This window comes from Cupressus sempervirens, chromosome 2, assembly GCF_028749045.1.
Source record: "Cupressus sempervirens isolate cs-2001-9-10 chromosome 2, ASM2874904v1, whole genome shotgun sequence".
NCBI lineage: Eukaryota > Viridiplantae > Streptophyta > Pinopsida > Cupressales > Cupressaceae > Cupressus > Cupressus sempervirens.
In genome coordinates this window covers 72,722,165-72,784,184 of record NC_143119.1, presented here as the reverse complement: position 1 = coordinate 72,784,184, position 62,020 = coordinate 72,722,165, and the positions used below count along the sequence as shown (strand labels likewise).

The 62,020-nt window shown below is 33.9% G+C and overlaps 1 protein-coding gene across 1 annotated transcript; it reads left to right on the top strand.

Moving 5' to 3' along the window:
* Positions 1–6,983: 6,983 nt before the first annotated feature.
* LOC149571097 (uncharacterized) lies at positions 6,984–49,558 on the top strand. The gene is made up of 5 exons (XM_089812652.1): positions 6,984–7,372; positions 15,901–16,703; positions 31,171–31,331; positions 48,760–48,896; positions 48,970–49,558. The coding sequence occupies exons 2-5, from the start codon at positions 16,399–16,401 to the stop codon at positions 49,135–49,137; spliced, it is 771 nt and encodes a 256-aa protein (XP_089668778.1). The 5' UTR covers positions 6,984–7,372; positions 15,901–16,398; the 3' UTR covers positions 49,138–49,558.
* The last annotated feature ends 12,462 nt before the right edge of the window (positions 49,559–62,020 follow it).

Below are 62,020 nucleotides of genomic sequence, written 5' to 3'. Positions count from 1 at the left end.
AACATAATGTCTGATAGTCTCAAAACAATACCACTAATCCATCAACCATAAAACTAATCTATCATAGTCTGATAATAACAACAACAATGTCCAGAAAAGATGTGAACAAGGGCAGGCACTACAGAAACTGAGTTTATAATGCAAAGCCTTAAAATTACTTTCTGAAAGCTCAAAGAACAACGTTGTATCATCCGCAAACTGGCAATTGATGAGCTCTTCATCATTAGGCAAATAGATACCTCTAACATCAGGAGATAAAGAATCATCTCTGAGAATATAGAAAAGAGCCTCCGAAGCAATCACAAAAAAAAATGGTGCCAGAGGGCACCCTTGTCTAATGGATCTCCCTAGAGAAAAAGGAGTAGAGAGAACACTGTTAACTTCAACCTGAGCAGAAGCATCACTAAGAAGCAACTGCACAGTATTACAAAAGGAGGAAGGGAAACCGAAGGCCTCTAACATCATAAGAATAAACCTCCATTCAACCTTGTCATAAGCCTTCTCAAAATCCAAAAGAAGCATGGTTGAGTTTTGGTTTGAGCATTTAGACCACTCCATGGCTTCCCAACTAGTTATGAGATTCTTGAGAATATATCTACCCTTGATGAAACCAGTTTGGGTAGAGTTAACAAATTTAGGAAGAATATTGACTAACTTAAGAGCCATAATTTTAGCCAAAATCTTATATGACACATTAAGAAGGGTAATTGGTCTCCAATTCCTAATGAGGGTTTTATCTCCATCCTTGGGGAGGAGCTTAGTGATCCCTCTATTAACATCCTGTCCCAAGGAGCGAATAGACAAAGCTTCAGAGTATAAGTCATGGAGATCCTTACATATCCAACTGATATTGGATTTATAAAACTCAACAGGAAAACCATCAGGTCCCAGGGCCTTATCATTATTGAGAGCCTTGAAAGCTCCCTCAATCTCCTTAATAGAGATATCTTTAGCAAGCACATCAATATCCTCCGAGTCCAACTTTTTAGAAATAAGCATTTTGCATTTATTTCTTAAAGACTCAGCCTCAAAGGAGTCCTCTGAAGTAAAAAGAGTCTTGTAATAATCAACAAAAGCCTGAAGAATAATCTCAGGATCTGAAATGTCTTGATTATCGATCGAGAGTCTATTAATGGACTCTTTAATAATTTGATTTTCAAATAGAGGTTTTAAAAACTCCCTTATTCTCTCATGATTTGATAGCTTGATTAATTATTGCAAGTGCTTTTTGTTTGAAGTTATTTTTGGATTGTGTTTTTTTAATAAATTTTTATTAAAATTCAACATTTTAATTTGTTTTTTACTTTAGTTTCCTTCTCAAGATTCTAATTTATAGCTTAAATAAGACTAAGTTGAGAGTTATTTCTCAAACATTGTCGAGGATAAGGAATAAGTGATAAAGTAACTTTCCTGCTAGCCAAGTATAAATCTTGAATACTTGAGAGTTTTGAATTAATAATTATTTCGTGGAAACTAACTAAGTTTTATCTGTTGAAAGTTAAGTGATCAAATAATACACATATTCATTTAGGAAGGCAAATAGGAGAATAAAATGAATGAGACATTCATTTTAAATCCAAGGAAAATTATAGTAAAAATAATAGAGATTTGTCTATCTGTATCTTTATTCCAACGATACACTCAAATCCATGATAGTGTTGTAAGGGTCATTTGGGGTAGTATGCTCCAAACTGATGTTATCCATATTCTCCCAATTTCCCACGAGATTGCCAATCATGAAATCTCCAATCCAATTGTTGTTGTGTGTATATCTTATGTGATGGAAATTCATAAGAAAATTAACATTTCTTCAGATGGTGGATTTCCTCCTCCTGAACCATTTTACGTCAGCAATCACCACTAGGGGAAAGAGCGAGATACCTTGTCAGTTGTTGAGATTGGCTAAATAATCCTTGGGCTTAGATACTAGGTGATCCTCTAAGATGTTTGCTATCACTAACTCTAGATTGCCTAATAATCTAGCCTTGAATAGTCTCCTACAAAGGAGGTCTATACTATGTTTATCACACTCCACTAAATGGACAAGGGCTAAAAACGTAGAGGAAATGTCAGATAGCACTCTGTATCTACCATAATTGTGAATGAATTCTTTGCCTAGAATATGGTATACTGCCCTCACTAAAATGAAGTGTGAGGAGAGTAACATCTCCCTAATCATCTCCCCAGTTATTGAATTGTCGAAACCAATTTGAGTTATTGTGCTTCTCAACTTGATTATCATGTCCATTTTGCTAGGGAGATGGCACAATGAATGAATTGGAGAAGAGGGATGATTTATAGGTTACAAAGCCAAGGGAGAAGATAGGAAATAGAAGGCCAAACATTCTGAAAGAGGAAGAGAGAAAGTGAAAGGTCTGAGGAGGAAGACATAAACCAAGAGACAACAAAGCTAAGGACAAGCCTTAATAAGAGGATATCTTAAGGGACAAAATTTTGCTCAACCCATCTGGAGATGACACATGGGGGGGGGGGGGGGTGTGCAGGCACAAAAGGGACTCTGAACTTGAGGGCTTACCCATTAGAGAGTAGACAAGGCCCTTAAACTCACTAAATGAGACTCTAATTTTATAAATTAAGAGAAAGATGAATTTATTAGAAGGATTTTCTAGGGATGATTAAAATAATTGATGAATAGGTTTTAAAAGCATCTCTAGAAGGGAAAACTATTAGAGAAAGAGAAAGAGAAAGAGGGATTACGAGTAGCTTGATAAAATGTCGAAAAGAGGAGAGGTGTTAGCGTAGAGATTAAGAGTTTTTGAGAAGGTGCTAAAAGGAATTATGGTGTTAGAAGCTATGATGAAGTTGATTTTATATTTTGGATTTTTACGTTGGGGCTGATCTCAATTTGGATTTAGTTTCTAAGATAGGATTAAACCAAGAGAAGTAAGGTGCTAGGAGGTGGTTTCTACTTTGCATACTATTGGGGAGATGTGGATAGATTTGTCTAATTTGATGAGATTTTTGTTTAAGTTTATAAATTTGGAATGATAAAATTAATTTTAGTAATTACAAAAGGGGGGTTTGTTGTTCTCACTAATTATAGGGTTGGGTTGAGGGGTTTACCTTACCTAGATCCGCTATTACTTAGTTGAATTCAAAATTATAATCTAAGTGTGACTAAAAAAGGATTTCTTAACTATTTATTTATCTTTCTTAATGTTTCTATTTTGGGTTCTTTTCTTAATTTTTATGTTTTGTTTTACAATTACTTTGTTATATTGGTTCTTAAATTTCCTTAATTGATTGATTATTTTTCTTCTAAATAGGTTTGCTTAGATTGTTTTTTTTTTTTTGTGATTTCACATGAGCAAGATTATTCCCATTCAAGCCTTGTTTAGATAATTCATTTGCTAAAGCATTTCCTTCCCTATAGATGTGTTGAAGTTGTATCTCTTTGAAGCTATCTAAAAGAGGAATAACTTCTTCTAGTGTTGAATTAAGCTTCCAATTATGTGTGGACCCTAACCACATTTAATGTGATTTGAGAGTCTCCTTCTATTATGATTTTTCCCCCTCCTAATTCTTTGCATAAAATTAATCCTTCTTTTAATGTTTCCAATTCTGCCATATTATTACATTCTATTCCTATGAATTTGGAAAATTTTCCTATACATTCCTCATTAGTTGCATGTATAATACAACCTATACGTGCTAGTCCTATACTTCATTTTGCTGCTCCATCGAAATTCATCCTCCACTAGTTATCTTGGGGGGGGGTGTTGCCACTTACATGTAGCTCTAGTAACTTTGTTAGTGGTGAGGTAAATTAAGGGGGGGTTGATGAGATTACACCAATTATTTTTCATCTCAACATCCCTAGAGGAGAATGATCCTTCTTCTTTAGGACTTCTATGAAGAACTTGATTAACATTTTCAGCAATACTAGCTTCAACTTTATTTAGCAGGGTTTTAGTGTCCATTTTTGAATCTTGAAAAATATGTATATTCCTTTCTTTCAAAAGCCAAGATTCATTGTTATTATGTGATGTGATTAATTATTATTATTTATTAAGCTTCCATAGAGTCGAACCCAAGACCTCTTGGATGAGAGGCTAATAATTTACTGTTGTATTATAGGCTCTTACCTTGAAAAGGATGTGTATTATTGAAAATTGGTTTTTATTTAAAGTTTAATGCTCACAATAAAAACTAAATTTTTAAAGTTTTTTAATAATTAAAATAATCAATATAAGTCTATTTTATTAAATAAAAATATAAAAATTAGAATAAATAATATAAGCCTCATAAATTTCTAAAATAATAAATAAAACAAAAAATCATTAATCTTTTTATTATTTTAAAATTTCCTTAAAATTATGCATAAATCTTGTCATGTTTGAACTTTTATCTATAAATATATAGTTAGAGGATTTCAAATAAGTACAATTTTGAGAAGGCTCACATACTGAAAGTTATTTGACATAGAATGAAGTTCAAAGTCAATTTTTAATTGTCAGTATTTTGGTAGTTGTCTATTTTCTATAGCGTTGAGTATCTTTTTTAGTGACAACTGGGACTGCCTTGTAATATTTATCTATTTTTAGATTGTAATATTATTTTTTGTTTACTGTGTGGTTTGATTTTAGGTTCAAATTAGTCATCTAAAGAATTTTGCAATTGTTTTGAATTCAGTTTTAGTGAGTAATTATTACATGGAGGGTTGTTTTTTTTTTTTGGTGTACTTAACATTTACTTTCCTTACTTTTGAACATTTTGACCATGATTTGATGACTTTGTATGTAGAATGTTTCATTAGCATCTCTATGATTGATATCAAAAGTAGATTGTGATAGACACTTAGTTTATTTGCACTAACTTCGATAAGAATTATTTTTCTACAAATGAGAGCCTTTAAGCAATGTTACTCTAAATTTATCTTCTTATTACATTTGCAGATTTGTAATTATGTGGAGAGATTCTGGCAGCTAGTCATCAAAATATTTTTCATACCTCCTTTAGGATGAAGGGGAGTTCTATGTCCAAGATTGGATAACAACATGTGGGAAAGGTTCACTCAACAATTCTCAAAATATTAAACCATCAAAAAGAAAACTATATTACATGAAATGATGCTTGGGTTTATGCTCTAAATCATCTTTTTTTAATTCGATAGTTTGTCACTTCCAATAATCAGGTTTCTTATGAACAAAGTAAAGAATGTTGAAGCTTTAAAAGGAAAATCACTCTTGCCTTTAAACAACCATGACAAATGGAAAGAAAGACAATAAAGTTTTCTCTCAGAGGCATCCTTTAATGTCACAATGAAGGAGAATGGACTTGATGCTCCCTATAAATTTGAAAAGCAAGATAGTGCATGGTGCTTTTCTGAGAATTTTCACTGATTGAGTAGGTTGAGATACCTTTCCTTTTCTTATTAGTTGTTGCCTTTGGCAGGGAAGTATTATAATCATTCAATTCAAATTTTCAATTTAATTGACCAATCAACTCATAGGATTTAAAAGATTAAAATAAACTTCAAATGTTCATATGTTTTTCTAATTTTTTATTATTTTCTAAATCACATTTTTCATTCATTCTATTGGACCATACTATTTTTGGTAGTGAGAAAATTCAATTTTCTCCAACAAAAATACAAATATTTTCTACCAAGTCTATCATGCATTAATTACATCTTTATTTTTTTCACATTTGTGACAAGTGGATTAGCTTTTCAACTTTTACACTGATGTTTATTTTTGTCATTTTGTAAAAAAATACAAATATTTTCTAACAAGTCTATCATGCATTAATTTTTATTTTTTTGAGCGAAATATTATATTTATATTAATAATAACTGGTTCAAAAAAGCTCTCGAAGAAAATAACCATAAAAGAAAAACTTGGTCATTCCTTGATACAAAAAAGAAATGCAGAAGAAGAAATATTGCATCAATAGTATTTATCAACACTAATGAATCTTGTCTTAGAGATTCTCAGATCGAGAATCTCTAGTACATTACTCACCCCACAAACTAATTATATATTTTTGTAGTTTGAATTAAGTAATCAACAATTTTTTTTATTTTTTATTTTTAAAAATCAAATATTTCAACTGAATTGGTAGAAATGACTAGTTCATTCATATAATATAATTTCTATTGTTATTTATATATATTTTAAAATAATATAATCATTCATATTTTAAAAATTCTCTTCAACTCTCTATATCATTCTACCTTTAATTGTCCATATAATAACATATCATTCTCTTTTTTAGCTCCTTCTTCATATCCTTCCTTTCTACTTATAAATCTTCATTTTCCTTCTTTTCCAATTATTGGAGGAACTTTGATGCAATGCGTCTCTTATTTATTGAGTTATTGGGTTCACCTCCCATGAGAAGAATATGTGGTAGAGTAAAACTCTTTGAATGGGGTAATTGATGCATACAATAGGAATTACACAGTTGGACATATAAGTAATTAAGTTAAAATATGTAAAAAATTCCTCCCCATTATTTCCTTACTCCGGGGTCCCATGGAAAGGGGCTTTCTATAAAATAGAGCGGAAGCCACTTGCTATTTTTTAGGGAATATTTTAAAGCTAGTAGTACCATGATTTATATTGCTCAAAATTATAGCTCCAAAATTTAAGGAAGATATGCATTTAAAATAAGCTGAAAATTTTAATTCCCTCTAGAATTACATTTTAATTAAAATCTAAAATTTAGATTATTGACAAATGGCAAAAAACATTCCTAAGCTTTCTAGCCCCACCCCTTTTTCACCCGGTTCCTAAAAATGTGGGGCTTCTACTTTTCAGGAGAAGATTCTAAATAATCCCATAGCAAAATTATATTTTGCTTATGAGACCACCCATTTCCTAGAAAATAGAGCTTAAGCCCCCCTCATGGGACCGCACCCTTACACCTCCTATGAAACAAGTGGTAGTTATATAGTAAATTTTTTTGTATAATATTATTAATTAATTTAATATAGGTAGAACTGAAGTGCCCAATTCTTCATTAAAAAAACAAAATAGAAATTCCTCAAAAGGGAAGCGTCAATAGTTTAATTACGTAGATGAAGATGCGTTTATCTCTGAAATTCCCTTTTATTTGGAATGTTGTGGACAAAAGCCTTGATATTCTAGTGGACGAAACCCCACCGCCCTTAATTCCTTGTGATTAAGGATTCATCACCTAATCGATAATTGATATAGAAAGCTAAACCACTGTGCTCCATGGAAATCCAACAACCAAAATTCATGCAGAAATTCAGGTTAACCAGTCAAATATCCCAGTGTTTTAATCCATGCATTTGTGTATTTGGTGAAATTTCGATGGCAAGTAGGATGCAGCAGAATCTCAGATGGTTTCACGGATTACAATGATTACAAATTCATGAAATTGGGTGAGTATTACTTGTCTACAGTTGACCGACATAATGTTTGCGTACTTTCTTCATGTTTCTTTCCCTTATTATGCAGTTGCGTTTGTCATCTCATACAAACATTTTACTCTTTGTTTAAAATTCATGTTCACTTGTTATTTGATTGGCTCAAAGATTAGTTCTGGTTTTGTTCGGTTCTGCTATCATTTGCTTAGGTCAATTGATACAATTATATATAATTCCTATGTTGTTGGCACTATGTATCTGTGAGCTGCAATGGTTTTAATAAAAGTTGGGGTAATCGCATGAGATACTGTATTTTGTTTGGCTATGGGAAGCTTATAATTCCAATGTTCTCATATATGCCCAGAGAAAACATTAAAAATTTATAAAATTACCTAAAGCAGCAGGAGTGCTTTTACGCATTACTTGACACAGATTAATGACTTAGGAGATTGTCGCTTTTTCTATAACCTCCATTACACCTCGCAAGTATATAGTTTTAAGTGTATAGGAATTATGTTTTTGTTTGATCAAAATTGATATGTACTCGCACCAATGAAATTTAAAGTGCCAACATAAATAACAAAGAGGCTCCAATTACCTATAGTGGCTTGCAGGCAAATAAAATCTGCTATCACCCCCTTTTTTATCAGGGGTTTTTAGTCTCACTTGAGCTGACGAGGCCACAAATATGGGGTGTCATCCCTGAACTGAATCACTTACTTTATAAGAGCCAATTCAACCAACACATCTACTTAATCAACATATTCAATTATATTGAAATTAAAAGATATACAATTCCCAGCAAAAGCTGAACATTGTTGAAGGGTGGCCACTTAGGATTCTACCTTAGATGTTGCTTCAAAGATTTGAACTCGGTTTTCCACAATGAGAATCCAATGTCTTTTTGGCTTTAGCTAAAGCCTTGCAGGGTGCAATTTCATTACAACCACCATTTTTTGTAAATTGTGTAATATGTTTTGATTATTACATGACACTATTTATCATGTCCCAGAGACAGAGGATGGGATATGTGTTTGTTAATTTTAATTAAAAATCCCCAGTATTTGTTCTGTGTGAAAAAATTCCTACTTTTGTTTGGATGTTTGAGTTCAGGCTTTCAAATTTTTGGATATCAAGTGCTCTTGGACGGCTCTCTGCCCTCTCTTCAATAAGGTTCATTGCAGCTCATAGATACATGGTGCTCCAAACCTAAAAGTTGGGCATTTGTTTATTCTATCCTGCTATATTTCATCTTCTCTCTGTTTCACAGGCTTTTTAGTTCCACTGCTAGGTTCTTTCCTTATGATTGACTTGGAATTTTCTGAGTTATTCATTAAATGTGCCTTTACTATTTTCTGTCAATGTTTTGATGGTATCATGATTGTATTCCCTTATAGGTGAGTGATTCCAGACAAGTAGGTTTGTTTTTCAGATTAAGAAACTTATACTAAAGCTTTTACCCATGAAGAAAGGTTTTTGGACACTTGTCGACGTGAGATTTGTTCCACTACAACATGCAGAGTCAAATAGTTAGTATCCCAAGATGAAATACTAATCTAGACAATTAGGTTTATATTTGAGATTAAGAAACTTATACCTAAGCTTCAACAATTACCCATCAAGAAAGGTTTTTGAAGAGTTGTTGATGTGACTTTGTTCCACTACAACATGCAAAATCAAATACTTAGTACCCCAAGATACAAGACTATAACTCCAACTCTCTCTTGAACAAGGTCACTTATAATGCTTAGAAAGATCATGAAATGACTTCAAGGTTCCGTCAATTTTGAATATTCACTCAGTAAAATAATGTAATTGGATGCTAATCACCTAGTGGACTTATGCTATTCATTTAATGGATAACAACTGTTTGCACTTCTAAAGCTTTAGCCTCACAATATGCAATAAAAATATAGCTTGATTATCCAACTTTCCACTTCAACTTTAATTGAACTTTTACTACGCCTACTTCTAACTAGGAATGGAGGGAAGTATGGATGAACTTGGACTTTGCTAGATGCAATATTGTCAGTGACTCCACCCACCTAATACAAGCTTCTAAGGTATGCATAAATGATTTAAAAATCAATACCTCCTCTTCAATCCCATCAAATGGATGCAAGCTAAAAATTGAATATCAATTGAAGTTAAGTGCAATCACTAGCTTACCATAGAAGGCACTCCTACCATCAACAAGAGGCTAGTGGTCTAGTTGATAGCAAGTTAATTTAAGAAAACATCTACAATTTCTTTCATCCAGCTAAACTATTTGAACATGAAATGAAATCTACGACAAGTGAAAGATTAAGGAAACTATGCAACACTTAAAAGCAACATTAAGTAATCCACCATAAAAACCAACAATAAATTATCAATCACTTTGACAACATTATATCAACAATTTAATCAATTCTCTCCCTTAGCTAGCCTAATCTAATCTAACCTTATGCTCCTCCACTAACCGCTTTGTGTGTTAAATTACAATGAAGGACCAAGATCAATTCAAGATCAAGGACCAAGATTACTTTCTACAAACCCTACTTAGGGTTGCCATAATATCAACCAATTACATGAAGGCACTAACCTATGGGCCAATAAGGAAATTACAGTACTCTTGAGTGTCAATTAGAAATTGTACATTTGGCATGATATAGTTGAATGCGCTTGGATATGTGTAACTTGATTGGTAGAAGACGACTAGGTGCGACCTCAACTTCCTTATCTTGTAGCTTATGTTGGATTGATTTTTACATGAGATACCTTGTTGATGGTAAATCATCTTTAAAATAAATATCTTATATATAATGTACATATTATATGTAATATAATATATATTATACATTATTTATTATTATATAATAATATAATAATATATTACATATATACTCAAGATGAGTTACATATATGGTTATTATATTACTATTGTATTAATATGTTAACTAGTGATGTTTAACTGTAGAGACATGTCTCCTCCTCTCATATTTATAAGCCTTCATTTGCATTTGGAACACAATCAATACAATGGCATTGTTAGTACATTTGAAGCGATCCTAGAAACTAACATGGTATCAGAGCACCAGGCTGCAAATGTAGAAAACCGAGAATAAAAATGATAGAAGACTTGGATATTATAGAATTTCATGCAGTTGCTTTAGTGCCAGCCACTGGAAACTATTCTGAAGAGAAACATGGCGGACAAAACAAGGAGATTTAATTAAATGGAAAGAGGAACCAAATATAACATCGAATAAGGTGAGATGCAAATCTACACAGTTGAATCAAATAGAAAAATAATAGAAAGGGTCTACGAGCCACAATTGATACATGTAAGTTCTGTGGCATCTACATACCTCTTGAGCATGAGGGACAGAGAGAATTCAAGTAAAGAGACAAGAATGAATGATTATATATGTATATAAATTCGTGGCTTCCACACATAATTCAATTGGAGTTACACTTGTGAAGAAGAATCTTGTTTATGCTAGGAAAAACATTAACTGTCACCTACCATTAAAAGCTAAGATGGAGGTCTGCACATTTCAATGTCACATTGTAATTCATTAATGACTATAGGAGTAAATGTGAGCAACGCCATTCTTCAGGAATCCAATACAATCATGTCTAAGAAGGTAGAAGGGATTATCTGGGAGATATTTGGGAAAATAATTAATAAACAAGGTACATGGTTCTGCACATCAAACTAACAATATAGACAACAGGGAAGAGCAGCAAAATCTTAATAGTGTAGACTTTAACAAAACACAATGATTTTGTTCAGATCAAGAGATCACATTCAATAAATAATATGAATATTTCGAACCTAAAGAATTGAAAGCAAAATAATGTTAAAGCCAGACATTGGAAACCATTATAGAAGAATCAGAAGATTATTATACAAAATATATAACCTACAAATGTATCAATAGTTTTATATGGTCAAAATATATGTGCTCCGACTTGAGAGGGCGACCACACTACAAGTAGTTGGGAACACACATATCTTTGGCTATTTTCATATCATAGATAAGAACATTATTACGGAGGTCATTGTTCATCGAATATTGAAGATCCAAAGACGCAAGTCAATACATCTCAGAGAGTTACAACATAATGATACTTGGATCCCAATTCATAAACATTTGGAGATTATTGCTATCACAGAAAGTGGGTCTTAATAGTTCAACTATAGATGAAGGTCATTTGGCATATGAAAACGTATGAGACAGAGGATATAGTTACATAATGAAGGTCTTCTGATGTATGAATACATATGAGCTGGAGAATGCAATAATCAAAACAAAGGTCATCTTCTACCTAGCAACGACCATCAACATTGAGAATATATCACAAGGGATTTAATAGGGAATGATAAAAGGTCTGAAAATTACAAGGAAGAATATCATCGTAGAGATAAAGACATGGCTTACCTCTTTTCTGTCAAACTTTCATTTGGAATGTAAAGTTAATCCAGAATATAAGGCAACTTCAATTATAAGTTATAGCATCCTAAGGAACATATCAAAGTATGTCGCAGTCATTTCAAATATTAAGAAAGACATATTGGAGAGTGATTATACAACAGATCCATATAAAACCATAGCAAGCTACACATATGTACACTAGTTGTATATTATACACTCAGTGTCTATATTACAAATGATTATTGATGATAACAACAAATTGTTAAGAGAACAATAATAATTGATAAAAGTGGTAACAAATACAATGATCAATTATAAAATAATACAAAATGTGCTTAGAAAGAGATCTTGGTATTGGAACCATTCATAGTCAACTCTAATGCATCTTGCCATATCATTACTCATCCAATCTGAAGATTTGCTACAGAAGGAATCAATAGAGGACACTCATCTTTGGAAGGAATTTAGAACAAAATGGACTAGGCCTTAGTCTAGTACCTAGATTAAGAATATAGAAGGAGAGGTCCATTGCAAGTAGTTGAACCTAGTAGTAGTAAGGACATGTACACATCATTAGCAGTTGGCATCCCTTCTTCTGACCAAAAGACTTAAGTATATAGTGCCTCTCCAAGGAGATCTATTAAGCGAAAAGAAGGTTGATGCGAAAATTTTCAAACGATATAAGAATGGGAATCTTACATTGTAAGGGGGAATAATAATCAATGTTCCATTCCCATTGTTTACAATGGAGGCATTTTCAAATTTGGTGCATATGGATCTTTAGTGGAGCAATTAGTATCGAGAACATTAATGAGCAGATAAGTATTTATTATCCTTGAGCATTATATTTACTTGCTTATTGTAGTCTCTCTCTTATTTGTAATTCTACACATACTATAAGAGTTGTTTGCCTTGATCTTTTTCTTTGTATTTGAAGATTGATCTTGCAAGAAAAGAATGACACATTAGGTAGCTTATGACAGTAGCTTAAAAGAAGTTGTGATCGGGCTGGATAAAGTGAGGCTTTTGAAGCAAATATATTTGATGATTGAGATTATGACTATCTGTTTGCATTAAGATTGAGTATGACAGTTCTTTGAAGGCAACGAAGGAGATTAGAAGATTGATACTCAGAGGGAGTCTAGAAATACATGTGTGTGACTGCATGATTTTGATGGGCCTACTCTTGTGTGCATCATGAGGAAGTAATAACTTATCACCAAAAAATTAGGAAATTGATATCAGATTCAGAGGGAGTCCGACATGCATCCTCGGGCGAAGAGAGCCTCTCAGGAAGTAACTACAAGACCTGACTACCCAGGATCATTGTTCAGAGAGAAGTCTGAGGTGAAAATCTTTGTTCCACCCTCTAGTCGCAGCTATGGTGGTTCATGGTGGATATCATGTAAGTTACTGCATCATGTTGTTCTGATATGTAATGTGCTCTTGATATCCACAGAATATCATGATATCTTTCATTGACATATATAAACAGAAGGTAACCATTGTAAGGTGACAATCTTGTAAATGGTAGACTTGTTATTTATCATGACAAACTTCATTAAATTGTTGTCCTAGAGTATTGGAAATCATGATAACGAACAAACAAAAGGTAGCCATTGTAAGGTGGCAATCTTATAAATAGTAGACTTGTTATCATGGTTCTTTGGGCCGGATTTTGTTGGACACCATGATAATCAACTTGTTATGGTTCTTTGGACCGGATCTTGCCAGACACCATGACATAGTTACTACTATAGACCACACTTAAGGTGGTATTTAAAATATATGGAAATTTCTTCAATTGTGTGTTATGAAAGGTGAGAAATTTAGCCTCATAGTATCATACTGAAATGATATATCTTCGTATTCTTGAGAGCATAATGTGTTCTATGAATCCTCCCTAGCTAAGAGGGAGTGTTATGGTTGTAGCTTTTGTCGGATTGATTTTTACATGAGATACCTTGTTGATGGTAAATCATCTTTAAAATAAATATCTTATATATATAATATATATTATGTATGTAATATAATATACATTATAAATATTATACATTATATATTATTATATAATAATATATTACATATATGGTTAACATATTAATATTACATATATGCTTAAGATGAGTTACATATATGGTTATTTATATTATTATTATATTAATATGTTAAATAGTGATGTTTAACTGTAGAGACATGTCTCTTCATGAGTCATGTCTCCTCTCATATTTATAAGCCTTCATTTGCATTTGGAACACAATCAATACAATGGCATTGTTAGTACATTTGCAGCGATCTTAGAAACGAGCAGAGAAAATACCTCTTGATAGTTGACATTATGAAGCCTTCAATAGTGATGGCATATTCTCAGATTGCCTCATCTTCTCAATTTTTCTCCATTTTCATTCTTGGAAATTTTCTCATTGCCATGAGTTGAACTTGCTTGTACTTGTGAACTTGATGTTTGAACCTCTTGAAATGATGAAGTCTTCTTGTAGTTGGGCTTGCAAATTTGTTCGTTTCTTTTGTTCCTTGCTTTCTCGGATCCTTTCTTGATCTTAACTCGAATTTTCTTTTGATAATCTGGGTGTCGAATTTCCCTCTCACTTGAAGCCTTTGAGCATGACCTTGAAGTTATTGAGCTTGGTCTTGCTTCAGTCTCTCCATTGCCTCCCTAGCCTCTCCTCTTTCAACGACCACCTTGCAAGGCAAGAAAGGGAAACAAAAACATTAAGTTCATGAAATTGATAAGCAAAATCTGAAAGTCCTTATGAGATAATTAGGTCAAATCTGAAAATTGCCTGAGATAAATGAAATTTATTAACCTCAAGATCAAACCCTTTGCTCCTCTTCTAAATTTTTAACTCATTAATCTGAATATGTTGGTTCTTGTTGCATTTAATCCAGTGTAATTGAATTGTCACCATCCAATATTTTATGTTGATTTGATTTCTCTCACAAAACACCTAGCATTTTAGTTTGAATGGACTGGAGTTTAATCAAGCAAATTCCAAACTGCAATTATAAATTTGAAACCCTTAATTTGCCAAGCGTGAAATAATAATGGGGCTGATTGTATTTGATAGATTTCTTCGCTTGGAGGAGTGCAAAATTTTGGCTTATGTTGGGATTGGCATTACAAGGAGAGGGCAGAAAATGCTCACTCTAGGGAAATTCCTTGGTTTCATCACCAAGTCTTTCCAAGATTTAGACTCTTGCTCATTCCTTCTGGCTCCAATTTGATCAATCACACCCTCTACCTTACCATTAAACTTGTGCCATGGATGCTTCTCAAAGGGCAGAAAATCCTCATTCTTGGGGAATCCCCCAAAAGAGTAGCGGATTTGTTCATGCTTGTGGATGGGAAATACGAATGTGTGGGGAATTTGGAAAGGGGTGGAAAATGCTCATTCTTGGGGAATTTCCATTTAAACCCACCCTTCCATATTAATTTTCATGCCTTTTGATTCCCTCCCTCTTAAACTTGGACTTGGATTGAAGGGTTTGGCTGACTTATCACTTTCTCCTCAACACTTCGACTCCTAAGAGAATTTCTTTTCTAAGGCCTGGAGACTTGAAATTGTTGCTAATTAAGACTTCTAGACCACACACTCCTACAGCTGAAGCAAAAAAGAGGGGGACCCATTTGCAATGGACAATGGTGTGAAAACTTCACAACAAGACTAAACTATAAATTGATTATTGCATTGACAATTATGAAGATATTTGTGATACAAATTGCAGCAAATATATCAAAAGTTCAAGTTTGAAGTTTTGTCATATGTTCATCTTTTACTGCAATTTTACATGTTTCTCACTAACATTTAGCTGAAACTGACTCAATTCTGGAAAAATACTAATGAATTGATGTTCAGTCTAAATTTATTTTAGCGTACCGCTTATATTGTAATTGCTATGATGAATTTAGTAGATACAACAACTTATGCTCTTTACTGAATCATTAAAATGTTTTGGATTTGGTGATGATAAGTTACTGTTACCATAATGTGATAGAGAATATTGCATCTGTCTATTCTAGCTCTGCTATATGGTTATATTCAATTCGCATCTTCTTTTGTTCTTTGTCAATAATCTTTTTGGTTGGGATTCAATTTATGACAGGTATATTTAGATCCTCTGCAGTTGCTTGTGTCATGGTATTCTCTTTGGTAATATTTTATGCTGGAAATTGTGATGGGAAAAACCATTGTTGAAAGTATTGAATATTGAGTCCAAGCAGGCAAAATATCTATAATAGAATTTCTAAGCTACTGATATTGAGGCATCCTTTAATTGTCTAGAGGACAAATTACAGGGACTAGAGAAATTTTGAAGATGATTAAGGGATCATGATATTGAAATTGCAACAGATTAGATTTGATGCATTTAAGCTTCTAATGTAAAGCAGGAATATAATACAGTTTTCTGAGGTTGCTTCAGAGACTTGAAAGTGACAAGGTTGAATACGTTAAAGTGGGAATCTGTTGGTGACAAGAGGTTCGAAAGATTGATACCTCATATAGCACATAATCAAATTCTGAAGATATAGGGAATATTTGTATTAATATAATTATATTAGGAGACGACTGCTCTTCACTATCTAATAAGGAGGTGGCTCTCATGCATTGCCCACAAAAAATGACTGAGTTGGGCTCATTTAGAGATTCAGTAATGCTAGGTATTTTTTATAATGCTGAAGCTGAAGAGAATGGGTTTGAAAGGCTTCCTGATCATCTTCTGATAGAAGTATTTGTGAGGCTGTCTCCCTCTGATTGGGCTGCTGCATCTTGTGTCCAGAAGCGGTGTGCTACTTTATTTATGGGTGAAGGTTTATGGCAAGCTGCACTCACCAGGAGATGGCCTTCTGCTGGTAAGGAAAAGAGATGGCCTGGACCTATTGGACGGGGCTTAAGTAAAAGTAAACGGTAACAATATAATCTTCCCCCCCTTCTATATGTATTTGCAATTATAAAGGGCAATAGAACAAAAATGTTATTTCACCTCTAATTTAAGGTTTTAAACATTGTATGCATTCCCGTCTTCACATAACTTTTTTAGCATTTTGTCCAAGTTTTGAGAGACTTTTTAGGTTGGCAGAACTAACTAGAGATAGGATCATGCATATCAATCATTAAATTATATGTTCTTAGAATCTTAAGTGAATATGAAAAAAAATTGATACCAAGAAAGTTGTGCAAGAGCAATACTAACAAAATCCCAAATGTTTTAGAGAGAAAATAAATGGACAATCCCAATATAAAACAATAATTTACCTTGGGAAACCCTTATGAGGGAAAAACTGAGAAGAAACAGTACTTACTCTATCGACTCAACCATTCACAATACAATAAGGTATGTCTTATGTTCCATGGCATTTTGGTTACAGAGATGGGGGTTGTGGGATGGCAGGGGATGTGGGCGTGCGCTAGGGAGAGAGAGAGAGTATAACAGCACCAACATAACATGACACTAGTAAAATGAAGCTGGATGATGTCTGCAGAAGCATGCATATCAACCACATTCAAAAAATATTTGTTTGTTTGTACTTCTCACACAATACAATACAGGACCAGATACTGTGTACTCTTAGTAGGTTATGTTTAATCAAGAATTAAAATAAAAATTCCTCAAGATATGCATGAACATTTATTGTCTGTTAAGAATATAGCTTCATTTGGATTGAAAACATATTGTAAATCTAATTAAACTGATATAGATAATAAACATGTATATATATATATATATATATATATATATATATATATATATATATATATATATATATATATATATATATATATATATATATATATATATATTTATATTTATATTTATATTTTTATATAGTTGTGCATACATATTGTTTATTATATATCTGTAACAAACTGAGAAAATGATTTGCTATTCTCTGCATAGTAGATAATGCACTATACATATGAAATCGCCGTGGTTATGTGACCCGATTGGGCTCTATTCTATTCCAATTAACAGAGCCATTAATGATGTCAGACACCTTGTTAAATGATGGAAATTGAGTTATTGAATGGTCATGACCCTATGTGGCATAAGCCACGTAGAGTCATGCCCCTACGTGGGCATAACCCTTTTATATTGTATATTGATCAATTATGATATTGCAGAGAAAATATCTATCAATGGCATACGTAGTATCTGCAATAAAGAATCCTCTGCCTTGCATTCCATCTGTAATTGGTGATTCAATATAATACAGTTCGATTGGTATATCTGAAGACCACAGTGTGTATTCTGGTTTGTGTCTGTCAGTGACAGAGATTAATAAAAGATTTAAGTCTGAATCTGCAAGGATCATCCTATCCTATCCATTTAGCAAATCAATCAGAGTATATTTTTACTCTATCCGTGATCATCAATTCCTTAACATGGGTATCAGAGCCTTGATATTAGATAGAATTTAAACAAAATTGTTGAATCAACCCCAAAATCTCAGAATTATTCAAAACTACTTAAAAGTGCAAACATGGTGAACGGAGTTAAGTTAGAAGACAGACTTGATGGAGCATCAGACTTCATATCCTGGAGAATATGAATAATGATGGTTCTATAGAGAACTTGAATTAGAACAATATGTAGAAGAAAATAAGGCTATGCCAGAAAATGAGCCATATAAAACGATATGGACTAGGCATGACAATAAAGCCATGAAAATAATAATTGATTCTGCAAAAGATCATATCCTTTCATTTATAGCAAAATCTACAACTGCATATGAGATGTTTATGACCATTCAAAGCTCATATGAAATAAATAATACAAGCAGGTTACTTACCCTAAAAACACAACTCCTGCATGTTAAGATGAATAAAGGAGGAACAGTCACATCATATTTAATGAGAATATCAGAATTAAGATATCAACTTTCTACACTCAGAAACATTGTAGATGATTGAGAACTATCACTGATAGCCCTCAAAGGGTTGCCAACTACATGGGAATCCTTCATTCAAGGGATTAGTGCACGTCCTACTCTAACAAAGTTTGATCAACTAAAAAATGACTGCACCTAGGAAGAATCTCGATTGATTACAATAGGAATCATTCCTAATAAAGAGGAAAATCAAGCTTTAAATATGAACTCGAACAATAAAAGGAAAAGACATTTTAAGAAAAGAGGAAAGAAAAATCAAAACTATAAGAAAAGAGATTTGTCAAAAGTTCAATGCTACAAATGTGACAAATTTGGACATGCTCACATGTATTGTCCAGAAAGAAAGAAAGCTCTTGCCAACTTATTTGAAGTCAAGGAAGCTGAAAACTCACTATTCTTCCTCGCCTTAGCAAGTGAGTTAAAATCTAATAAAAATGCCTAGATAATTTATATCGGAGCATCTAGACACATCACTAGATTTAGAGATCAGTGTGAGACCTTCAAAGGACACTCAACTGAAGAAGTCACAATAGGGGATAACTCCACTTCCCCTTTGAGAGGAATTGGGACATGTTCAGTTCAACTGAAAACTGGAGTTACTGTACAACTAAAAGATTTCCTATTTGTACCAGGTATCAAGAGAAACCTAGTCTCTATTTCGGGCCTAGTAGATCAAAGGTATCACATACTTTTCAAAGAGATAAGGTTCTATCTTGGTCTAAAAATTCAAATATTAAAAATGTAATCTCTATTGGATTCAGGGACAGAAGTCTTTATTAACTATGTAACTCTCAAAACCTAGCCTTAAATCATGAAGTTAGAAAGAAAAATGAGATTTGGCACAAAAGACTAGGTCACTTGCATTTTTGTGCTCTACCCTCCATAGAGAAGATTGTGGAAGGCATGCCTAACTTAAAATCTGAATATGATGGAACATGTAAAGATGTGCATTAGGAAAGAACTCCAAAACATCCTTCCCCCACAGTGAACATAAATCAAATATTGTACTTGAACTCATTCATACTGACTTGTGTGGACCAATGTCAGTTCTTCCCTAGAAGGATACTTGTATTGTATTACCTTTGTTGATGACTATTCTAGGAAAAGTTGGATCTATTTCCTAAAACTGAAAGAGTCAAATGAAGTTCTATCCAAATTCAAAGAGTTTAAAGTCTTAGTTGAAAATCAAATTGGGAAGAAAATTAAGATTCTAAGATCAGAGAATGGAGGAGAATATACTTCGGAAAACTCTAAAGAGTTTTGCATATCTGTTGGGATTAAGAGGAGTATACAACACCATATAATCCTTAAAAAAAATGGAGTAGCCGAAAGGAAGGACAAAACTATCATTGAAGTAGCTAAGGCCATGATGCATGATCAAAATCTTCATATAACATTCTGGGTTGAAGCCTCCAATACCACAGTATACATTCAATACAGCTGCCCTCATTTTTTTAGAAAATGTAACACCTGAAGAAGTCTTCTTAGGAATCAAACCTGATCTAAGTCACCTAAGAATCTTTGGGTGCCATGTATACATTCATATACCTAAAGGGAAAAGGACTAAATTAGACCACTCAAGAAAGAAAGCCATATTCGTTGGCTATAGTGAATCTTCCAAAGGTTATCAAGTATACATACTCGGGTCAAGGACAATTGAACTCAGAAGAGATATTAAGTTTGAGGAAGATGTTGCATACAAGAACTCTAAAAATATAGAACCAAATGATGACCCCATCCTATAATTAGATGAAAGTTCTATGATTGAGAGGGAGAGTTATACAGAAGATCATGGATCCACAACACCTAACCCTAAGTATGACTCAAATCCCCCAACACCTAACCCTAAGTATGACTCAAATCCCCCAACAAGAAAAGACCATTATGGGCCAGAAAAATGATTGAAGAAAACGATGTGGCTCCTGATGAAATCTTTAGAGAAAATAAGGAGTCACTCATGTTATGTCACTCACACAAATGAGCCTACTCAATCAGAACCCTCAGATGTTGAAGAAGCCTTGAAATCTCAAGCCTAGAAAGATGCCACGATTGAGGAATATTAATTCATATTAAATAACGATGTTTGGGACATTGTACCAAGACCCAGACAAATTTGTTGTCTCCTCAAAGTGGCTATTTAAAATTAAACAAGCACCTGATGACAGTATTGAAAAACATAAAGCTAGATTTGTGGCCAGAGGATTCTCACAGAAGGCTGGAATTGATTATGATGAAACATTTTCTCTTACTGCTTGATATACATTTGTCAGAACCATCATTGCAATTGTTACACCCAAAGGGTGGAAGATGCATCGGATGGATGTAAAGACAACATTCCTAAATGGTGTCATTGATGAAGAAGTATACCTGAAACAACCAAAAGGGTTCGTTAATCATGATAGGAACACACATGTATGTAAACTTTAAAAAACTCTCTATGGCCTTAAACAGGCCCCTAGGGCATGGTATGAGAGAATTAACAGTTACCTTATTAAACTAAGGTACTCAAGAAATGAAGTTGACCCTAATATATACTTCAAAGAATCAGAGAAAGATATGCTAATACTTGTTTTCTATGTTGATGATCTTCTAATAATAAGGGAAGATCACCTTAATGTAAAGTGGAAACAAGATCTTAGATCTGAATTTGAAATGAAAGATTTCGGTCTCTTACATTACTTTTTGGGATTAGAAGTGTGGTAGAAGGAAGACGATATCTTCTCGAACCAAAGTAAATATACTATTGACATATTAAACAAATTTGGCATGATGGATTGTAAACCATTGTCCACACCTATGGAGACAAATCTTCATATGCTCAAAAGTGAAGCATTTGAATCTGAAGCTACAGATCTTACATTCTACAAATAGATATTTGGATCACTAATGTACTTAGTAAATACCCGCCTTGATATTTGCTATGCGGCAAACGAATTGAGTCAATTTATGTGTGAACCTAAGAAGATACATCTCATGGTAGCCAAACACATTCGAGATACTTATGAGGCACTATTGAACTTGGTCTAAATTATGACCATGTTGAGTTACAACTTCAAGAGTATTCAGATTTTGACTGGGCTGGGAGTGCTTCTAATCAAAAAAGCACTTTAGGATGTTGTTTTAGTCTTGGGTCTACTATGGTATCTTGGTTTAACATGAAGCAATCTACAGTTTCTCAGAGTTCTATTGAAGCAGAATACATAGCGGCATCTATGGGAGCTCGAGAAGTAGTATGGTTATAGAAGCTATTGGTTGGACTATTTGGGAAGCCCCTGAATCCCATAGTTATACACTGTGATAATCAAAGCTGCATTAAACTCTTTGTAAATCTAGTATTCCATAACAGGTCCAAGCACATACAAATTCCCTATCACTACATCAGAGATATGGTGGACATAAATGTTGTCAAGTTGGTATATATCAGCATTGAAGATCAGTTTCCCGACTTATTTACCAAACCTTTTTCAAAATTAGAAGTGAAATATTTTAGAGGTAAACTTGGTATGACTAAAATGTAAATGTAACTCCTGGGATTAGTTTTGTTTTATATATATACACATCTTTTTTAATGTTGAGAGTTACTATTGTGTACATTTGTATTATTTTATGAAAGGTAACAATCTTTTTATTGTATTGGATGTAAGGTCTCTGTAGTAGGGTGACGACCTTAACAATAGATTGACCTGTTATCATAGACTTCATTAAGTTGTCCTGGAATGTGCCGGTAATTAATGATAACAAACGTGTCATGATTGACTACATTAAATTGTTGTCCCGGAATGTGCCAGAAATTGTGATACTAATATTGTTGTTTTGATAATCATGATCGACTTCATTAAATTGTTGTCTCAGAGTGCTGGATATCATGATAACTAAAGTATCATATAGTTATGATACTCGTCATGGTGGAGATATGACATTTTGATCAAGTGTTATCTGATAGACTACATTAAAATGTTGTCCTGGAGTGTGCCAGAAATCAGATAACCCAGATCCATCTAGGATATGATCTATTCCTTGAGAACAATACTGTGATGAGAAAATTTTGACATTTTCAATCCTCCCTCGCTAAGAGGGAGTATTAAGAATATAGCTTCATTTTGGATTGAAAACATATTGTAAATCATAATTAAACTGATATATATATATATATATACACACACACACATATATATATATATATATATATACACACACACATATATATATATATATATATATATATACACACACATATATATATATATATACACACACACACACACACACACACATATATATATATATACATACATATTGTTTATTATATATCAGTAACAAACTGAGAAAATGATTTACTATTCTCTGCATAGTACATAATGCACGAAAAATATGAAATTGATGTGGTTTATATGTGACCCAATGTGGCTCTGTTTTATCCTAATTAACGGAGCCGTTAATGATATTGGGCACCTTTATCAAATGGTCATGACCACATAGGGTCATGACCCTACGTGGCATAAACCACGTAGAGACATGCCCCTATGTGGGCATGACCCTTCTATATTGTATATAAATCAATAATGATATTGCAGAGAAAATATCTATCAACGGCATACTTAGTATCTGCAATAAAGACTCCTCTGCCTTGCATTCCATATGTAACTGGCAATTCAATATAATACATTTGATTGGTATATCTGAAGACCACAGTGTGTATTCTGGTTGTGTCTGTCAGTTAGTGACAGAGATTAATAAAAGATCTAAGTCTGAATCTGCAAGGATCATCTTATCCTATCCATTTAGCAAATCAATCAAAGTATATATTTACTCTATCTGTGATCATCAATTCCTTAACATTGTCATGCCTATAAAGTTCTGCTTCTGTTGCAGCCCTATGGCATATGGTGCCTGAATTGTATAATAATAATAGTCATATTTTTAATTGATTTATCTTCTTTAAAGCATTGTAGATTCTCTTAGCAAGAAATTTTACTGAGATCTACAGTTTTTTAGCATGATATTGATGTTATTAACTTTTTTTGTAATTTATGAAAGTGAATTTCATTTAATTTAGTATAGGATATATGGAGGCATCTATAAGAACAGATTAACATGTTTGTATTGAGCACCATTACTATAAAAATGAATTACTCAAATGTGCTAGTATTTTTGAGAAGTGCAAGAATCCATGATCAGCAGAAGAGAAATCCCACACATTCAATAGCTCAGACACACAAAAACATCAAGATATTGGTGGATAAATTAAGGACAACCCAAAAATATAATGTGCTTAATATGGAATAAGATTTAAATTTTAATGACGAGATTTCCTTTTTTGTATAAAGGTGGGGCAAATATCTCCATATATATACCGTTTTCTAATAATTTGAAGGTCAAGAACACTCGATAAACCACTACACAGACGTTTATCTCAGTTTTTTTGTTTTTATGAATATCGGTGACTCCACAGGGTCTACAACATGGGTCTTACAACTCTTTTCCCCCAGATAACTTCTAGGTCCTGGAGGAAAATGATGTTTACAAGCATCAAACTGTACTCCCAAGATCCTTGACAAAAAAGGAAAGATGGAAGTTGACTTTATTTTGCCAAATCTTCCTTTGAGAATCCCTCTAAAAATGAAGCCACAATAAAACATGTCACAAAAGAAAGGTTGCATTACACAAGCATCCCTTCTTAATAACAAATTTGAAATTTCAATCCAACAATTGATGAGAAGTCAAAATGCTAAAGCCAACTATGACCTGAACACATTCATTCACCCTGAACCACTTGAATAATGTTTCCATAATTTTACAGTACTTGAATTGCCTATCAAAATATGTCTTTAGAAGAATAATGGAAACAATTCTAAGCCAATTGTGATCCACTCATTGGATCACCAAATGATTTTAACCGTGTGCATGAACTTTCAATACCAGCATGATTCACAGTTCCATACCCAAAATGAAGTCAAGCACCTACCTGCCATCTACCAAATCACTTGAGAAATGGTTTAGGACCTTACAACCTTGAAATCTGTTGAAGATTGTAGCTATGATTTAGATCTTTATCTCTTATTTTATGTAATAGAAATATGACCGTTATGGTCATGTTCAGCTGAAGAGGACATTTATGATAATATGTTACGTGTCATGCAAAGAGGCATGCATATGGAAATATGAAGAGTTTTATATTTGAAAATTGAAGAGACCTTCAGTTGTATAATGAAGAGTCTCCCAATACTTTATATTCGTTGTATCAAGTGAAAAGCATTGTACTCAAACATATTATTATCAATAAAAGTGATATTTTCATGGTGTGGCTAGATTTTTCCGTTCATGTGGGAGGGTTTACTCAGCATAATCTCTTGTGTTTGTTGTACCTCTTTTATACTTCCTTTTGTTGTTTATCCTTAATTTTGGGCAAAACTTAACATGGTATTAGAGCCAATTTTGGATAAATGCAATAAAGAAGTCATGTATCTGTTTAGATTGCTTAAGAATCTATTAAGGGAAAACAAATGTTCTTATCGATCTACAAGAAGTAAGATTGAACTTGTTGGAGAATGAGGGATTTGATTTGGTGCACATACTCAAAGTCTCAACGCTACAACTGAAGGTCGTATTCGTTATGTTGATGTGTTGCTAGGGCAGTGCAGTGGCCACATACTACCAACATCGTCACATCGAAGGCCATGAAGCATGCAGTTTGAATCTCGCTAGGTCTCAAGGGCATGGACAAAATGCTTTGCATTGCTTGCACCTCTTCAGGCAATGTTATCACGCCATCGATGGTGCCATCAGTCAAAAAAAAAAGAGGTATCTCATTCAGTCGCTAAAATACCTATAGAGCTTTCAAAATCTTGCAATATTGTTGTTGGTAACGGCTTGCCATCAGTTCTTTAACATTGCATGAATTTATTGTCTAAGGGTGTCCATCCTATCATTATGTCATAGGCCTTTCTTAGAGCCTTTGAGAAGGCTGTCGAGGTCTTTTTCTGTCATGGCTACTCTTGTCATAATGATGGACCATGATTCTTTGATGATAAATTAAAGCACTTTTGTGAACAATGTATATGTTGTGGTACTCATGGTACTGCAAAGTTGATTGACTTGATTGTCATCGCTACCCCTTTCTATGTTCACAAATGCCATCTTCATGTGGCTCCATGAGACGAGAAGGGAACAACACATTCTATAACATAATCTTGCTGGTCATATCTATGGTGTATTTTCTTCGTATTGATACATTTTTTAAAGACATTAGTTTTTGCGTGGAGTTGCTTCATTTCCATCTTCTTGACACTTCACTTTGCATTCCTTGGCATCGTCCAAACATGTGTTATGCTGGAAAAATTTGTCAACAAAATTACTATTGATCGAGTAAATTGATCAGAATGGTAGAGAAACCATAACTCGTGAATGTTCTGTACTATGGAGTGTAAAGCTTGCCTATCGAGTATTGTGAATTTGGCCCTGATTTTAAAAAATGCAAGCTACAACTCATACAAAATGCTCCTCATTTGTATCCAGAACTACTTTTAAAAGTTCTTGAGGACACTGACAAGACCATTGAGAAGCTTCAAGGCATTCGAATTTTCGAGGAACGCAGTGATGTCGGTGCATCTTCCGGATGCACATGAAGAAGATGTATGCAAAGATGGAGGAGAGGAGATTGAATGGTGAATCAAAACTAGATTCTGCAAATCTTTAGGAGTTGCATTTGTACATTTCTGGGATTGTAGGGGAGGAAATCCCCCACAGTCGACAGTCTTGACATTATAGAGAATGTGGCCACGGAACTTTGATTGAATTTCTGAAGCAAAATGATTATCTAGAAATATCTTTGTGGAGTTGGGAGAAGAGAACATCTGGAGTTTTTGATAAAACCACCAATTGTTGGAATATTGAGAGCTCTATTCAAGATAGGCTTAGAAGACTATCAGGTGTTGCCGTGAGTGGTTTTTGGCCCTACGAAGACATTTTCATCATCAGCTTATGTGTGGATTTTGCTCATCATGCAACGAAGGTGCACAATACATAATTTAATTTCTCCATTTTTAGTAGGTTCTTGCAATTGGCTTGGTCAATTCACCATCATGACCCTTGTGAGACGATAGTGGGATTTGAGGGTCTGAGTTGTGGGGTTGTAAGCTATACAACATCCTATGGTGTGTTTTGGCTCCGTTTGAGGAATTTACTATTTATAGTAAGTATAGTAAGTTAACACTTAGTTCCAGTGAGCTCAGTTGAGTCAGAGGAGTTGAGTGATCTTCTCAGTTTTTATTTTGGGCTTCTAGTTTGGGCTCCAAGAATCTTGGAGGGAGCGTCTATTTATAGGAAGTCACTCCATCAAGTTCATTCATTGTCTTTCTTCATTAGGATCGCTCTGGTGTTGTTAGATTTTGATTTTGATGCTTCTTTAGTTGTTTTTGCAAGGGGGGTGAATTATTATTATTATTCATCTAAATATGTTTAGGTTGCTATTTTTGTTGGTGTTGTGTGTTGGTCACCTTAGTATCGTAACTCGTTGGAACCAGGTTGAAAAGTTTTAAATAGTGGGCACAAGAAACAATGGCCTTGTGTGTCAGAATATTATGTTATGGTGGAAAAGGTCATTTTTGGGAGCCAAAAGCAACTAATAAATTATATTATAATGACACTTTATTATATTTTAATGTTGTGTTGAGGAAGCTTCTTAAGTGGAGTTCATTTGGGAAACTTGTGTCATTTGGAGATTATTAATATGAGCCCATTCGATGAGAAAACCATCCAATCATTTCATTATCTTATATTCCTTCGTCATCTTTGTGATGTTTTCCTTAAGTCTGATTTTTTGTGCCCTTGCTGAAATATGAGGGTTTGGGCTCTACAGCTGAAGTATTGTAGATTCAATTCTAAGAATTATTCTGAGATTGCTTGGCAAATTGTGCTGAGATATACAATTTATCATTCCTCCTATTGTATTAATTGTTGCTAAGGAGAAGTTCTTTGTTGCTGAAGAATTGGTTGATTTGTGAGTGTTTTCAATACCTGTGATTTGCTTGAAAGAGACTGGTAAATGCATTTGAGGCTGCCGATCCAATCTGTGGCAGTGCTGGGAACAACCTTGCAATTTGTTTCAGAATTACCTGCAAACAATTCTACAGGCTCACTGTAAACAACTTGGGAGCCTGTGATTTGAATTATAAATCTGGCATTAAATCTGGGAGTTCAGATCAGGTCGGGGGCCAATGATTTATGTTTAGGGCCTGCGTAATTTCCAGCATGGCCTGTGATTGCAATCAAGGCCTGCGGCTAGCAATATTAGCCTGCAATTTGAGGTTGAAGTCATTGTTTAGGTCAAGGCTGACCTATTCTTGCAAACAGAAGCAACAATCTGTTTAAGGAAAGAGAGCATATGCATTTGGTGGCTTGATTCTTATTCATATTCAGGTGCCATAATTCTGATGTGTAAATTTTGATTGCCTAGAATTGAATAAAGTTGCATACTGGATTCTCAAGATCAATTGTTCACTTCAACATTTATTTCCAGTATTTTATTTTCACAATTTATTAATTTCATTGAAAAAACCCAAAAAAAAAAGAACTTATATTCCCAAAACAACAAAAAAAGAACAAAAACATCCATCTATATTTCAGCCTTTTCAGTCAGGGGTAAGACAAGGTCTGTACACATAATGAGAAGTGGACGACAATAATCATTCTGGACATATACATCAAGCAGTGTAGGGATCCTCACTTGCAGTAGTAGCACCATTAATTAGTACTCAATTGTTTCTCGTGGGAGTAAACAAGATAGCAGCATCCACGGTTGGATTGGAGTTTGCATGTTTGATGACTACTGAACAAACATGGACTGAAGAGTTTGAAATATTGGAATCTATTATTCACATTGTGTGTCATCACCAGAAGGAAGGAAGACTCAATGCCATTCTTGATCAAGTAGCTCAAACCAGTAACTGGTGACATAATTTTTATTGGTTGAGTTTATCTTATGAAGACTATTAGAGATAAGTGCTCTATCTTTGAATATTAATCTTGAATTCTTATTACATCACTAGGAATAGTGTATGTCCTTCCTTTTGATCTCTATTATATTTGATTTTATGAGTTTTTGATACATCTCTTGATTGTAGAATGCAACAAGAAGCAATGAGATGAAGAGGATGCTTTGATGATACATATTTAAAGGGAGATGTTTAGCTTCAGAGGGAGGTTACATCAGCCATCCTATTTTGGTGATCAAAGCCTTCCCTGCTGAGATGGAGTCTTTGTTGATAGAGAATCTCAGTCATTTCTATAAATATGTTCATAAGTCCTCTATGTGAAAAGCTGGAGGTGCAATCCTTGTTAATGAGTTCTTCTCTATGAGAGAAGTTCAAGGTGCAATTCCTTGTTAATGAGTTCTTTTCTGCGAGAGAAGTTCGAGGTGAAATCCCTTGTTCCACCCTCTGCGAGTGGGTATGGTGGATCCATCCTCTGTAATGGGGCATGGTGAAAATGCATTCTTCTCAGGGAGAATTTTGAGGTGAAAGCCATTGCTCCACCTTTTGCGAGTAGGTACAGTGGACCACTCTCTACAAGTAGACATGGTGGAAATGCATTCTAAACTGGAAATAAGTTGAGGTGAAAATTGTCGTTCCACTCTCTGGGAGTAGACATGGTGGAAATGCATTCTTCACTGGGAAAAAGTTGAGGTGAAAACTGTCATTCCACCCTTTGCAAGTAGGTATGGTGGACCACCCTCTATGACTAGGCATGGTGGAAGTCAAGTGTGTGACTCCATGACTTCAATTTTATGTGCTTATGAAGTAACCATGGTGAACATCTTATGCTGAGATAACATGTTTTATGCGATGTGAAGTTATCATTGACATCTTTGATTGCATTTGTGAATGCTTGCCATAGTAAAGATATCTTTCTTGCTAAGAGGTAGTGTTGAAGATTGTAGCAACGATAAAGATCTTTAGCTCTGATTTTATCATTATGTAATAGAAATATGACCATTATAGTCATCTTCAGCCGAAGAAGACATTTATGATAATATTATATGTAGAGACATGTGTCATGTGAAGAGGCATGCATATGGAATATGAAGAGTTTTTAGTTTGGAAATTGAAGAGACATTCACTTGTATAATGAAGAGTCTCTCAATTCTTATATATATTGTATCAAGCGAAAAGCATTGTGCTTGAACATTTTATTATCAATAAAAATGTTATTTTCGTGGTGTGACTGGGTTTTCCTTCATGTGGAAGGATTTTCCCTTGACAATCTCTCGTGTCACTCGTACCTGTTTTGTTCTTCTTTATTGTTGTTCGTCTTTAATTCTGGGCAAAACTTAGCAAAATCATTTGTAAGTCAACAAGCCATGATCCTATCCATAGTCTTCAAAGCCAAAACAACCCTCCTACCAATTATGATAAAAACTTCCTAATTGCAGTTGAGTGGATGTCAAATTTAAACTGGTTGCTTCAGGCCCTAATTGGTAAAATCTGAAAACATTCATTAAATTCATCTTTGACATTCTTAATGAGGAATACAAATATATGATCACATCTGGGAAATGAACACTTCCCACCTCTAGAACGGATTATAATCTACAATCTATCAACAACAAAGCCACTACAAGCTTTGTTGAATCTCTACTCCTTTACAAAGAAGCCACTGCTGAAAGAATGCCAAATGACAACCAGACACCACCTTGTCTTGCTGTCATATCTTTGCACCAAGTGGCTACAAAGGACCAAGTTGTAAAGGAATTTTTACCTAGGCCCTGATAACATGAGAGAAGTAAGAGCAAGATCCCATGATCCACACAAAAGAAAACCTGGACATTTTATTTCTTATTCACACAAGAGAACACCAAAATATCAGCCGAGGCCCATAAGGAGCCCTGGAACATGGTCTAAATTTAATATGGAACCCCAAAAAATGAATGATGATATGTCTCATTGTGTCGATATAGTTGGGAAATCCCTTGAACATGCATCTATTTCTAATAATGTTTAGGGATTTTCAAACACTATTGCTTACTATACTGACATCAATCTCAAAATATACCAGAGTTTCATAACTCTATGGGCTTGATGAGGTGACTTTTACAACTCTTAACATTGGGGTGTGAGTGTGTCTTAGCATGGACTCTTATTCAAAAGGATAATATTTAGCACAAGCTAAGTCAAGTCAGTACACTTCTCTTGTCCATAGCCTTATTTTGATTTGATTTCTCTGATTTCTGTAATATGAATTCCAATATAAAATATAGATTTGATATCCTGCCATCATCATATGTATTATATTCATGCATGTTACATCTGTATTATATTTGTGTATATCATATTTTTGCAATTAAAAGGAAAAGTTCAAGCACATTGTATTATTTTTTTCTGCTTTATATGGTACTCACCAGGTTATCACTCAAGGATTTTTGTGGTGATAAATTTCAGTGTTATAGAAAATAATCCTAAATAACCTAAATGCACGCACAATCATTTCAGGAGATATACGGCTTTGTATGTCAGTAAGAATATATTTCCATTCAGCAGCTTGGATGGAGAGATTGATGAGCTTGCCGGTCATACTTACCTATTTCTTAAGGAGCAGCTTGAGCTATCTGTTACACCTGTTTCATATGGTTTACTTCATGGAACTATTATTGGTATGTTTCCATTTAATTATTTTTATTCTTCCCAAGGAATCTGATCTTTCACGTATCTACCTAATTGAGAAACTTGCTATTTTTGTGACAGTATTCAGATTTTGAAATGTCTGAATGTATTAGATATGAAATGCTATGAATTCATAAGTATCATTAAGTAATCAAAATGCCGATTCTCATCATATAAATATCTTGTGTTAATTTTTAGATCTAACAATGCTGCTTTGTGCAATATATGGTTCTGCTTGACTTGATTAATGATATATGTTAGATAAGATGAAATTGTTTTGAATAGTAGCAGCTATAAATTTTTATTGGCGAATTCCTCGGAATCATAATCTGTGCAGCTTTTGTTTATGCCCATCCCCAATACTAAAGACAGCTGTTATTAGACAGGAATCTAATATCATTTTGATTGGTCTTCTCAGGATTTCATCTATCTTACATTACTGGAATTTTGTGAGTTCAATGGCATTCTTGGATTTTACTTTGTCCTGAAAATGAAGGATTTGAAATGCATTTCAAAATCTAGAATAGGTTTCATCCAGTGTTCTATAACTCACGGGGAGTTATGCGAGTTTAGGTGGGTCGCAGGCTGTGCAGTCGCTGGCGGGTTTTCATGACCTGCAGCCATGACTCAACAGGTCATGGCCCATGGACATGCCACGACTGACCAGAACTGACGGTCATGACCCACACATATTGCAGAACGAGGTTTCTTTATCTTAAAGCTACAGTAGTTTATAGTATTATACTTACTTTGATATGCTAGAGGAAAAGCTGCAATGCTTCTCTGTGAGCCCCCAACTTTAACAATATATGATTAGTGCAGTAAATTTGCTCAATCACTAAGCTATGGCTAGTGCAAGATGCAAGGCATAGCCCAGAAAATAGCGCATTACAAGTTTAATCAACTACAATACAGTTTAGATTGTCTTATTTTTATTTTGTATACTGGATCCAATTATATTTTCACATGATTTTCTAGTCCTGGGTAGGCATCTTGTATTTGTTGAAGATAGATGTACAGGCAAGGAACATATATATAAATATATGGCATGTAATAGTTAGTACCATATATATTTTTTTGTTAACTGTACTTATGTGATGGATGTATGTTTATGTATGTGATCAAATTAGCTTCTTGTCTTTAAGCTTTATTCAATGGTAGGTGCATTAAAAAAGTTATGAATTGTGAAAAATCTCCGTTTTTCATTTTGCTGAGACATAGCCAAGTTGTTGTTCAGTCATTGGCAAGTCATGGTTTGAGTCGACCTTGCCGAGTCATAGGCAAGTCTGAGTCACGGAACTCTGGTTTCATCCACCTTATTAGTAAGTTGATGGATGATGATCATTTCAAGTGGAAGTGTAGTTGAAATTATGCTTATTACTCTCAAAGACGAATAGATTTCTATTCAAATTATTTTAGAGGACACATTTTTTAACTACAAAGTCATCGTTGCAAAATGGCATTCAAGTCGCATAATTGGGAGAGAGACACAGATTCCTTTTCAAGAATAGTAAATGTTTATACTATTTGACTTGTCAGTGGAGGCATTCCTACAATAGAAGAAAACTAGTTAACAAGGAAAGCGGATGCTGATGAGGGGAAAATGTTTGCATCTGTCCATTCTTCCACACTTGTAGTGTTCTAGTTTTGATCAACCATGGTGATTCTATTACCCATTGGTTGATGGATCAACTAAAGAGAGTAGTGTTAAGGTCTTTCATTCCCAATTTACTTATGTATGTACTACTATGTTAGGATCTGCCACTGTGTGTTTCATTTCTATCTCTCAGCAACAACAAGAGTGCATTGTGTTGTGTTTCATTTTTACTGCTTATACATGTCGTATTTTCCAACAATACGAGTTTATAGTTTATTCTTTCAAGCATTTTTTTCCTTCGTAAGTGCTTGGTAAACTTTTTAATGTAAATAGTGACACTAGCACGACACGCCCTCTGGCCCCACGTAAATGCTTCTGACCCAAAGCGAAGAACTGGTGAGGTGACAAATGGGGTACCTCATTCCCATTTTAAAAAGTTGAGGTTCAACCCTCCTGTGTTAATTTCTTGCCCATTGGGTATGGATTACTGCCCTCCAATGGGGACTTAAATAACAAACTAAAAATGAAACCCTATTCTAAAGAAGTGAGTTAACAACTAAAACAAATAAGATAAGATAAATTTATTAATGTCCAACAAGAGACCACAAAGAGGGTCTAAGGGATTGCCAGTACAGAGCAAGAGGAGCCAGCCAACAATGGGAACACCAAATGATGCCTGTGGCAAAGCAAAACAAAACCCAGACCAAGGACGGAGACAGCTGCAAACAAGCTAGCTGCCACCTGCTGTGGAGAAGAAATCAAGAATTGAGGGTACTGCCTAGGGCGGGCGGAGGTTGTGTGCTGTCTCTAAGAGCCTCTAGAAGTGGAAAGCTGCTGCTGCGCATAGCTCCTGCGGGGTCTCACAGATATGATGTGCACAGAAAGAGGAGGACCAAGCAGTTGCTTGGTACCCCGAGTCGGAGAGACCAATTGAGGAGGTAATAAGCTGATCCATGGTCTGTCTGAGGGGACTGAAGCTGTATTGTATGGTTCTGAAGCCTCATAGTCTCGAGGGGGACAAAACCCTTTGGTCAAATAAAATTGAATATTTTTTTTTTCCTGGAGACAAAATCAATTAGATTTAGTAACACCCAAGAGTTAAGAAAACTTTACAAAAACTGTCCATAATATAATTAAGGATCAAATTCACCCTATCAAATTCAAAAATATTAGCTAATCACTTTCAGCAGCAAAGGGTGAAATAAAATGCTCAATTCCAAGAGGTTCGAATTTAATTTAAATGCAATTCTTACTAATGGAAGTAAAAAAAAGAAAGATTAAAATCTTAGTCAAGAAAAACATAAAAATGTTCAAAGCAATGCAATTTCTCTTGCTACATAGACACAACCAAGGTGAAGTCTATGCATATAAACAGAGACATTTGTGAAGAAATTATCGCCAAAAGTTGAAGAGTGATGCAGCTTCTTTGTATCAAAATCTGATTTTTTTTGTGTTTCCACAAAGTTATCTCTTAAATTTTGCATTCTAGTACATTACATTCTATTCTCTTCCATACCTATTTCAGTATTTATAGGTTTGAGAGCATAGTGGAATAGGGAACATGAACAAAAAAGTAGGGGTTGTTTCTTCAGCCTCCTCTTTCTTTGGTGCTCATGTTTTTCCTTGTGTTATAAAAATGCTACAAATTGATTAAAGAAATTATTGAACTTTTCTCTGGATTGTTTACCATTCTTTTCCACCCTTAAGCTCAATAGCTAATCAGAAGCATATCAACAAATCTTTGTTAACTCACTAAATTCTTTTACGGACAAATCATTAGGAAAGTGAAATTGTGCTAAATCCCTTCACATAGTTTAATGTCAAATTTGGATTATCAGGGATCTTAAACCAAAAATTAAACTTGGGGATAAATTATAAAATTCGGGGAAAAATTGGAACATTAATACAAATAGAGAAAATAATATTAACATATGGGACTCTCAAATGAAAAATGTTTGGTTTAAGATGATGAAAAGATATCCGCACACAATATAGGTCACACAGCTACTTGAAAATCAACACTGAAATCACTAAGAGAAGTCCATGAGTAACATTAAATGTAAAATAGAACCATAAGACAAAGGACTAACCGAGAATGAAATGAGATTGTGACAAGTGTTTCAATCTCATTTGAAATTCAAGAACAAAATAAAATGATTAAAAAAACTAAACATCAATACAACTAGAGAAAATACTTATAAATATAGGCCGCCCAAATTAAACTTTGTTCATTTTGAATGATTGAAAGATCTTTCCAGCCAATCGAAGCTCAAAATTTTACTGAAAATTAAAAGTGGAATAAAACCCAAAACATTCAAAGTCTTTACAAAGTACTAAAGGACGTCATGACAAGTATTGGTGTTATATCCCGATTATCAAGCTAGTCAGGGCACATTTTAAAAAGGCATTTATTAACCAATTAAATAAATAAAAAATTTAAAAATAAAATAATAATAGTAAATAAAAAATAAAACTAATATATATTTATATATCCATTTTCCTTTTTGGGCTGTAGCACCACTTATTAATAGGTATGTATTATTTTGCCTTATTAGCTAGGAGATCATTTGGAGAAATTGATGAGACTTTGGGAATATTTCCTTGAGATGGTTTGCCAGAATGAAAACACTAGCTTTGTTTTATCGAATTTTCTTCTAAGCTGTGTCTATTTGAGCTCTGAATATTCTAGTGCCAAGTTTACAAAGTTTTTCAAGAGTTTACTAGTAGCACCTAGATTTGTAATCCCCACTCTTAAGTGTCAATAAACAATAAGAAACTACATTTGAACCATCTTACAGTTTGGAAGATTGAGTGGAATCTATAGTGCTTGGGCTGCAAGCCACCCAATTCTATCATCCAAAAGATGTCCATCATCAACAACAATCCAAGCACCTCCACAACAGGACTAATCTAAGTGTTATGCTCTGTACAAGGGCAAACAACAACTAGTATAAGACCAACATTTGGATAACACCTCTGTTGAAAACCATCATAAGCGAGTCAAAGTGATTTTGGGGGTATTAAACAATTAGATAGGTGTTGATGTGAGTTTTATTCCACTACAACATGTAGGATGAAATACTTAATGGTCTATGATGAAACACCAAATATCAAATCCTCTCTTGAATAAAGAAGCTCATATGTCAAACAATGTATATGAATTGTGTGATCCAATGAGACAACCCCAAGGTTCCTTCTTATTGTGGACTTAACTTAGTTGTAATGATGTGATATGCTAGGTATTACAAAGGGACTTACATTATTCGTTCAATGGACATCAACTACTTCAACCACCTCTAACGAAACAAATTGTAAATGATAAGGGTTTTGGAAGCTATGCTACTCCTAAAATGTAAGAAACTATTAATGTCTTTGTGACTCCACTAGACTTAGTTTGGCCATTAGTATCAACCAAATTGCGAACCTCCGAGGTAAATGTGAGATGTTGAAACTATTACCATTCCATTAACACCATCCATCATTGCATATCAATGTTCAAGCAATAATCGAAGTTAAGCTTGTGAATATGCCAGTTGACTAGGGAAGGTGGACTTATCAACAAGTAGCTAGTGGTATGGTATATGCAAGTTTAACAAAGATGCATGTATAATATCTTCCATTCAACTATGCACTACTTCTAATCAAAATGATTTATAATCCCTATTCTAAATGAGGAAATGAAGAAACCATGCAATACTCCAAAGCAACACAAGTTATCCACCTTGAAAATCAACAATGAATTAGCAATTATTTTGATAGCATTATTACAACAATTTTAACAAGTCCCTTCTTTTACAAATGAGAGGGGTGGGGTTTATATAGGATCCCACATACAATGGACAGCTAGGATTGATTTGAAATCAATGACCTAGATTAACTCAAAGAAAACCTAATTAGGGTTGCTGCAAACATTAAATGCTGATCCAGTGACAATGAGGCACCACCCTATGAGCCAATGGGAAAATCCAAAAGTAGGAGAACCAATAGGAAGATGCTTAGTTGTCCAATGATTCATCCTCAAGAATATGTATGCCACTTACTCTTGCAATCTTTTTTTAAATTCCACTTCCTTATCCTTAGAAATTCTTCATTGTTCTTGGAATTCTTTTTGGTAGATGTCTAGATCTTGTGGTAGCTGAATTCTTTGCTGTTGGACCTTCATTGTTTGGAATTCCCTGTCTTTATCTCCATGGACAGCCTCTTAATTTGTGGGATATTCATTTTCCTTGCTTGTGAATCTTGTCTTCTGTCATCTTGGAGTGTTTAAAACTTCTTTGAATTTGATCTCTTTGAATCAATCCCCCTTTGTTGCTTCGGATTCCCAGTCATCTTCATCCTCACGGGGTTCCTTCCCATTGAACTTTTCCTCAAACTTAGTCCTGACATCTTTAACTTCCTTGGAGTGATTAGCTTCTCCGTGTTGATCATAGACTTGTAAATTTCCATTTCCTTAGATGTTCGATGACATCTTCCTCTTCCATTGTTTGGGATATTCTTGATACCTTTATCCATTAACTCCTTGCTTTGGAATCCTTTAGCCTTGATCCCTCATAGGGATAAATTGGCATCCCTAATAACTTGTCCTTGAATTGAATCCTGTTTGATCCTTATGGAAAATTGATGTGAATAGGGACAAGTTGATCTCCCTGTAATATAGTCCTTATCTTCAAGCATTTAATCAAGTAAAAAGTTTCTTTGCATAGGGACAAGTGAATGTCCTTGAATTTGAACTTGAAATTGCCCATGGACTCCTTGTTTTTAAATCTGGTCTCATCCAGATCCCAAATTGATGAAGGCTTGATCTTGAATCCTCTTAAGTCTCCTTGAATGTCACATGTTCCTTTTCCTTGTTGAGGAATTATCCATGTTTTAATTGCATTGTTGAATCCTTTTTTCCCTCATCCACTTCTGCACATCTTCTTGAAGTGTTGTCCTCCTTTGAACTTGATTGCTTTAGGTTAATCCTCCTTTATTGCTATCCTTGGCCTTGAGCATGAACTTATCCTGTACCTTCTTTTGTTCACTTCCTTGCTACTATACCTGCCTTTGATCCATACACAATTCCTGGTACAAATCTCAAAGTTAGCTTCTTGTAAAGAAATCTGATTGAGAAACTAAATTCAGACCTTGTTATTCTTTAATTCCATCACTTAATTCAGAACCCGTGACTTAGAAAAAATCACATTTGAAGGCTGCCAACAAAACTTAGACCAAATATGAGAGATTTAAAGTCTGAAGACAAGTTTGAAATTTTATGTCTGAAGACAAAGTCTGCAACTAGGTGTAATCAGACTATTATGACTTTAAAATCATGATTGAATTGACTTATCTGAACTCCCGAAAGCAAGGCTCAAACCTCTTTCTTGATGCATGAATCCTGATTTTTTTTAGGACAAATAGACCACAAGCTTACCTTGGGCACTTTCCTCTTAAAATTAGACGATTTCTTTGAAAAACTGCTGCCCAGACACCCTGGAATAAATCCTGGTACAAATTATCCACTCGGGAATTTTATCTGATTTTGCTATGGAAATTGAACATTTTTTTGAGGTTTTCAGACTTAAGTCTGAGGATAATGCACTTGCAGGCCGTTTGATTGCTTGAAATCTCAGATCTGTGTATAATTCTGATTTTGTTCTCCAAACACCCTGTAATGAACTCTGATACAGATTAATGGCTTGAGGATTTCTAGGATTTTCCATAGAATCACATATCTAGAGGATTTTCAGACTTGAGTCTGATCATCACTGTGTTTGCAGCCCTCTAATTTCTTTGATTCTGTTTCTAAGTCCAGTCTAAAGCTACCTTTGCTCTTAAGACAGCTTTGTCTGCTAGTATACTGAAACCTCTGATTTTCATATAAATTGCAATCTCTTATGGAAATTCTCAGATTTGCCTATGCCTTGATGAGTACTTGGCTAACCTTGAACTCTCTTCTCCTACTATGGTTTTTCTATGGCACCTTCAGACTTCCCACCTCAATGATGGTTGACTTTATGATGGCCATAGTTTCACTTGCATTAAATCTGATCTCTCCTTACTAAGGCTTCTTTTCACTTTCCTCTACCTTTTGAATTGCCCAGCTCCTCTTTTTCTTCTTTGACTTTGGAGTGTAGTCATGTGAATGATTTGACCCAGAAAATAATGATAAACACCAATAAGAAAAGAGAATACACAAATGACACAAGAAATTGTCCTGGGAAAACCCTTCCACTTGAAGGGAAAAAAGCCAGCCACACCAGAAAATATCTCCTTAATTGATAATAAAATGTTTAAGTACAATGATTTCCACCGAATACAACATATATAAAGAATTGAGAGACTCTTTATCTCACAACTGAAATTCTCTTCAACTTTTAAAACAATTCTATAAATATTTCCAAATACATGGCTCTTCTCATGACGTATGACGCATGACGCACGTCTCTTCAAATAATATTATCTCAAATAAATATATTCAATATATAGAAAAATCAGAGATAAATATCTTTATCACAGCTACAATCTTCAACACTCCCTCTTAGCAAGAGAGAGATCTTTAATAAGGCAGGCACACATAACTGCAACCAAAGATGTCAATGATAAATTCTCATCACATAGATTCTCATAAAAACATTTTATTTCAGCATGACATAATTCACCATAGTAGCATTAAATTAACATGATGGAATCACACACATCACTTTCACCATGCCTACTTGTAGAGGGTGGAATGAGGGCTTTCACCTCAGATTTCTCCCTGAGAAGAATGTATTACCACCTTGGCTCATCAAAGAGTGTCGAACGAGGGCTTTCACCTCAAACTTCGCTTTGAGAAGAATGGATTTCCACCATGCCTCATTGCAAAGGGTGGATCCACCATACCTACTTGCAAAGGGTGGAACAAGGGATTTCACCTCAAACTTCTCTCACAGAGAACACGTTAACAAGGGATTTCAACTCGAACTTCTCCTTCACAAAGAACTCTTTAAAAACATGTATAAGAATGACAAAGATTCCACAAAAACTCCCTCTCAACAGGGACAGCTTTGATCAACTCAATAAGGTAGCTGCTGTAACCTCCCTCTGGAGCTAAAACATCTCCCTCCAAATATTTATCGTCAAAGCAACATCCTCATCTTATTGCTTCTTGTTGCACCCCACAACCAAGAGAGATAAAATCAACCTATGACAAGATATATAGAGATTAATGCTCAAAGAAAACGATATCCGTGGTACTGTAACAAAAATTCAAAATTCAATCATATGATACTTATCTCTTTCACATAGATACAGAAATTCATGAATTCTGCAAAAAATATTCACGTTAATCTGATATTCAATTGAAGATAAGCAGGCACTGCTTGGGCAAGAGTGCAAATGGCCATCTCAAGAAAGAACAACAACAACAACTAGCACTGCTGACAAGTGTCACAAATCAAATGGAGGATAGATTGATCAAGTAACCGAAGAATAACTTGACAATGAGAGTCTACTCATAGCAAGATAAGAAATGAATATTCACATGGTGACCAAGCATGAGCCACAATTAACAAAGGCACACTCAAAAGGAGTTAGCATGAATCCAATCTGCTGCAGACTGATCTGATCTGCCCTTTAATGACGAGTTCACACAAATTTCCTTGGATAACTTCAATTACCAGATAAAAAAAATTGTCTACAAAGTTGCCCTTCCATAGGTAACGAAAGAAGAGAAGGTGGAATTTAGAGAAGGATCCTGCAGTTTGAAGGCTAACATAAGATGCTGGAGATACATTCATATTTACATCGATTCATTGTCCTTTGGTGGTCTGACGGAGGTCGGATTAGTTCATTAAAGACCACAGAATATGTAATGCCTTCTTGTCACAGAACGTCCGCCAACAATCTAGCATGAAGAACAGTGGGGCTACAACAAGGAAGGACTTGATTCAACTGATAAGAATTCAATCCCTTGATTAATTCTCACACACTAATATATAGAGTTGTCATAAATGATCAAGTACTAGAACTATCAAAACTACTTAATACCTGTTGCTGAAGAACATACCAATATCTGAAGGCCCACAACTTATATTGCTATATTCCAAAGACAGAAACCAAATGTTTTTTCCATCACAAAGAGGCATCTTGATGTTTGCTAAATTGCAATGATTTGGGCTGTCCGACAAAGGCTTTTCCAGAAAAGATTCATCTAGGGCTCTGTTGCTGCTAGTACACAGTCATTGCAGAGTCATAGCTTTCGGAGAAGCCATTGTTGCCATTCCTTCACAGAAGCAGGTTCATCCATCCAAAATCTCATATAACTCGATTATTATTGAGCTTTAACTAAACCGAGAAATTCAAAGAAAAAATTGCTATTGACTTCTACAAAAATGACAGTCTTGAAAAGCATAAACAAATTAGATTGTCACTGACCAAGAGAGGAATTAATCGAGCGTGAACAAGAATAAAGACACCACCTGACGATAAAGATATGACAACTCAAGCAAAACAAGTATTACAAAACTTTTTTTTATAAATAAAACAACTGGAAATATTGCTGATATGCATTGAAGCCACATCCAGAAGAAAATATAACAAAAATTGACACCAACCTAACATGAAGAAAAATATACATGGCGGTTTGAACATAAGTGTCCAAGAGTCATAATCATACGATAGCCAATGAAATAAGGAATTGAACAAAAGCCAAAGACCAGGAATATATAGAGAAATTCAAATAATGGAGCAAATAAATTGTTTCTGAGAATGCCTCAACGAATCCATGAACACAAACAAGACTAGCAGAAAAAAAAATCACAGCTACTTTATTCAACACATACAGGCTTCCTTTATTGCTGTTCTCAAGCTTGGCTTTGATACCATGTCAATGAATTGACCCAGGAAATAATGATAAACAACAATAAGAAAAGAGAATAAAGATGCATGATTGGCACAAGAGATTATCTTGGGAAGCCCCTTCCACTTAAGGAAAAAAGCCCAGCCACACCAAAAAAAAATCTTGTTTTTGGATAATAAAATGTTCAAGTACAATGTTTTCTAAAACAAGTCTTTAAATATTCCAAATGCATGCCTCTTTGCATGACGCATGACACTTCTCTTCATATAATATTATCTCAAATAAATATTTTCAATATAAAACAAAATCAGCATGCTTAGAGGGAGACCCGTCTCCCCCCTAAAAGACATGTCTCAAAGACTTTTCGTGTCTCCTAATCCAAAAAGTGAAGACTCCCCGAAGTCTCTTGATAAAAAGAAAATGTAAAATATAATATCAAATTATTTTATGTGTTTTAGCCCTCATTTTAATGTTTATTAATGCAAAAATTAGGACCAGTTTTTTTTATCCATTGTTTGTATGGCTTCCGAATTGGTTAATAACTGTTTGGACAGCTCTCAGTTTTAACCATATAGGAATCAGTTGACAGTTTCAACCATATTATTATATACAAAAACAAACCTTTCATTGCTGAAGAATGAGATGGTAGAATTAAACAGTAATTGCAACTTATTGTAAAGACAGTTGTAATAGTTCTAATTGTATAGCCAGAATTTAAACCGATCTAATACAAGACTGATGGATTCATTTGGTGTCATTTTGGTAAGCAAACTGATGCATTCATTCCTAGCCATTCTGAACACAAAACTTCACAAATAGGTCTATTGCCACAACAAATCCATCAAACTGATTAAGAGCAGGTTTATGAATAAGATTTCAATCATGATAAAGTATTTTCAGATTCTACAAAACAGAAGACCACTACTCGAAAACAAAAAACTAGTTACAGATCAACTTATTCCTCTCACCGTGAAACCTTATCAATCAAAGAAATCTGTCACTATAAGCAAAACAGTTGAGTATCAAATGAATGTGTTTCTTCTCCATCGCTAATCCAATCTGCACTTTCAGATTAAGATTTCTGCAGACTTTTTGCACCGTATCTGATATTCTAATCTATTTTGACAGCAATGCTGGTTGTTCTAACACATCCCTCAAGATATTGTGTAGATATATGAAGAAATTAGCATATTAGGCTTTCCAATCCATATCAAGAACATGCCAAAATTCATTATCGGTATTGAGAACTATCTACGCTCTTATCAATTTAAAAGAGATTAAGAACATCAAAAGGTAAATTTTGCCTAATCCTTATAACATAATCAAAATGAGAAGTGACCTGCCTTATATTGCTATAGGCCTTGCCTAACCTGAACAACTCCTACTAAATTAGGCCATCAGCATTTGCCTATTTGCAGTCTTAACATTCACAAGTATGACTATGAGATACAATAATGTGATTATGCGAGTTTTGAAATATTTGACTCTATATTAATTTGACATTACTATTATTATTTACTTCAGTCTTTTAGTTTTACAGTATTACTATTGTGTATTTTGTATTAGACTCTTTAAACGATTTTAAAAAATTGCCGTCTCCAAGTACACCCATCTCCTATTTTTGAAAAATTGTTGTACCGGTACCAGCACCGTAACTGGAGACCTCCAAGTCTCCCCGTGTCCCGATGACCTTGAAAATCAGAGATAAAGATCTCTATTGCAGTTACAATCTTCAACAAGTCAACATTTCTTATTGTATTGTATTTGCTTCTATAGGTGGTTTCCTTAAAAAGGTATTTGGTTGGATCCCCCTCACACAACCAACATGGGATTGAAATTGCGTTTTGAGAATTCATTTTGAGGCTTGTGCAAAGTTGACTGCAGTCCCTTGGGGTTTTTGCAAAATTGACAATTTTATTGAATTAATTGATTATTCAAATTCCACCTCCAATTATTCATTTTAAAAAAAAAATCTGGGTCAGATTTATTCTTGTTTTTCATTAGACACTTGAGACAGGCTTTTTTATTTGGAAAATTGCTTGCATTTCTATGAATTTTTGCCTTAAGATGTTCTTCATGGGGCTGGTGGAAAAATGACTTCTACAAGGACAAGTAAAATCCTTAACGTTTCCCCCATAATTTCCTTCATTTCCTTAATCCTTCCTCAAAGCGGAAATTTGAATGCCTCAAGGACTCCCAGTTTTCTTATCTTCTTGTCCACAAAGGGGAAAATCGTCCCTCATAGGGACAAATCCAATCCAAGATTCCATGTTTTAGTCACTCACAAAAAGCCTTAAAGAGAAAAAGAACCCTTTTGGGAACTAAGGGAAATTCTTGATGCACAGGCACAAGTAGAAATTCATTAATGATGAGGATTTCATCCACTTCATGTTCAGAAATATTTGAAGTGAGGGACTAGTGGAAAATCAACATGCATAGGGACACTTCACTAATTGCCCTTGACCCTTATGCCTAGGAAGGGAAATTGACCCCTATAGGGACCTAATAGTCCCAATACTTAGTTTTTCATTTGTTTTGATCTCTAGGAGTGGGAAAGCGACTCCCTCAAGGACTTCCATTTTTTTTCAAGTGGAAATTCACCATTGACAGGGACTTTGTGCATTTTTGAACTGGAAACCCACCCCTTACAGGAACTTTGACCATTTTAAAGGGAAATTTCTATTTTCACAAGGACAGCGCAATTGTGGATTGGAAATTCTATTTCCCAATTTCATAAGGGAAAACTGATTTTCTCAAGGTTTTTGTATATTTTAAGTAGGGAAATTCAATTTTTATAGGGATTTTGAAGCCCTTATGAATAAAATATGCCATTATAGCAAAAGTCTATCTTGAGTCGTGAATGAACGTTTGAATCCAACTATACAAATGCTAAATCGTCTGCTGTTATGAGATTACCATACCTTGCCTAACCATAAATAATTCATTGATGATTTTCTCATAAATTAAAGCTTTGGTTAGTTTTTTTAATGGTTTTAATAGTGGTATCAGATAGGAACTTTGACCCATTTTAAGGGAAATTTCTATTTTCACAAGGACAGCGCAATTTTGGATTGGAAATTCTATTTCCATAGGGACATAGTGCAATTTCATAAGGGAAAACTGATTTTCACAAGGTTTTTGTATATTTTAAGTAGGGAAATTCAATTTTTATAGGGATTTCGAAGCCCTTATGAATAAAATATGCCATTATAGCAAAAGTCTATCTTGAGTCGTGAATGAATGTTTGAATCCAACTATACAAATGAAGAGTTTCCATTGATATAATTTGCTAAATTGTCTGCTGTTATGAGATTGCCATACCTTGCCTAACCATAAATAATTCATTGATGATTTTCTCATAAATTAAAGCTTTGGTTAGTTTTTTTAATGGTTTTAATAGTGGTATCAGTACTCTTGTTTCTACCGGCCTGTGGATGTGTGATGCACAATTTTATGCAGACAAGTGATCAGGAAATCAGGCATTTGCAGAGGGAAAAGAGGAAAGATGAGGCTCCATGTGAAAGAAATGAGATCAGCATTCGAGAGGTCATTAGAACTAAAAATAGAGAGCTAGCCAGAGAATTTCAGACTTCCGCAAGGGAGTCGATAACAGAGATTGTGAGGGCTTTTAGGTGAGTGAACCAACAATAGAGTGATGGAAGGTCCAATTCCAGTGTTGATGAAGGACATCACTTGGCCTATGATAGACTTTTAGTTGACCTAGTCATGATAATTAGAGTCAAATATTTACAAAAAGCCAAAAGGAGAAAATCAGAACTAGGTTTATTCTACGTGTTCCACATGTCCTTGTTTCTATCTTCAGTGATGCTCAGTAATATGAAGATGCCTTGATGTAGATAACCTAAATCTGAACGTGTCCTTGTTTCTATCTTCAATGATGCTCAGTAATATGAAGATGCCTTGATGTAGATAACCTAAATCTGAACTTGATGCTCGAATTTCACCTTTGGAAATTTGTCTGCAAATCTGCTAAGAAATTGCAGCTCTGAAAATGATGTGTTAGAACTAAGGCATTGCAAAATAAAGCCCTTCGATCGAAACACACCATGTGGACTCAGGGTATCCTGTGTGTCTCTCTGAAATTATGGATTCTCAAGGGTTTCAGACATTAGGCCAAAGATTTTAGCAGCAATAGATAAAATTATGGTAGCATAATGAGCCCTAAAAGAACCCTAGAATGTTACATAATAACTCCCAAAAATGTAATTTTAATCTCAGCTCTTCATCATTGAAATTAGGGATTCTCGAGGGTTTCAGACCTTAAGCCAAAGATTGTAGAAGCAATTGATAATATTATGGTAACATAATGAGCCCTTAAAGAACCCTAGAATGTTACATAATAACTCCCAAAATGTGATTTTAACCACAGCTCTTCATCTCTGAAATTAGGGATTCTCAAGGGTTTCAAACCTTAAGCCAAAGATTGTAGAAGCAGTTGATAAAATTATGGTAACATAATGAGCCCTAAAAGAACCCTAGAATGTTACATAATAGCTCCCAAAAATGTGATTTTCACCTCAGCTCTTCAGCCCTTGATCCACTACCAACTTAATGATAATCCAATGCTCCACATTAAAACCCTAAAAATGAACCAAGAGGCTCCTTGAAAACCCACACCCTCTTGGGTCTAAACTTTTATCAAATTTTTCTCTTAATTTGTGCCTATTTTAGTTCTGAATTTTCTATTATTTGCTGCACCAAATTTCCTGAAGTTTATCGAGAATTTATGAACAGCACCCAACCCTGTAATCCCCACTCCAAGCACCAATAAACAACACCAAACTAGGTCTGAGCCATCCTATAGTTTTGAAGATCAGGAAGACACCATGATCCTTGGTCTGCAGGCCACACAAATCAGCCATCTAGAAGGTGTCCATCATTAGGAACAACTCCACGTGCCTCGCCAACAGGACTAATCTGAGTGTTATACCCAATACAAGGGCAAACGAAAACTAGTAGAAGACCAGCACCTGAACGATAGCTTTGATGGATGATGACAATTTCAGGAGGTATGCGAGAAGGTCTTTTGATGTGGCTGAGGGAACATTTTGGAATTTCTATGTGGGTTCTCCCTTTCCACTTATCTTCTAGTAGTCTTCTAGATTTATTCACAAGGTTTCAGGAAAATGATTTAAGTGCTCTTAACAAAGTAGTTATTTGTGAGATACATTGTAGTCCTACAATGGTAGTTGGAAGAGTACAACACCACTTTCAGTTGTCTACCCTCACTTGTTCTTGATTCTCCTTTGACTGCTGTTCTCACTCATTTCAGTGAGGTGAGTAGGTTGTGGCATAAGTCATTTGGGCACTTTAATCTTTGCTACTTGTTGTAGCTCAGTGAAGAGCATGGCAATAAGTTGCCTTCTGTTTGTGGTTCTGATGGTGTTTACTAGGATCATGTCCTGGTAGCCATCTTAAAGAGAATATTGACAAATGCAAAACTTGGAGGTCAACATATATCACAGAATCAATTCACAATGACATATCTAGTCCATTTTTGCATATCTCATACAATAGGGCTAGCTACATCTTGACTTTCATTGATGAGTTTTTAAGGTATGCACGGGTGTATTTTCTTTGATAGGAGCCAGAGGTGCTCGAGCTTATTCAAGACATCAAATCACTTGTGGAAAAGTGGTTAGAGAGAGCAAATAAGATTCTATGGATTTCTGAAGTGGCGTGTTAACCATTGTTTTGAGCAGTTGTATGCTTCAGAGGGATTGAGTTGTAGTGGCCTTAGCAAAATGTTATTGCAGAGCATAAGAATAGAATCTTGAAGAAAATAGCTGACTGTATGATTCAATCTAAATCACTTGCACTAGAACATTGCATGGAGATCATTAATTGTGCAAATCATATCCAGAGTTATGTTCCTTATCAAGCTTTGAAGGGAGACGCTCCTTTTGAAGCTTGGAGTGATCAGAATCCCAGAATTAGACAATGTGAATAGCTCAATAGGCTACAAATATAGGTAGGGGAGACTTGTTCTACACTGTAGTTACAAACTCTAAAATCGTAACTTACACCATATACCATCCTCATTTTCAGCTGGTAAAATTAGTGGATATCTGATAATAACTGTGCATATATTTATTGATATATCAACTAAAATTCCATGTATTAGGACAAATTAAATTAGTGATATTCATGCTGTGACGTCCATCAAATTGAACTACATAAAGGTATTTGCAAGGAGACTGAGAATATTAAAGTTCGTCCCTTCAACAACCTCATATTTAGAGCATCCAGGGAAGAGGCTAGGAGGCTGTAAACAAGATTTTAGTTCTTGATTTTGTTAGTAGCTTCTGTGAAAATGATAAGTATGTTTGCTTTGCATAAGTGAGCTTCTTATTAAAAATATTTTGCCTCTTGATGTAGCCACAATTGTTAATCCAAAAATTCTTCAGTCCGGGAAGTATATAAGAGCTTGAAACTGATGAAATTCATTAAGATTTTCCTCAAGAGAAGTTTGGAAAAGAACCCACTTTATGTAAAAGTCGCTAGGAGCATGCTAGATGTAAGCCTTCATTTAAATACCTGATCCCACCATTTTCCATTCCCAAAATTGTATTACACGCAACACTGTAGATATAAAGTCAAGCATTGATTGATGTAACAATTGGTTTAGTTTGAGCTTGAGGTAATTCATATCTGTCATAATCTTTGTTTTTTGGTATTCTGGTTGTTTCCATGATTCATAGATGTGAGAATTGGAAAAGACAGTTCCTTGAGCCTTCTCCCTGAGAGTGGACTAATTGTCCTGAAGGATAAATAATGATATGTATTATACGATGGAGGAATCTCACTCCTGTGCTAACTAGTTAGTTTCCAGTTTCTCTAGATAGGTACACTAATTCTAAGTCTCAAATCACCCAGCTTTTCTTGGTAATACCAGAGCAGTACTCGTATATTATCTTATCTTTTAAAGACCTTACCCTAAAGAAATGGCTTTTCTTAAATAGATTATTTTGTTGAGCAGATCAATTTCTAGCATGTGGTAAAGAGAGGGATACTGCTCATGAGCTTGCATCGAAAGTTTGGCTTGCAGTGATCAACAACCTTGAAGAAAATGAACACACATTTCGATTGTTTTTGCGAATTGCAGAAGAGTGGGAGGTAAATGCTAGTACTCAGATCCCATACATGTTTAAACTTACTTGGGTGTAATTCTGATAAATAATCTTTGTAGGTCTTTCTTCCTTATCCCTATTCAAAATCATATTCAGTGCAATGGAGACTTTTTGAGCGGCTTTTCACAGACTTTCGTGATTGTCTTATGCAAGTTGATTACTATGATGTATTAACTCGTGCTAAGCACAAGTTTGAGCTCATACCTCCTACTTGGCTTGGATATTAATCTTGTCATATCTGATAATTTAAGTGCAAGATTCAGTTCACAACTCGGCCCGGCTTGAATGTTGGCCAATCTTACAGAGGATTCCCCAGACGGGTACAAGATTATGCCACTTATATCTGAATTCTATGTACAAGAACCAATATTTATATTTATTAATCTGGGCAGGCAACATCTAGATATGTTGATTTATCATTCAGTTTGATAAATATCTTTTCTTTCTGTTACAACCCTTTCATTGACTCGTCAGATATGGCTCAGTAATCCTTGTATCATCAATAATAGTTTTGGCAAGATAAATTACAGATTGAAACATGACAATATGGTTTGATTTTCTCCCAACTGGGAAGCAAATTGTAAAACGACTATTTACAATAAAATATGTATTTCCAAATTTTTATACGAAGTAATGATTTTCTGAACATTACCATGTAAATTATGCAAACTTTTGTTTGTTTTCAGTTTTCAGTGGCATCTGGCCTTTCTAGAGGCTCTAGCTTTACTGATCAGTAAGAGTTATCTTATTTTTGGCTATTTGAAAATATTAGTTTGACACTGAATTCACATTGCTTCTGTAGTTTTAAATTTTAATAGTGAAATTCTACTTTCAGTTTCCTGGGTAAAATGACAGGAAGCTTATACAATAACATATTGATTAGCTTTACCAACTTACATTGAATGTGCGTGCTATGAAAGGTTAGGCTAACTTTTTATAACTTATACAAAATTCCATGGATTTTCATACTATGGATCTCTAAAATACGTCTCGACTTTGCATCCAACATGAGCTGCTAGCTAAGCATATCCAGAGGTATTTTCTGAAAATGGATTCAGGGGCTAGTCACTTCATTCGATTATAAGTGCGCTTTGTCACCATCACTGCATGGTAAAATATGTCACCATCATAGATTCGATTTTATTTAAATTTTGATAGTTAGACTATTTGTTAATAATTAAAATAATCGATATAAATTAATTTTTAACGAAATAAAAATAGTAAAATTTTAAAAAAACTGTAGTAAGCTATCTAAATTTTCAGAATAATAAATAAAATTGTTTTTTATTTTGTGTTTATTGAAAAATAATATTTCCAGTTTTAATCTTGACAATATAACAGATTTTTTTTTTTTTTTAAACAATTGAAGTAATCAATATAAATTGTCTATTTTATTAAATAAAAATACTAAAAGTAGAATAATATAAATTGTCTATTTTATTAAATAAAAATACTAAAAGTAGAATAAATAATAATAAGATTCTTAAATCTCTAAAATAATAAATAAATAGTTATTTTTTGAGTGCTTAAAATTTGTCTAAAAATCTATGCATGAATCTTCTTATGTGTTAACTCCTGTCTATAAATATAGGGTAAGAGTATTTCAAAGAACCACAAATTTGAAAAGACTCACACTGAAAGATATTTGACATATCTATATGAATGAGGTTCAAGTTGAATTTTCAATTTTCAATATTTTGTAGTGGTCTATTTTATACAATGTTAAGTCAATTGTTTATTTAATAGTGACTATTTTCTTTTTTGGCTTTTCTATAGCAAGGATTTGCATTTATTGTTTCAAAGTAAAATAGACACATACACAAAGAGGTGTGTCTTTTTCATTCAATATTTAGAGGAAATGTTTATTATGTCGTCATGTTATTTCAATGATGTCCTTTATGTGTTATGAAATATTTACGTGTTTGTTATCCAATGCTCTCCAATTTCTCTTTGTTCATCTCTTATTTTGTTTATTCCTTTTGATATTCTACTATTTCCAATTAAGGTCTTCAATGTTTTTGTTGGTGTGAATTTTTTTGGCATTCCTTAATTGGTACACTTAAGAGTAGACAATCCTTGTTTTTAGCGTATAATGTACATTTGTTACTTTTATCCACCATCTTTTACCTTTAGGTTATGGAAAACAATCAACTATCTCATCCAATTATAGACATTTCAAGCAATGACTCTTAACAAGGATGTCCCAACATTGACTAAAATGTCAACATATATGAATTAGAGGGGAAATGACCAAAACAATATTATGGTTTTGTCAAACAACCTTTTAGCAACTTGCACTATTAGATATGTGACAATATCATTCAAAATTGAGAATATAAATGATGTACAACACATCGAAATTACCACTATCAACACAACTAAAATCAATAATTGCTAAAGTCAATACAATTGATTTCATTAATGGAAGCAACTACCTCCCAAATGAGATTCATACGTTGTGCAAAGCTTCTATGACTTAATATCTCAATGTATTCAACTATCTTTAAAGTGTTTTTAGGTTAGAATATAAGTTGTACTTTGGGTTATGTCACATCAAACAATGATTTTCTCTGCAATAGGGTTCCAAGGTCCCTTCGAAACTTGCCTACTTTTTAAAATAACATTATCTATATTATTATTGCAATTTGATTGATGATATATATTATTTCAGATATAAAATGTCAATTTAGGATTCGTATGTTTTATACACCAAATTGTGATTGCTCTTTTCTCTAATTCATTAATGCACAAAATAGGCTTGCAATATGATATAATTGATTCATTATTATTGTAATATGAAGAATGAAAATTACTATTCCATCCATCAAAAAGCCTTTTATGATGTATGTGTATTGTGCAAATAATTGTGATTTTTTTTTTAAAGTACTCAATCAATGTACTAAATATGCTTCAAATACAATATAGTATGTTTATATTTTACACTCTTTTCACACATCTCAAACGAATACTATCAATAAAACTTCCAAATATATAGGATAATTAGAGAGGGAATAATAGCAACAGTTCATAAATAAAGTTTCTTTCTTTTCTAGATGTTGAACATGGATGTAGAAAATGTTGAGGCACAACCCTCTGAAGCACGAAAAATACAAGTACAATCTTGTAAGAGAAGTCACTTTGATTATACTCAACATAAAGAGGAAATAAGTACACGTCACACCATAAAATGAATAGAACACTCAAAAGAAATATCCAGTCTTGCAATACTTATCCATGCATAAGTAATCTAAGTGTGAAAAGTTTTAGTGGTTCTTGATTCACCCCCACCCCCTCCCCTCTCAGTCGCATGTTTGTCGTTACATTCCAACAATTGGTACTAGAGAAAGGTTCTCCTATCAGAGGCTTAACAACTTGAGAGTAAAGATTCGAGGAAATGGAAGTGTACAAGTTAAAGAAAGCTATTTAGAATGACAAGCTTGATCTACATATGGCTATGGAGCAAGTCAAGAAACTCAATGAGCAACTCACTCACTCTCTAAAGAGAAGAAAAGAATTGGCTATACAGGTGAATGACAATCTATACATAGAAGAAAGGATAGAAGACCTATGTAGAGAAATAAGTTTAGAAGAAGCAGATGTAGCCACAAAAGATCTACTAGGAAGAAATGCTACTCTACAAGAAGAAGTAAGAAAATTGAAAAGAGAACAGGAAAGTCACCTGGTTAGGCTATGTGATGGAACAAAAGAACAAAGTAGTGAATGACAAAGAAATGGCAGATGGCAATAAAGGAAAAGGCTAACAAAAGTATAACAATTCACCTTCAATGACATAAATCTCGTATTATTATCTAAAATTTGAAAATGAAGTAAACTAATGAAATGTGTAGAAGTAAACTTTTTAATTATTATTTAGAATAAGAATTGATATATTTTCTTAATTTTTATAGATTTTTTAAGTTGCTGAAAAGCACTGAAAATTAGGAGTTTAGTTCCCACCACAAAACTATATGGAAATAAACCTATTTCCATTTGAACTCGAAATATGTTATAGATATCATATACAGCTAGAACAATCATAAATAAAAATTGACTTAAGACATATATTTTCTCTTTTATAATGATTCAAATTTCAACTCACCTGAAATCAATAGTTTTCATCTCCCACCATATTTTTCAAAACAAATCTATTCCAACTAGAAGAAAAAAATACATTCTAGAAAAAGACTCTCCTCTAGAACGTCATATAACTTTTAAATTTTTTTGATATGATTTAATATTTTTTTCTTTTTCAAAATCAACATCTTTTTGAGTGTTAAAATACGTGCTTGTAGAAATTTTTAATTACAATATACTATATTTAATTAAAACACTATAAACTTTATGAGAATATTCTCGACTTTGAGCTCTATAAAATGGTGTTTATATGTTTAAAAAAAATCATAAAAAATAGTAAGAGTTATTGAAACATCAATTTTCTGAAATAATTTTATTTCTTTAGTAATTGGATACAAACTAGAATAAAACATACATTTAATAGTCATTTCCAATTGGAAAAGTACGAGACCATGTATAACTTAGCTAGAATGAATTTGTCTAGTTTGAACAAAATTGATTTTTGGATAGAAATATTCAAATTTAGTTGTTCTGATAAGTCAGCCTAAAAGGTTACACAACTTTGTACATTTACCTTTTAAAGAAGAAAAGACCAATGAAGTCCACTAACTATTACAACATCATGAAGATATGGCAAATTATTGAGATGATGCAAATCATGGAATCACCATTCTAAGAACAAAAAATGACAGACTCCAGAATGAACTAAGAGTTGAAAAGGAACTCAATGGAAGAATTTTGAGGTCACAGGAAAGTGTGAACCAATTTTATAAGAAAACTCTAAATAGACCTAAAGGCACTGTTGGTTTAGGGTATACCAATCAAGGAGAATCATCACAAAAAGGAGCACAAAAGAATAAAAGGCCTACATGCAAAAAGTGTGGAAAGGTAGGTCATACATCAAATGTTTGTTGGAGAAAATCTTTGTAACCCAAGTTCAAAGGTCAATGTTATAATTGTAACAAGTATGGACACAAGGCAAATGAATGCAAAACCATATCAAAGTTGGAAGGGAATTGCTTCACATATCACAAGCATGGTCAGAAATCTTCAAAGTGCAGACCAAATCAATCGAATCCAAATAATTAGCACAATGGAACTAGAGAAGGAGCATTTGTTGGTTGGGACCAGAACGCATGGGGAAGATGTCATCTATGTGGAGAATGTAAATTGTGTAAGAACTCACTTCAGCAAAATAAATACTAATGTGAGATGTTATGTATGAAAAATGATAGGACATTTGGCAAGAAATTGTATGAATAGAGATACAACAAATTCTGGTGAAGAAAACAAAGGGAAATCAAAGATTGAAGAGATCAGAACTCAAATGACTTGGAAATGGGTAAGGAAATCAGAGGAAAACACAAGGCAAGACAATGAAGCTATCATCATCCAAACCAATGAGTTGGGTGAGGCATCCACATCCAACTAAGTAGTCAAGAAAATGGCTAGAACTGAGAATTCAAGGAAGATTCTACATAAGTTCTAAATATTTAAGAAAGAATAGTTCAAACCTATATATTCAGATGCACATGGTTAAGCAAGGGAGCTATGCTCTAACTGAGTTACAACCCAGTTGTAACTGAGTTGTCAATCATCTCTAAGCGAAATCAAGTTAGAAACCAATTTGAAATGAGTTATTTGATAATTAGTTCATGCTGAGTTTATGATTTGAAGACCTTGCCAAGTCATCCCACCTACCATTATACCATGCATTTATGAGGCCCTAATTTTTTTTTGAAAATTCTCATAGAAGGTAGAATTGAGGGTTTATTCCGTCACCTTGCATTTAGATTTCAAATTGTGCATAGCGATTTCGAGCCCCCAAGCGATCAAGAGAAAATTGTTGTTGGAATCAAAGTTGCAGGAAAGGTTATCTATTGTTGCAGATTCTTAATTCACTAAGTGGTACGACATCTAGCTCCAGTGCAAAACTGAAGAAGGGTTCTGAGATGTTGTTGAAGAATACAATATGCAAGGCACCAACATTCAAACTCTACCCTGTAATTACTTAACAAAAAGATCTGTTGGGAGCCCACACAATTATTCCTCCAAAGGTATTGTTGATAAACGACATTAGATCATTTTATCATTGCACTATTTAGGAGTTAGGTTTGTTTGAGCTAAATGAGGCATACAATGCACTATGCGAGAATGGTGTGTTGAAGCTTGAGCACAAACATCTGGAAGTCAAGGGTTTGACTTATGCCCTGCATATGCCACAAAATTTCCAAGTGAAATGGATCAAATATGTTCTTAGTAGGGTCCATGACATGTCCTTTTGGATTGAGAAACCTGTAAAGATTACTAAGAAGATGATTCGCCAAGTTATAGGTTATCCAATGTTGGATAGACCCAAGACAACCACAACCCTAACTTGTGGTGAGCTTGCTAAGAAAACCCTAGTAGAAAGGGACAATAGGGGCGTGAAATTGAACAACATAACTAACGTGGAAATCAAATTCAAGATTCATGTTATAGCTCACAGGATCTATAGTTCAAGCATGTCAAACAATGTACCTTGTGAGGTAGATGACTTGGCCTATAAAGTAGTGAAGAACAAATTATTCTTTGACCTTTCTGAGTTGCAGCTAAGCCAACTAGGCAAGAACATGGAAAACATTTAGGCATCGAAGAAGAATGTATGTAAGTTTGGCCCTCTTCTTGTATGTTTATTTTTCTATGTGCAAAAGTTCTTTCCATCTAAGGGTAATGTGGTCTAGAGTAATGACAGACCAATTATTTATCATATCAATGATTTCATAAATGAATTGGGAGAAAATATTGATGGTATAATGGATGCACATTTTGAATTTTTTTAAGAAAAGATGCAAAATAGGTTCAAAATTCATCAAGAACTAGTTGAATAATATGAGCAATACATTTGCTTCCCAATTGACTATGATAACATTCATATTCAGGCAGTCATACCTAGGACATTATGGGTAAAACCCTTGGGATATGAGGTGAACATTGATGATACTAAGGATATCATAGATGCTCTTTTGAATGAGCAAGTTGACCCCAATGTTGGGTGAACCCACAATAATGGGTTCCACTTTAGTGGGACGAAGATTTTTTTTTTTGCAAAATGTGAAAATCGTATTTGCCATATGTTCATGTGAACACAAAAAATATGTTCGCAGCGAACATATTCTAAAAAGTGTTAACTGTGAACACATTTAACAATATTAAAGAATGTTCACACAAACACTCTTAATTAAGAATTTTCATGTGAACATATGCAACGCTGAATTTCAACATAAAAAAACATCATTTTTACCAATTACTGATCATTTTGTTAGAAAATTTTTGTCCACATGTTCACTGCGAACATGTGTTTGCAGCGAACATATTTTAAATGTTCATTGCGAACACTATGTTCATGTGAACATACCAAATTAAAAAAAATTTGCTCCTTTTTTCTTCAATTTTTTTTTTTTCTCTTTTGACACCCATAATTGCAAAAGAATGATCTCCTACTATAAAATAAAAAATGCCAAAATGTGCTACTCAGAGCAAGCTTTCCAATGACTATAATTATAATACATATTTTAATCATTAATACTTTCAAATATGAGTTTAACTCATCATAGGTTTATTACCGATTAAACATCAATTGACTTCAACACTTCGAGAAAATTAGTAAATTAGGTCAAAAAAATTTGAAAAATATCTAGGAAATAACCTATTGAGATAGCTTTCTATTAAAAAAAAAAAAAAGATTTATGATAAATTGACTTCAAGTTATTTGTGTCAAAATGAACGTATGTCTGAATTATGATTGGTGTCACTTCAAAACTTCATAAACTATACAATATTCAACCAAATTGAATCAAATCAAATGAATCCTCTAGATATTGATGTTACAAATCCAACACCAAATGAATTACCTCATTATCTTTTCTAGAAAAAAAGTTGTGTGTCAAGAGGACTATCACTCTTTAAAAATATTGAATTTTATTATGTACCACTTTTTGGAGGAGAAGAAAAAATTGACATAAATAATTTTTTTTTTAGATTAAAAAATATGGTTACAAAGTAGGAAAAGAGTACTAAAAATCACTAGTTTATGTCATCTTGAAATTATTTATAGTTTTAGAGATATAGTCACTCGAACGTGAAGTTTATTTCAAAAATATTGATTTCAGTGTCAAAATTGTTCAAAAAGTGGAACCCATTATTGTGGGTTCACCCTGCTACATATTTTGGCACATATGAGGAGGCCAAAACCAAGATATATTTAGAAACAAAGATTCCTCAAATTTTGAAGAAAGGAAAGAAGAGAATGGAAACCATCAAAAATAAAATTAGATAAGATGAGAAAGAAGAAGAATGGGAAGAAGAGGAAGAAGAAGCTCCAAAGAAGAAAGGGAAAGTGATAAAGACAACACCTAATAAGGTAGCTAACCCTATGATCATCACTACAAGGAAGTCCAGAAGAAAATTGAAGCTTTGGGATGATGAAGAAGAAGAAAACACTCCTATCATTCAATTGAAGAATCCCCACTATCCTTTGAGTAGAAATTGAAAAGATTGAAGGAAGGAAGAGGCATGGTAGGATTCATGTACATCAAATATGAATCTAGAAGCAAGGATAAGTAGAAGCAAATAGAAGATGCTTTGGTTGAAAAGATAGCTAAATGGAAATATGATCCAAATGAGCTAAAGCGCCAAGCTCCAGAAGTCCTACTCAAGGTTGTAACACAAAGATGGACCAATGTTGTGAAAATAAGGAAGGACATTAGAGAGAAAACATCGAAGAGCGTCACACCAAACTTCACAAAAGGATAAATCAAAGAGGCCATGACAAAGCATGAAAATAGACAAATTCCTAGATTTAAAGTATTTCAAGTTTTGTCTAATAACATAGAAGAGGTTGTTTAGTCCACAACAAAGTTTCTGACAACCATTTTTGAGGAAAAGAATAAGATAGAAAAAGATGAAGAGCCAGATGCACAAACTATAGATGAGTCAAATACAAAAATGATGAAAGCAATAGTGATTGTCTTTCTACCCTCTACTCCAAGCCAAGTCATTGCTTCATCTAGTGCAGAGAAGACAAAGAAGGAGAAAGAAAGTCTTCCATCCACCTAAGTAGCAACCAAGCACCAAACTTTGACTGCCTCTAGGAAAGGCTTAACCAAGAAAAAATCAGAAAAGGATGAGGACAAGATTGACAAAGAAAGCAAAAAAGAATCTAAGAGTCAACCGAGTGGAGAAGAGAAGAAGGATGAAGATAAAGGCAAAGAAATCAGAATTTCTCCAAGTGCGAAGGGAAAGGAAAAGGAAAATATTTTCGAAGAGATAGATCTTGATATTGAGATTGTGATTCCAAATTGAGATCAATCCAATCTATCTACTGAACAAATGGAGATTTTGAGTGAACTATGGAGGAAAAAAGCACAATAGAGGAAATTAAAAGTAGACAGGGATAGAGGAAAGGTTATTGAAGATATCAAGGACATATTTATGGATATAATGCAAATTGAAGTATATAATAAGGACAATATTATTGAGTAATCAATTGATATTGTACATAAATTGAATAAGGATATAGATGGCCAGGATAAACTTCTGCAAAGGGCCGAAAGAAAAATTGAAAATAAAATTTTGGAGAATGTAGCAAAGAAGCCATTAATCAAGTGGAATTGTCCACTCTTATTGGTACATTAGAGGGAGTCGTAAATGATGTTGTCTTTTTATTTAGAAAATGATGTGATACTTCAATTTTCACCAAGGAAATAAAGGATAAATTGACTAAGATTGATGAAAACTTGAAGAACAGTGCTAGTCAGTTAGCACTTAACTTGAGTTCTAACTCCAATCATTTTTTGAAAGTCATATTGTTGAAAGATTTACAAGAAGAATTACTAAGGGAGGAAGCTAAAATTGGGGCAATAGTATCAGACATCCAAAGTATGATACTTCCTCACATGGATGTGATTCAGAAACATCTTGCACATACAAAGACATGAGGTCATGACACAAACTTTTCAGTTGCAGATCTCATAATGGAGTTATCAATTGAACTTCAGATTGAATTACACATTTTGAAGGTATTGAAAGAGAAATTGGATAAAACTATGTCTTTAGTTTTGAAAGTGCATCATGATTTCCTCAATGATTTTGGTATAACCTTGTAAAGATATGTTTATGGCATTTGTAACAAAAACAAGGGGGAAAATATAGTAGATAATATACATAGAGGAAAATGTATAGAGGAATATGTACAAGGGAAATGTATATGTATATATAAAGTAGATGATTAGATGTGAAAATAAACAAAAATAATTTTGAAAAACCCAAAATTCAATTCAGTTGTGACCGAGCCACAGTTTTCAGTTCAAACCGAGTTGCAGAACCAAGTGCATGGAGAGGGGGAGTTTAATAGACAACCTTTTAAAAAGATTTTGGATTGCTGATAGAGCTACACAAGATAAGTTTTTTTGTCACTAATGATAAAGGGGGATATTGTTGACCTTATGGTAAGACATATTGTTAATTAATGACAAAACACTTAAGTCATCCAGGAAGGTCGGTTAATAATGCAACCAAGCTTTCCATCAGACAACATGTTTTAGTGTTTCCCAAGCACTTCAAAGATATATTATGTTAACCAAGCTTATAGTATAAACATAATTAACAATGCTATCAGTGTGACCCAATTTCCCAGTGTGAACTGAGCTCATAGAACTCACCAAGTTCTCAGTATGAATTAAGCTACCAGTTCAAGTCAATACAATCCAATGTCACCTAAGTTTCAAAGTGTTACTTGAGCATCCAGTGTTACCTAAGTGCTAGAGTATCACCCGAGCTCACCATGTTTCCTAAACATCAGCATGACACCAAAGTGCATAGTATGGCTCGAGCATCAACATTTGGCCGACTTGAAGCTATAATTCAGTTATTGTGAAGTTATCTCTTGTGTGAGCTAACTTGGTATGAATTTATTGTTTGATGGATATATAAGGAAGGAAAATTAGTTTATCTAACATTTAATATGTGGAATACATGGAAGATGAATCATTGAAGGAGACTTGTGCAAATAAGGGGTATGAAAGAGTAGTTTGATTAGTAGGCTACTTAGCAATATAAAGGGAAAAGCAGAGACTCGCAGTTAGGTGATCATATTTATTCAAAGGATCTATTTCAGAAAATAGTGTTGCAAAGAAAAGATCAATCTACTGATTCATCCTAATAGGTGCATCAGTCAGATCCTCTAACTTGGTGGACATACCAGTCCCTTACTGAATCTCCTAATAGAGTAAATACTTCATTGTATAGTAAAATCCTTTCACAAGGTAGATCTAATAGTCCTTCATACTCCTAATAGAGTAGATCAAAAGAAGTGATCAATTGTAAGCCCTAACATGCCAACATTATTACTACAGTAGTGAAGCATTGTGGGTGTTGTCTCCACCTAGTTTTACCTTCTCATTGGAGGGTGTTTGGGTTACCAAATATTGTGTTAAAGTGTTATGGTGTTGATTTCTTTATTTATGTTCATGCATGATAGTAGATTAGATAATCTAATGAAGTAAAAGAAAAAGTATTCTAAGTGTGAAAAGTTTAAGTGGTTCCTGATTCACAACCCCCCCCCAGTCACCTGTTTGTCATTAGATTTCCAACAAATAGACATAAATGGAAGTACAAATTCATGAATATACATTGCACCTTATGTGCTTCTATGATAATATATTCAGTCAAAATCTACTTTTATGATACTTTATTCTTAATCTTATAATGCGCCACCATAGCCAAGCTCTAGCAATAGTCTTCCTCAAAACAAAGTTAGACCAAAAAATACCAACAACTATTGAAGACCTGCGAGAACACTTTGAAAATTTACCAGATACTCAATTAGCAGAGGCACTAATGCACTTCAAGAGTACATTATTTGGAAGAAGATCATATTGGAATAAATGTCACTCTTATTTGACAACTATGATCAACCAAATTGGTTGCCCAACATTGTTCTTTACTTTAAGCACAACAAACACAAAATGACCTGGCCACATAAGGTTTTCCAAACAAACAATACACCAACAATGTTAAGTAACAAACAACATATTGATAATGTAATTAAAAACATACGCCATAATACTCTAGCTACATAAATGTTTTGCAATATCCCATGAAGATGTAATTGAGAAACACTTACATGAAACAAAGTATTGGTAGTAGTATGAATGGAAACATTAAGGATTTGAACATATACACATATTCATTTGGCTACCTAATGTGCCTGACATGGATGCACTCAATTGGGGAAATAGAGCCAAGTTATCAAAGAAAAGGATTTATTTGACAAGTATGTTACTGCCTGGAAATCTTGTTTAAAAATGTCAAGAGAAAACATGATACATTGATCTCCTATAGATGAACCATACCTACTGGACACATTTGAAATATTTTAAATTGACCCCAATGATGATTATGAGGAGTTAGTAAATCATGTCCAAAGACACAAAATGCATAGAATGAACTTGCCTCCCTAAAAAAAAACCAAGTAGAATGTAGCTATATAGATCCAAGAAAAAAATGTATGGAAACTGTTAGAATGGGGTTATCATTGCACAAAAAGACTGATCTATCAATGCCTGACACAACCAATCAGCTTATAGTACACAGGAGGTGGTTAAGCCCTTGTCATAAATCTTAAGGGGAGTGCTGCACAAATTTCCAACAAATTTCAAACTATATCCAAGCCTAATGCAATGACCCAATCAACTAGAAAGGGTAACACTAATTGAATCAACAAGATTTTACACATATCTTCCTTCTCATAAAGCATGCATATGAAATAAAAGAACTGAACATGTTGTAGTACCAATATTTTTGCAATTTTATACCACTCCAAAAGAAGACTCGAAACATTTTGACACATTTTGTTGGAGCGAGTTACTATTGTAAAAGTATTTGTGAATAATTGATGAAGAAATCAAGAAAAGAAAAGAAGAAATTATTGAAAATTGGAAGAAAATGAAAGCACAAAAATACACAATATGGCATGTTCATAGAAAAAATGAAACT

What these genes read in the sequence shown, in the direction of transcription:
- LOC149571097 (XM_089812652.1), top strand. Translation starts at nt 16,399, where the DNA reads ATGCATTGCCCACAAAAAATGACTGAGTTGGGCTCATTTAGAGATTCA. An exon ending in GGCTTAAGTAAAAGTAAACG is followed by an intron (nt 16,704 to 31,170) that starts GTAACAATATAA and finishes CAATCATTTCAG; the next exon opens with GAGATATACGGCTTTGTATG. An exon ending in GAATTGCAGAAGAGTGGGAG is followed by an intron (nt 48,897 to 48,969) that starts GTAAATGCTAGT and finishes TAATCTTTGTAG; the next exon opens with GTCTTTCTTCCTTATCCCTA.